Here is a 72089-nt window from a genome sequence, read left to right on the forward strand (position 1 = left end):
CAAAGAAGGTTGTGCTAGAAACAGTCAAAAAAACTTTACAAGATAGAGAAGAGAGCATGATTTCAAGGTCAACCTTTAAAAAACTTGGCATGGGTAGTTTTTCCATGTCAAGACACCAGTGAAGCAAAGGATTCCAAAATGTAAGACATGTGATGAATTGAAAAAAACCATTGAACACAGTAAATGTGAGCAACAACGAGGAAGATATATAAAATGGCAAAAAATCCATTTACATCATGTGCAAGATGCTAGATTGTTGTATGCCTCTTGGAGAGAGGAAGCTATTGTCCATGTCAAAAAGTCCATGTGCATCACTATTGATGGCATGGATCAGAATACAACAACGTTACCAAGGTATAGACCCACCACCATTGGAGGGTAAACGTGGACTCAAAACACATTTTTGTGTGGTATTAGTGCATATTTTGACTCTTTCGCAATGTATGGATTTATTGATTGCATGAACACGATAGTAACCAAGTGGCAACATCCATCATGAAAGCAATATGGAAGGTCAAAGATGCATGTGGGTACTCACACCTTGCATATACAGGCTGATAGCTACTAGAGAGAAAACACGAATAGATATATATTTGGTTTATGCTCTATGCTGGTTGGTTTAAAAATATTTGAAGAAGTGGAAGTTGGTTTTCTTCTTGACATACATACACATGAAGACATAGATCAAATATTCAGGGTTATCTCTAGGAATTAGGATTATCTCTAGTGAGTTGAAGTCAAGGCATGTTCATACACTGGAGGATATGACATCTTGAATTGGGAAAAATTTTGGAGGCACTCGAAAGGAGGAATCAGAAGTGGCTATCTTGGAGATAATGGTAGATTGGAAAGCATTCATAGAGCCACATTTAAAAGGGGGAGATGATGCATTAATAGGGCACACAAATACACACGCACTATTCTTTATTTAGCATGCATAATGATATTCCAATGATCCAATGGAAGCACTACTCAATGGATGGATATCAGTTATGGAGTGAGCCATATGCTTTATTATAGAGAATAAATCCATTGGAGGAAACTAGATTTGTGCTTTCATAGAACAAAGCACTTAACGTAGATGAAATGAAAGGCTTGGATGACTTTATTAAACATCTTCAAAGCATGACGCAAAAATATAATGAGCAAGCAATAATGAATGGGTAGATAACCAAGTCAATTGAGGCACTTGTCAAATCTTTAGAAAATTAGTAAAATTTAATGAGCATTTGAATTCTCTGAATCTTTTTGCCATAACAAGCCATGTCACCAAGATCCACATTGTATACAAATATGGCAATAGATGAGGAAGAAGCTGAGCAATGCCTTTTACCTCAGGAATATTATGCTAGGAAGGGAGATAAACCCTTACCAAAGGATGTACCATCTAATGAGATTGAAGAGGGTATGTTTGTTGCAATTTGGGCATTTGATGTAGATTCAAAGTTGGATGACTAAGGTGGTCCAATTTAGGTGGCAAAGGTTGCTCATATAGCAAGGGATGACAAGGGAATGCCTATAACATTCATAGCTTCATGGTATGAACTAGCCTTTGAAAAGCCTCCTAAAAAAATATACAATGAAACAATTGTATGAGGGTTGCTTGCAAAAGAAACGTTAATGCATTCCAAATAAAGAGGGCTTGAGAGAGGTGGAAGTGAGTAGCAAGGACTTGAAGTTACAAACTAAAGCATGGCTATGCTGTTGAAAAATGTAATTCCTACTAATCCTAGCCTCGCACCTATTAAAAATCATTTGGCTAGGCTTAACCCAATAAGTCAAAATGCAATACTAGAAACTAATGACTCTAAATGAGATTTAGAAGCATAGGATAATATATTGTATGCCTTGTTCCTAAAAAATGGTGTATCTTTACACCACCTTTAATTATATTATTCAATCAAATGGTGTATCTTTACAACACATTTAAATATATTATTTAATCAAATGGTGTAGATTTATACACCCCCTATATGTTGATTTCAACAAACTCTTTCCATACAATCAAATGGTGTATCTATACACCCCCTATATATTGAATTCAATAAACTCTTTCCATATATTTCATATTGAGTGGAGATGCACAATATTTTAAGCTTTATTAGACCATATTCGTGTGGGGGTGATCCATTTTTTGGCTAATTTACCCATGATGTATCGATGAATAGAGGTCACCACTTACAACCTTGGGAAATTTTTAGGTTTATTATGTGGACCTTACACATCTAGTGTTCCCAAAATACCAAATTTATGAGCCTACAAAGTGATATTGAGCAGAGGTGACCAGTTCAGAAGTCCAAACAAAGCAAGAAAGTCCAAAATTTTTGTATAGTGTGTTGTAGATGTTCACACACACACACACACACACACACACACACTTTTTATGATAGTATTGGATGGGCAAGTAATGCTAGACCTTGACATTGAGGTATTACTATTAAGCATTCGATAATCTATGATATGCTAGGAGTCAAAAGTATAATAGTAGGTTTTGCAGCCTATGTTACATAATGGAAGACTAGGCATCTGAATTGGTGATAGTTGAATATGGATTCATAACATGGTAGAGAAAACCTTTGGATACTAGTAGGACTATAGGTCTTTTATGTTCCTTGTGTGATAATCAAAAGTCCAAACTACAATAGGGCATGAGCTTAGAAGTGCTCATAAAAATGTATGGCATTCATGTTAAAACTATGTATTAAAAATTATATGGGACGTTTCATGGAAGTGCTCATGCGGAAATGTAACGATGCATGAAAACATACCGAGGGCTTAAGCAAGTAGATGGCTATATAAGCCTCCCACACATGCCATAGGGACTCAAGTTGCAACTTCTTTGCCCATGGATAGGACACGAATAATCTGATACGAGTCGTGGAGGAGGCAAGCTATAAAGGCTCATAAGATGGCATACTAAGAGCTCCTGGTGAAGGCATCCAAGAGACCTCTAAGCTCATATGAACGTAGGGAGTATCTGATTCAGGCAGAAGAGATATATGGCCACCCAGGCATCATAACTGGATGGTTAGTAGACAAAGAAGTTTCTACTATGAGGAGTCATGATGATCAGGGAGATATTGGGGAAGCTAAACAACTAGCAAACAAAGATTGCTACGTAATTTGGAGCTAAAAAGTCACGGTGTGATTGCATGCTACATGAGATGCTAGACCTTGACATTGAGGTATTACTATTAAGCATTCGATAATCTATGATATGCTAGGAGTCAAAAGTATAATAGTAGGTTTTGCAGCCTATGTTACATAATGGAAGACTAGGCATCTGAATTGGTGATAGTTGAATATGGATTCATAATATGGTAGAGAAAACCTTTGGATACTAGTAGGACTATAGGTCTTTTATGTTCCTTGTGTGATAATCAAAAGTCCAAACTACAATAGGGCATGAGCTTAGAAGTGCTCATAAAAATGTATGGCATTCATGTTAAAACTATGTATTAAAAATTATATGGGACGTTTCATGGAAGTGCTCATGTGGAAATGTAACGATGCATGAAAACATACCGAGGGATTAAGCAAGTAGATGGCTATACAAGCCTCCCACACATGCCATAGGGACTCAAGTTGCAACTTCTTTGCCCATGGATAGGACACGAATAATCTGATACGAGTCATGGAGGAGGCAAGCTATAAAGGCTCATAAGATGGCATACTAAGAGCTCCTGGTGAAGGCATCCAAGAGACCTCTAAGCTCATATGAACGTAGGGAGTATCTAATTCAAGCAGAAGAGATATATGGCCACCCAGGCATCATAACTGGATGGTTAGTAGACAAAGAAGTTTCTACTATGAGGAGTCATGATGATCAGGGAGATATTGGGGAAGCTAAACAACTAGCAAACAAAGATTGCTACATAATTTGGAGCTAAAAAGTCACAGTTGTGATTGCATGCTACATGAGATTTGATTGTTTACATAAATCTGAATGTTTCTTAAAGGTAGCATGGCTGCTGTGTATGATAGATAGAGAGAAACTAGTGGTTACTAGCATATACCCACTCTTCTTAAGCACTGCCTGCGAGCTAGAGGTTGGCCACCGATTGATCAGGCTGGTCACACCTAGACAGTCAAATATCATTGTAAGTGGCTTGACACGACTAGCATAGCTCCAAGGCTCTCATACAAAAAGACAAGTAGTACTGATAATAGCTCGTGAAAGGCTCCATAGCTCATAGCACATGTGGGGAGTTTTTAGGAGCGTAGCGGCGAGTTCTAATGCCACAACTTACATGCTAGACATTACCATGGTAAGTACCTTTATCTTAGTTGATCAAGGTTAGCCCCAAAATCAAACCATAAGTGGTTCAAATAATGGCACCTCTACACGTATCATTTTCACATCATACAATGATTTTCATTGGAAATTTGAATGGGCTTGGTGGCGAACTATTGAGCCATGATAGGCTCTCGATCTAAGGAACGACTACCAAGTTGATGGGAAATCTCTAACAAGCAACAAAGATGATCTTTTCCCCTTAGTGAATGTAATTCATTTTTAGCAAGCTGGTAGCCTTTGAGATTTGATACATGCTTACACTAAGACTCCAGTAAATGAATGTGTTAAACCGTTAGTCAAGATGGTTGGATGCACTAAATATAAATGGGGCTCTATACCATGGTTAGATATAGTACTACCATGCTTGATGTTCTATATATAGGGTGTTTCATAGTACACTTGGATTATAAAGCTTGCCATGATATGATTAAAGCTACTATTTCTTTAATGAGTATGTGTGCTATTTAAGGAATGACAAAAACAAGGGCTATTACCCACAACTCATGATATAATGGCTCCCACTTAGGTGTTTGACTCTATCACTTTATTAATCTTTATCCTTACACCTTACTTTATGGGAGATATTTGACTAAGGTATGACTTGGAATTTTTTGTCAACCCCTTGGGTTATTCTGAGTATTTGTGTTTCTAAGAAAGGGTGAATTAATGTACACCATCCACATGGAGCATTTGGATACCTGTGATTCAAATATTGAGGTGCCACACGATGCACCACCAACAAAGGTTGATATAATTACCAATATAAATAACCTGTGATGATGTGACATCGATAACAAGTGGAGCTGTGCTTTGAAGCTTGGAATCCCAGATAAAAGGATGCTAGTTCTAACTTTCCCTTGTTGTGGCTAGATGCACATGAGTGGAGCTCCTTCAGTATCATTTGGTATTTATATGGCAAAAATTGTTCAATTTTTGTAAAATAGCCCTTCTTCATAAAGTTTATCTTGTTGCTTTAATGAAAAGACCGAGATGGAAAATGTTTGTCTTGAAATGTCCACACACACACACACACACACACACACACACACACTATTATGGATAAATTTAACCAAAGTAAAAAGGCATAAATATGAGTGTGTGCTTGTATGTGTGGCAATAGTATAATAAAATATGGAGTGCATAGGGCCCAGGGTTGAGGTGGTAGGGCATGACCATGTGCCACCCTTCCACGTAAGAGGACCCATAAGGTGTGTTGTACATAATCCATGGTAGTAATATTATAAAATGTAAGGTGGCATGGCTCCTCCATGTGCCACCCCTCCACCTAGGCGGTCCCATGCCTGCATTTAGTGAGATATGGCCCAAAGTCCATGGGAGAAGTAATATAAAATAGGTGGAGATGGATATTACATTGGGTTATTCCCTTTATATAAGATAGGCCCATGTGGGGGAGGTATAGAAGGTCCAAGAGTGCAAGTTAAATAATGGGGAAAGTAGGGTGAGGTGGCAAGATTCCTTGTGCCAACCCTCCACTTGTCCTCCTAGATGTTTGAACGTATTATAAAATTGGGAAGAGACCAAGGGAGTATCATAGACTTGGGATATGGGAGTTGATATATGTGGAAAAATGCGGCCAAGCGTTATCGCACACAATTGAGAGTGCGTAACTACCTAGCCCACATGGGAGACTCTTTCACACACACCATGCATGTGGGAGGATGCATTTATTAGGAGAGACCCTCTCTCTTGGCTATAAAAGGAGGGGGCTATTCCTAGATGAGACACTATCATTCTTGTAAAGCCACCTAGCTAGTACTTTGATTCCCCCCTTCCCTTCCTTTCAAATAAAGCATGGCCCTCTTCCCTTGATGTCTCCATTTTTACATTCCTCCTCTCATCATGTACATGCTTCTCTTTCCCCTCTCCCTTTCCCCTTGTGCCATAGTCTCCCTCTTCATTCCCTCCCCTTCTAATCACTTTTCCCCACCCACGATAATGTTTCGCCCTCACATTCTCCTTTCCTCTATGGCCCTTGAGTGTCGCCATGCTTAGTGTCTAGCCTCTTGTCCTGATTTCTTTTCTAGGTAACAGAAATGGTGTGGCTGCTGGGATCGAAATCCCCATGGCTAGTGGTGTAAAATCTATTACTCCTACGATTGGGTGCAGCTCTGCAGCCTCTTCCATGCGTAGTTCTCTACTTTTGCACCTCCAAATTATGTGCCTTCCTTGTCTCTACGGCTGCAAAACCTCCTTGCTTCTGCACTTCCAGTCAGCCTGCCTTCTGCTCGCGGTTCCTATGTGTATTGTGGCTGGCGAATCTTATGCTCGTACTAGTCGCATCTACAGAACTGTAACACCCATGCTCCCTCCGAGCTCCTGCATGTGCATTCACGCGTCCACTATGTACACCCGCACGCATCGCGGACAAATCGTGCCAGTTTTCTGTCTCCTGTGTCTTCTGGTCGCGGACGGTTTTTTTGGGTTTTTGCAAAACTGTAACAGATCCCGTGCCCCCCTCTCTTCTCTTCTTCTTCTCCTTCTCCTCTCCAGAACCTACATTCATGAAAAGAGAAGATTCAATGTCAAGTGAATGGAAAGTTTTGATAAGAAAAATAAAAATAGAATGATCTCATAATTTTAAATCTTTTGATCTATTAAAAAAAGTGGCAATCTCTTGATGTGATATTTGAAGAGTGTGATGGTATTTGAATTGTTCAAATAATGACATCAATTTTTAAGTATTGTTATAAGAGATAGTCCTACATGCATAAGATTGGGTTGAGAAAGTTTGTAGTGGCCACTTCTAAAAGAGCAATTGAGCCTATAGCCCTCACAAAATATATGCTCTAATGCTACATGGTGCAAGTTGCAAAACATTATCTTAATGAGGAACAATTTCTTGGTAAGGGGGAGGTTACTGTGTAGCTTTGATAAATAAACATGGAATTGTTCTTCTCCTAATATAATTTGATTTCTTGCCTTTTAGAATTTAGTAGTAAGAGGTAGAAATGTTAAAGCGAGCTAAAGGAGAAATGGAATGTTTCTGGTATGCAACTTAAGGATTGCTTACAAGTGTGGAACTTGATGCCTCTATGAAAAAAGAGTATGATCTTGTATGAGTGAAACAATATCATCTGAACCTCTTTTGGTTATATTCACCCATTTGGCCAATGTACTAATTCTAATCTTACTGGAAAACTTAATTTTATGTTAATAATCTTGGGGGGTGCACTACTAAGAAACCTTAGGTATCACGTGCGTTCAAGGGGTATTTAAAAAATTCCTCAACTAAAATTTCCCCCCCAATTAAATCACCCCTCTTTACTTATGAACTAGAGGATTTTTTTATAAACTTGAATTACAAAACCCCTCCTATTATTGTAATCCTGTTAAATTTTTTCCCAAAAGTGGAGTTAAAATACCCCTCCTTTTGAATGCATGTAATACACTAAAATTTTGGGAGGCAAACTCCCCGAGTTAATAATCCACCTCCAAGGGGGTCCATTTCCAATGCTTAGTCCCGAATGCTTTGAGACCCTTATATTTTTTTTGCATATCAAATAGTAGATCATCAATAAAATATGCGTGAGTGAAATCCATTAATACAGGTGTTGCCATAGATGGTGGTATAGGCATTGATATTATTCGACCCCTATAGCAATACCAATCACTGATGATGGCACTCATATAATGATGCCTATAACTTACTGACATACTAACTCTGGCACTCCTAGAGAAATTACAAAAAGTAGTTTGCATAGCACCCAAAATCATTTTGACCTGCAACTTTTATCATTTTTGAAGATGACATCTCCACCAATTTAGGATGAAACTACTCATTTTCCATGATGAACTTAAAATACAAATTGAGATAATGCAAGTCATAGAACTGAAAGGGCCAAGGATAAGAAGCCCTCTCCCATGGCAAAAGAAACAATTAGTAGCATAAATTTACATCAACGGTTGCAACTACCTCAGCCAAGTCCATCGTACCAAATAAGTAAATCTCTAGGTCTATTCCCAACTTACATATATCATTAGGCTCTATACACTTAATCCTCCTCAACCTCTTCAATAATATCAGGTGGTGATTTATGGTCCCCACCTTCTTCCCTAATGTTGTGATCGCCACCTCCTCCTCCCATATTGTGATCTTTATCTTTGCCCCTAGATCCCCCAGCATTAAGTAGATTCATTTTCATCTCCGTATCCACATCTCTCTTTCTCTTTCTTTCTTCTTTCCAAACTTCAGGCCTTACCCTGTTCCTTTTCCAAACTTCTCCTTATCCACATCTCTCTTTCTTTCTTTTTTTCTTCTTTCCAAACTTTATGCCTTTCCCTCGTTCCTCTCTCTCTTTCTCTTCCATTTCTCTCTCCCTTTCTCTCTTTCTCTCCTTCTCTTCCTTTTGCCTCTTTCTTTCTCTCTTTCTCTTCCTCTTTCTTCTTTCCAAACTTCATCCCTTTCCCCCTTCCATTTCCCTCTTCCCTTTCTCTCTTTCTCTTCCTCTGCCTTCTTTCAAAACTTTAGCCATGTCCCTCTTCCCTTTCCCTCTATTTTTGTTCCCTTCCTTGCCCCTTTTTGTCTTTTCCTTCCCTTTCCCTTTCTCTCTTTTTCTCTTTTCTCATCCCTTTCCCTCTCTCTTTCTTTCTTTTCCATCTTTCTTTTCTCTTTTTCTCTCTTTCCCTTCCTTCCATCAAAATATAGTCTTTTAAATCATTTTCTCATGTGTATGTCTACCTTCACTTCTTTACTTTTTTTGGCATGTATTTTATTTTCATTTGCAGGTATGATACCCACATCCCATCCAAACTCTTTTCTAGTTTGCAAGCCCAACCACTTTTTTTGTATGTAATTTCTCTTTTTAAGTCAATTAAAAAAAAAAAAAAAAGACATTCTTCAATGTAATTTTTAAGTGTAGTAGTCATTGCTCTGCTAGATCAAAATCAAGTGAGAGACTTGTGGATTGATTGATCTCGATGAGTCTAGCCCAGATGGGTGAGTTGGTCTCATAGATGATTGCATAGTAGTTAGAGGTACTCCAATGGGCCATGGATAGGTATCACTAGCACACAACCACTCGTATCCTCTACATTTAGTCCTAACAATAGGCCACCTTTCGAGGCATCATTGGCTAGGGGTTGACATCATCATATACGAGAGGATGCTGTAGTAGGAGCCAGGAGGGGGTGGTAGAGTCTACGCATAGGAGGAAAGACCTTCTCCCCTTACACAACTCGCTAGTGTACTCACCACTTTTCCCATGGGTATAGCTACCACCATGCTGGAGAATACCCCTCCTACTACATAATCCATTGCCATGTGATCTAGTACCCATACTACATGAGTTATGCCATCCACCACCTCACTTCTTACAAGAGACAGTGCCATGCAATCTACCACTCCAGCTGATCCACACCCTTCTAGAGACCCTCCCCCATAGAGTTTCCATATGATGTGGATGATTCACAAAAAATCATTGAGGATCTTAGACTCGAGGGGTGCACAACTAAGAAACCCCATGTATCGCATGCGTTCAAAGGGTATTAAAAAAAACCCCTCAATTAAAATTTCTCCCACAATAACAACACTCCTGTTTACTTATGAACTAAGTTTGAGTTTTTTTTTAAATTGAATTAGAAAACCCCTCCTGTTATTGTAATTCTATTAATTTTTTAGGTGAACCCCCCGAGATCTCAGAAGGGAGGCAGTCATATCTTGCATGAGGTAGTTTGTGGGTATGACTTTTGAAAGAAAGGTAATGACACATGTCCAAAAAAGCCATGAGAGCTGAAAAGTAATGTCTTAGACAAACTCCATAGGGATTTCCCTATATCTCCTACAATGCAGGTGCAACATATTGTAACATTGGCAATCAGAGATATGAGATGTGGTGAGGGCAAGCAAGTCAAGGCCCCAACTATGTGAGCGGAATAAGAGGGGCACACAAGAGATCAAAGATGAGCTAGAAAAGTGGGATGAGAAAAAAAAAGCAATACAATCCCCATTGAGGAGAGGTGCTTCACCTATTGAGATCAATGGCAAGCATCAAACCAAAGCGTGGGTTGTAAATATGTGTGCTATGTACTTCTTTTGAAATTTTTAGTTTGGTTCAAATACATTGTTTTGCTCATAACACTTCATTTGATGTTTTTTATTTGAGTTCAAAAGACTTCCAAGATTTGGTGATATCTTACAAAAGTGGAGTATGAGTACGTAGGATCTCTTCCACAAGATGGAGCTCGAGGAAGTCGTTATCGATTGGATGGTGTTGCAAGCCATGTAAACGTTTTTGATCCTCATTCTCAATCCTCAACCTTTCCATTTTTGAAATCAATATCCAGTTATATTTTCTAAATTGTTACGTGCAACATGCTTAGGACCCCCAAGCAAGAGTGAGGACACAAGCGAGGGCAAGGGGGGATGAGGTGAGCATGCAAGTAAAGGAGAAGGCAAGATTTTGTTGAACTATGAGAGAAAAGACAACATATGCTCCCAAGGAATGATCATATTCATGTTCTAGATGCATATATATAGTTGAGGACAACGATTGAGTGTGAGCGAGCTACGTATGTTGAACTATGAGAAACAAGACAACATATGTTGCCAAGGAATAATCATATTTATTTACTAGATGCATAAATATAGTTGAGGACAAGGATTGAGCGTGAGTGAGCTATATATAGCTCTAACACCCTTGCTCAAACCAAGCCCTCTAGTTGTGGATGAAAAAACCCTTGGGGAGTTCAAGGGGAAAAACTGAGCCACTATATAGATGTCTAGGAAAAATCAAGGTTACAATGATGGCGTGTGACAAAGTATGTATAGTGCAGATTGTGACACATTGTGATATAGTATCAAAAATGAGAAAAATGTACAAGGATGGTATGAGGCCAAAATATTGCAATTAGTGAGTGCCTGTCGTGAAATCCTATCAAAAGAAAGAAGATTAGATCTTTGCAACACTAAGCTAATTTTAGAGAGCTGAGAACCCCGAGCCTTTGGTAGAGGCTTTGTGAGAATATCTGCAATCATCAGAGATGTCGGGAAATACTCTATCTAAATGGTGCCCTTCTTGACCTCATGTCAAACAAAATGATAATGAACTAATACATGTTTTGTTTTTTGTGCTGGACATAGTCTTTGGCTATATTTATTGCTTTTTGATTATCGCATTGCAACGAAGGTCCAGGAAGAAGAGGGTAGCCAATATCGGAGAGAAGCTGCTACAACCAAATCAACAAGCTCATGTCACAAATGATGCTGCCACGTACTCTGCTTGTGTGCTGGACACAGCAACACAGTGTTGTTTCTTACTGGACAATGAGACCAAACATTGGTTGAGGAAGAAATAGTTATGTCTTCGATATATCATACCATGCTCCTTAGTTACAGTAAATATTTTAGTACATGCTTTGCCGGCTATCTGGTGACTCTGGCAGGGATTTGCAAGATGCTTTCTAAGTGAGTTTGCAGAATAAATAATGTTAGGTTGCGTGTTTAAACCGAAAAACTGAAGGCAATGAATGAGATTTGCAAATGGAACATGATCTTCAAGCAATGGATCAAGGATTAGCTTCGTCAGAACTATTCTTGTTGGATATAGGAACTGAGGGAGTGGATACCGAGTTTGCCTTTGCCATGGCAAATTTTTCTAAGATGTCCATAATTAATTTTGTCTGGCAAAGAAAGAGAATACCCGAGTCACAAAATTGTTGGACTTGAAAACTGAGGCAGTAATGAATTTCTCCCAGGTTTACAATCTCAAAGGCAGAAGATAGTAGAGCTTTGGCGCTGTAAGAAAATAAAAATCATTGGAAACCAAAATGGTGTCATCCAAATACAGATCAATGATGATAGAAAAATGCTGGTCTCATTTCAAATAGATGTTGGCCTCTGAGGAGCAGGGATGGGACTTTTTGTTTGAAGAAAAGAACCAATCTTGAGATACCAGGCCCAAAATGCCTGCTTCAAACCATAAAGTGCATGATGTAATTGACAAACTAAATGCTCTTTTCATTTCACAATGAACCCTAGAGGCTGCTCCATGTCGATTTCTTTTTGTAAATCACCATTCAAAAAAGCAGTTTTGACATCCATCTAATTGTGGGGGTTAAAGGTCACTGTGCCTTAACCCCAGTTATGTACAATACTCAAATACATATATAAATGAATGAAAAAGAAGATTAGGGTGGTTCTGCACCCACCAAAACTTGTGTGGCTCTCTGTCTCTCTCTCTCTCACTCTCTCTCCCTCTTCCGTTCTTGCTTCCGTTGAGAGCACTCTCAACTGGTATCAGAGCTCGGGTGATCTAGCTGAGCGTGCGTGAATGCTTGGAAGCTCAGCAGCTCTGTGGGAGGAAGGAGAAGCTTTGTGGGTGACTTTACTTGCATCCGAGTGTGTAGAGACCTTGGAGGAACCTTTGGAAAAGTCACTTTGGCTTTACGAAGTGGTTTTGAGAGCCTGTTAAGAGCTTTCAAAGAAAAAGTCGTTTTTTGAGCTTTTCCCTGTTCCGTTCGATGACAGAGACTCCGTATTGACTTGTGGAGGCAACTATTGCTTGCTTTTGGTGTCCACATTACTTCAGGAGCTTAGAAACACCTTCGTTCTTGAATCTGGGATCATTTCATTGGATTTCTGAGTCACTGTGTCAGTTCCTGCGTTTTTTGCCCGGGTGTTGGAACTCAAGTTTGGAGCAACCATTTGCAGATCTGTCAGTTCCGGTGGACTCAGGAGGTCCTAAAACTTCTATGTTGCTCATCATTCGCACTCCGGTGGAGTTTACAGATAGCTCTGTTTCCAAAAACGTTTTTCAGTCCGTGTGTTGGACCCAGTGATTGAGGCCACGGTTTCCAAAACCGTCTGTCCCATTGCGTTCCGGACGCCCAAAAACCCCTACCTGTCAGTTCTTGCGTGATTCGGTGGAGGATTTTCAGAGTTATAAATCTCTGTGTATTCGATTTCGTCTCTCTGTTATGCATTTTTCATACTAAGGTTTTGAAACCTTAGATTTATGCCACATGGCAGTGGATAAGTGTTGACTCCCATTTCTCACTCATCGGTTGGGATTTTGGAGTTCTGGCAGAAGAGAGATATTTGCAGATTTTCTTGCTGAGTCCGATTATGCAATGGCGCCCATGTTTTGAAGCATCTCAGGTTCTATTTTCAGTAGCGCTCATTACCGTGGGACTATGATTTCTTGAGCATACCTTATGCAGATCACTCTGGTTGCAGTTTGAGCAGTGTGCGCTCATTCGTGGTATGCATTGGGTTGCAGTGGATGATTTATAGGCCATTTGGATGCATTGCGGTCCTTGTTGGATGCGCTGATAGGCCCAAATTGCCTTATGGGATGCTATTTTTTATGGACTCTTTGCACATGGATGCTATTTTATGCTGAGGGACAGCTTTGAAACATTGCAGGTGATGCACTGATAGTGCTATGCTCTCTTGGATGAGACATTACTGATGCATATGCCAGTGGACAGTGTTTATGCTTGAGTCATTTGGCACTTATTGGCATTTTCTTTTGGGCCAGATTTGCTCATATGGATGCATAGTATATGCACATGAGTCAGATGCTTTGAGTTTTGAGTTTTGGTGATATTTCACTCTATTGTGGCATACACATTTGGGTGCACCTGGTATTTGGTGTGATTCTCTCTTGCAGGCACTAGCATTTGGGATTTTGCTTTATTTGCATCATGGCATCCTCTTCCATGCCTGAAAAGGAGTTTTTCAGCATTAAAAAGTTTGATGGGACAAACTTTTCTTTGTGGAAAGAACAGATAAGGGATGTGCTTATTCAAAAGAAGCAGATTAAACCCTTGGCAGGGATTGAAGCTAAGCCTGCAAATATGTCTGAGGATGATTGGAATGAGTTGGATGCATTAGCAAAGTCTACTATTAGACTTCATCTTGCAGAGTCAGTTTATTTCACAGTAGTAAATGAGCAGACTACGGAAGATTTGTGGAAGAAACTGTGTGCCACTTATGATAATGAAACTGCCTCTAATAAAGTTTACCTCATGAAGAGGTTATTTGAGCTGCAGATGAAGGAAGGGGTCTCCATTGCTTCTCACTTGAATGAATTCAATATTATTTTCAGCCAGCTTCAGGCTCAGAAAATGATATTTGATGCGGAGACTAAGGCAATATTTCTCTTATGTTCATTGCCATCCTCATGGGATACCTTTCGTACAGCTGTCAGTAACTCTGCACCTGGTGGAGTACTGAAATTTGATGATGTTGTGGGTAGCTTGTTGGCCGAGGAGATTAGACGGAAGTCTATGGATGGCAACAAGCAGGATGCAGCCTTAAATGTGCAAAGGGGCAGATCACAGTTCAGGGGGAAGTCCCAAGAAAGAGGGAAGTCTCGTAGCAAATCCAGGGCACGGAACATTGAGTGTTACCACTGTGGCAAGAAGGGCCATATGAAAAAGGATTGCTACAAGCTGAAAAGAGAGCAAAAGGATAAGAAAAAGAATGCAAATTGGGGTGCAAATCAAAAGGAAGAGAGTCCAAGGGAGGACAAAGGAAAAGTGAAGATCAAGGAGATCAATGCAGTCACACATGATAGTGACAATGATGTTCTCTTCATGTCTAGTTTATCTGCAGAGTTGCTTACCACTTCAGATGATGCATATTCCCAGGATTGGATTTTGGATTCTGGTGCTTCATTCCATGTTACTCCCCATAGGGAATGGTTCTCCACTTATGATAGTGGAAAGACAGGTTGTGTGCATCTTGGAAATGACTATGCATGTGACATAGTGGGAGCAGGTGACATAAAGTTTTCTTTTGCAAATGGGTCTGCATTTGTTTTGAAACATGTGAGACATGTGCCTAAGCTGACCAAGAGTCTTATTTCAGTGGGTCAGCTAGATGATGCTGGTTTTCACACCACTTTTGGTTTTCAGAGTTGGAAAATTCAGAAGGGCTCTATGCTTTTGGCCAGGGGTGCCAAGTGTGGGACTTTGTATCCCTTACATGTATCAGGGGTATTTGATCATGTTGTTGCAATAACCGAGCAGCCAAGCACTTCTTTGTGGCATTGCAGGTTGGGGCACATGAGCCAGAATGGAATGAAACTTTTATGCCATTTGGGTTATGTACCGCATTTGAGTTTCTCTGATTTTGAATTTTGTGAGCATTGTCTCTATGGAAAGCAGACTAAATCAGCCCATGCCTACACGGTCATTAGGCGGGGCTGAATACTATGAGACATTCATTGATGATGCAACTAGGAAAGTGTGGGCTTATGCTATAGCTCGGAAGAGTGATGTGTTCCAGGTATTTCAGAAATGGCTGGCCTTGGTTGAGAATCAGTCAGGTAGAATGCTTAAATGCCTACGGACTGACAATGGTGGAGAGTATCTCTCTCATGACTTTCAGCATTTTTGTGATACACGTGGGATTAAGAGGGAGCTCACATCCCCTCGTACTCCAGAGCAAAATCCAGTTGCAGAAAAGATGAATCGTACCATTCAAGAAAGGTTGCAATGCATGCTTTCCAATGCAAGTCTTTCTGGTGGTTTTTGGGCTGAGGCAATGAAGACTGCAGTGCATGTGATCAATAGATCACCTAGTAAGAGTTTGGATGGTGGTATTCCTGAAGAGGCATGGAGTGGCAAGAAGCCCTCTTACTCTCATTTGCGTATATTTGGGTGTGAGGCATATGCACATGTGCCAAAAGAGCTTCGAAAGAAGCTAGATCCTAAGTCTAGGAAATGCATCTTTCTAGGTTATGGTGAAAGTGGAGAGATGGGCTATCGTCTCTGGGATCCAGAAGCAAACAAGATCATACGTAGCCATGATGTGGTCTTCAATGAGAAGAAGATGCATAAGGCACCCATGAGGGATGTGGAAATGAGGAGAATCACTTTCCAGGATGTGAATCCACCTGCATATGTTGATAGGCAGCAAGCTGTCCATGCACCAAATGTGCAAGAAATGGTACAACCAAGTACTCCCACAGGTATACAATCAAGGGTAGATGATGGATCATCTATTGGTGGAAATGATGAGCCAAATGTGGCTGATATGCAAGTGGGACAGCAAGTTGAAATGCCCTTGAGAAGATCATCTAGAGTGTCTAGACCGCCTGATAGGTTTGTTCCAGGGGTAGACTATGTGATGCTTACTGATTGCGGGGAGCCTTCTTGCTACAGAGAGGCTATGATGCGTGAGGATCAACGGAAGTGGGAGTATGCTATGCAATCAGAGATGAGTTCACTTATGAAGAATAAGACTTGGGACTTGGTTTCTTTGCCACATGGAAAGAAAGCATTGCCATGTAAATGGGTCTACAAAATGAAGGTCACAGGTGATGATGTGCCTAGATACAAGGCCCGTTTGGTTGCTAAATGTTCAAGCAAGAGAAGGGTGTGGACTTTGATGAGATATTCTCTCCGGTTGTGAAGATGACCACACTTAGATGCATGCTTGGTCTAGTGGCAGTAGAGGATATGGAGCTTATGCAAATGGATGTCAAGACAGCTTTCTTGCATGGGGATTTGCATGAGGAAATTTACATGGTGCAGCCGAAAGGCTTTGAAGAAAAGGGCAAAGAGCATTTAGTTTGCAAGCTGAAGAAGAGTCTCTATGGTCTTAAGCAAGCACCTAGAGAATGGTATCAGAAGTTTGATGCTTTCATTCGGTCCCAGGGTTTTAGAAGGAGTGAAATTGATCACTGCCTCTACACTAAAAGAGCTAAGGATAGTAGCCTGATAATCCTGGCACTATATGTGGATGATATGCTATTGGCTAGCAAGAATACTTATGAGCTAGATGCATTAAAGGCCAAGTTGCATGAGGCCTTTGATATGAAGGATTTGGGACTTGCAGGTCATATTCTTGGTATGCGCATCACGCGTGATCGGAGTAGGAAACTCCTTTGGCTTTCACAAAAAGAGTATGTTACAAAAGTATTGCAGCGTTTCAATATGGAGGGGGGGAAGGCAGTGAGTACTCCATTGCCTCCATATGTGAAACTGAGTCATACAGATAGTCCCAAATCAGATGAGGAGAGGGCCATGATGGCCAAGGTTCCTTATGCATCAGCAGTTGGGAGTCTTATGTATGCTATGATAGCTACTAGACCAGACATTGCATTTGCAGTGGGAGTTGTTAGCCGGTATATGGCTAATCCAGGAAAGAGGCATTGGGAGGTAGTTAAGTGCATCATGAGGTACATGAAGGGTACCAAGGAGATGTGCATTTGCTTTGGTAAAGGAGACATGCGTGTACTTGGGTACACAGATTCAGACTATGCAGGGCATGTGGATAGTAGGAGATCCACTTCTGGTTATGTGTTCACCTTTGCAGGTGGTGCAGTGTCGTGGATGTCTCGTGCACAGAAGTGCGTGGCTTTGTCTACCACAGAGGCTGAGTATGTTGCAGCCACAGAGGGTTGCAAGGAGGCTATATGGCTTGATCGGCTAGTGGGAGATTTGGGGATTCATACAGGTGTACCGACATTGCATAGTGATTCCATGAGTGCTATTCAGCTAGCACGGAATCCGGTCTTTCATGCAAAGACCAAACACATTGAGGTCAGGTACCATTTCATCAGGGAGGTACTTGAGGACAAGCGCATAGAGCTTGTCAAGGTTCATACAGATGATAACCCTGCAGATATGCTGACGAAGAGTCTACCTAGTCAGCGGTTTGAGTATTGTCGTGTATTGATGGGCATTGGATAGTATGCTCACTGGTTGTTCTCCCTTAAAGGCACATTGTCCTTTAAGTGGAAGGTTGTGGGGGTTAAAGGTCACTGTGCCTTAACCCCAGTTATGTACAATACTCAAATACATATATAAATGAATGAAAAAGAAGATTAGGGTGGTTCTGCACCCACCAAAACTTGTGTGGCTCTCTGTCTCTCTCTCTCTCGCTCTCTCTCCCTCTTCCGTTCTTGCTTTCGTTGAGAGCACTCTCACTAATGAACTTCCAAATCAAAGTAGGTGGCAAGGGCCGATAAGACACGAATGCTGGTGATTTGAACAACAAGAAAAAAGGTGTCATGATAATCAATTCTTGACACCTGAGAAAAATCTTTAGCACGACCAATCAGGCTTTATATTTATGAGAGGTACCATCGGCTTTGAGCTTAGTCTTATAGACCCACTTGCACTGAATAGGCTGTCGTCCCTGTGGGAGTTCTATGAGAATCTAGGTTCCTTTGGATATGAGAGAATCAAATTCTGCCTGCATTGCATCTTGCCATTGAGCCTTTTGGGGAGAAAGCATAACTTCCTTGAGAGATATGGGATCTTCAACAATGGAAAGTGCAATTGAATTTTTCGGATTGAGAGGAAGATCAACATTTTTAGGATCAAGAGGAAGATAAAGATATCAATTGCCTTTTCATTTGTTGACTTAGTATCAGACATAGGAAAAGGAAAATTCTCCAAGATAGTGCGAGGTTCATCCAAACAATCAGCAGCAGCAAAAGACCAAGACCTAGCTATAGAATGTTCATAAAAAATGGCATCCCTACTAATTATCTCACTTTTCGACAGCGGATCATAAAACTTGTACCCTTCTACACCATCTAGGTAGCCAAGGAAAACCACTTTCTGGCCGAAGATTTCAACCTTGGCCCTTGTTTCTTTTGGGATGCTACTATAAGCAATGCAACCAAAGACACGCAGATGAGAAATAGAGGGAGTAGTACATAAGTTGTTGTTGGAATCTCTCCAGTTGGGACAGAGGTAGGAAGAAAATTTTGAACATGTACTATGGAGAGCACGGCATCTGCCCACCAAAAGATCTTTGAAAGATCGGCATGAATTAGTGAACGCATAGCATTAAGGATCATTCAATTCTTTCATTCAGCCACTGGATTTTGTTGTAAGGAACAGTATGTTCACATTGTATGCCTTGAGTAGCATTTTGTTGTTTCCTTGGATGCTCCTAATCATATTGTTTAGCAAAACAATCAGACTCCACATGGCCAGACCTTTGACACAATGATTGCAAAACTTGTTACGATTCCTATGAAAGAAATTTTGAGAATTGTAAGGGCAAGAAAATGTTCGCCGCTTCTTTGAAACTAGGTTAGCAAAATCTTGAGGGGTATTGGTAGGTAGTGCCAAACTAGAAGACTCAGATCGCCTTTCATGCCTCTGTGAGTACTTGATGGGTGACATGCATGCACTGTCAATAGTTACATCTTTGTTAGAGATAATGCTGAGGATATTATCATATTTTTCATATGTGATAGTGTGAAGAAGATGAGCCACAAGTTGAGACTGAGGTATGGGTGCCCGAGCAACAGTCAATTGATTAAGAATTTCCTTGAAGGATGCTATATGATCCATCATTAAACTAGAGCACCTGTACTAAAGATTGTCGAGGGTAGTATGGAGATATAGAACCTCAGTGATTGACTTTTCCTCGAATGTAGATAGGAGCTGATTCCATACCTCTTGTGAAGTTGACAAATGAAAGAAATCCATCTTAAGGGAATCACACAAATAAGAAAGAATATACCGTCTTGTAGCTTTGTCCTTCTTGGTCCACTCGGCATACATTATATGCCAATTTTGAAGCACTGGTTCTTCAATAACGGATTTGTCGGAGCCATCTACTGGTTGAACATGACAAGGAATCATGCTTTGAACAATTTTCAAGAGATCATCTCCTAGCTTGGCCTTCCATCTAGAGAAGACAGATCCTTGGAAAATAGGGATGAACCATTCACCAGAGGGATAGCCATTTATGAGAATGACGTTGGCCGTATGTTCCTGAGATAGTCGATAATTGATGCTAAAATAGAGTGCCCTTGAGGCCGGGGCTCAATTCATGAGAGTGTAGCAAACACCACCAAAAAGAAACCTCTCTTATGAATTAACCGGTATGAAACAAGGTGGGGATCCCACTAAGGCCCTGCCTTTTGGAATGTCATTATAAGTCTAAGTGTAAAGTCGCTTGGGGGTGTTGAGAAATGTGATGCCATAGGATACTAAGAGAAATTATGTGATTGGTAGAGTAGATTGTGTCAATTGATTGATGTTGATCGTGTACTTACCTATTTAAGAAAACATCCTCTAATGAAATGATATTGCTTGTCTTTCACCTTCTATCTTATCATGTTGTTTCCTTTTGAGCCTCCCTAGGATATTTGGCCCTACTAGATGAGTGAAAGAGACTAGAGAAAAGAGGTGAAAGGGGGTGTGTGTGTGTGTGTATGTGTGTGGTGGTGGATGGACTATTACATAAAAGTGGGACGGGGCATTAAATAAGAGTGGGAACGTGGCTATTTAGGCAAGAGTGGTGTCATACAAGAGACAAAGAGAGCCTCCATCTCCTGAGAGAAATACCCAATAAAAGACAAAAGCATTTAAAACCTTCACAAGAGGACAAAAACTTGACCCTAACAACACCTTAGGAGCAGATTAGAAAGCCTTAAACAGCCACTAAACCAAAACTTAAATTGTCAAGTTGACCAAATGAAGTGAAAGAACTCCGATGGGCCTCATTAGCAAAAAGACTAACCTATCCATCACTAAGGACCCTTGCAGGGCCAAAAACTTTGCGGCTATTGAGTAGTAACTTCGTTGATTCACACAGTGATATAGGCTTCGCTTGTGCATGCTGTGAGACATTCGGAGTGGCCTACTGATAGAGGAAGGTGAAATTGCAGATGAAGACTATAGAAGGAAAAGTAATCAGGCGATCTTTTCACAGTTTCCGGATTTTGAAACCACCCACGCAATCTAGTATGTCCAGCTTGATTGTAGATTAAGAGTGGCTCGCAAATCTATCGAGTAATCAGTGGAATGACTCTTGGACATACTCCAATCTCTGATTCGAATTTCTTACCATTGAATCAGCTTGGAAGAGCAGTACGAGAATTTCTTTATCATTGAAGTAGCTTGCAAAACCAGTATGAGACAGGTAAGCTTTGGGCAACAAATGGTGGTAATCTTCGGGCAGCAAATGGAGGAACTGTCGTTCAGTGCGAATGCGGCTTCAGTCCCTCGTACAGTAAACTTGAGAAGCTGTCGTTCAGTCCCTTGTAGAGACGTTGCTTCAGTCCCTCGTACAGCAATTTTGAGATTTGGCAAGTAGGCAAATTTGTCGATCGGCAAACTTGGGGCGCGTTCCCTTGTGTTGTTGTGGCAAGCAAGGGAATTAAGTTCCCTTGTGTTGTCGCTGCACAGGCGAATTAGCAAGAGGCGAATTGTGTTCCCTTGTGTAATTGTTGTGGCAAGCAGGGGAATTAAATTCCCTTCTGCTGTCGGTACGCACGTATCAGCAACAGGCGACTTAGCAAGAGGCGAATTGGGAAGCTCAAATTGAGAGGAGGCGCAAATTGGGAAGCTCACAGGTGGTTTGGAAAGCGCAAATTGAGAAGGGTGGCGAAATTTCTCTTGGAGGCAGATGTAGCTTTTCTACAGTTGTGCAATTGGACAGCAAACACAAAACAATGCAAAAGACAGTTTTCCTGGGAGTGCAAATATCCCGGATGGCAGTGCTTTTGATCACCCAGTGGCACTGCAGATATTGTTGGCCTGCCCCTAATGGGTGGGACTTAGTAGTCGTTTGGTTGCGAAAGAGAAAAATAGTGAATTAGCTTAAGTTTTTGGGTTACTTTTGAAACAAGGTGAATTTCATTCATGTGGCCTGCCCTAGATGGTGAGATGAATTGGATGCTCAGAGGGGGAGAGAGAGAAGGAGAAGAAGTGGAGGATTGAAGGGATGAAGAAGAACAGGAGGAGAGAGAGAGAGAGAAAAAAAGGTTGAGCATTTCATGGGATTCTCAGATGCTCCTCCAATCAATGGATGAAAAAAAAAAGTGAACATAAAAAGAACTAAATGCTTATTTTTCTCTTTGGAGGCCAAACGATTACTAAGGCCTACTCATTGAGGGCAGGCCAAAAAATTAGAAATAAATAAAACTCAATAGTCTCGCCTAAAACCCTTCAAGGGAAGAGATCATACAAGAAAAGAAATGATAGATGCGAGTAGCGAATAGCAAGAAACATGTTCATTAAACTAAGGAGGTCACCACACAAGAGATGGAGTATACAAAGTTTAATAAATCATCGATCTAGTTGCTATGTACGATCAAGGTCACCATGAAATTCGTATGTCACTAGCCTTCTCTCAAGTACCCTGCCTTGAAATGTGTGCATTAAGATTGCGTTCAGAAGTTTGAGAATCTATGAGTGCTGATATACACTACGATGCAATGTGATCTGCTTCACTAGCTGGATAACACAAAGAATCCGAAGGGTTTCAAAACTCGATGAATTGCCTATATAAGCGTTAGTAATGCTTTATTACTAGGACACAAAATGCTAAGGTTCAGAAGTTAAAAAATGGGTAGTCAAACCTGCATCTGGAAAAGTATAGAAGCTGAACTGTAAAGTCTTACAACTTATCCTGAACTAGTAGGACTCATTGAAGAGCTAAGAGCATAGTGAACAATAAGGCTCAACAGATAACATGGTCATTCGCCTTTCTGTTTTTCATCCTTTTTGGAAAGTGTTCCCTTTTGAGATGAACCAAACAGATAGAAGAGACACCTGAACCATGCCATATGCGGCTAGGCACAACATTGACTCTGCTTCCTGTGATAACATGCCAATGCAGGACCAATCTCTGCTATAGCTACAGTCAGAGGGGTACGAAAGCAAACGGGAAAAAAAGAAAGGTTCCAGTTGTGATTGTGAATTGTGTTCTGATGGATTTTGTGAAAGGAACTCGAGATCAGAAACCCTCTCAAACTTTCAACACAATGCAAATACGTAAATGATAAATTACCCGGCGTCGATGAAACCAAGGGTGAAGACAACGATGAGCACTTGTAGTCCAAGGCGGGCAGAAAAGAAGCTGGATTGCTTATTATCATCCTTATCGGAGGCATCTCAACGGGAATCAGTCCCATTACGTGCACTAGCAACCATAGAGAAGCGGTTGGAGAAGGCATTTTTGCTGCTGCTTAGCGATGATATGGTGAAATGCGAGCAATGGAGTTCTGTGGGCAGTCTAAAGCGAAGGCATACAGCTGGGCATGAGCAGCGAAGATGCTGAGTCTAGGAAGAAGCAGTGGAAGAAAAACAACAGAAGGGTGAGGGGAAGCAAGACACAGAAGCCATGGGAGGGATTACTGCCAACGCATTCTTGGCCTTCCAAGCCTTAATAGTGTGGATACATATGCCCAAAGGCTGCCCAACAGAACAGCCAAACGAGGGAGGCATGGGAGGAAGAAGGAGGCAAAGGGGCAACAGCAGGCGCACGGAGGGGTCTGTAAGCGGTGGGGGGGAGCTCCAGGAACCGGGGAAAGGGGGAGAAGGAGGGGAGGCCGATCATGCAAAGGATGCATGAAAGATGGAAAGTGACTATTTCGATTCTGATTCCTTACCATGTTAGAGAAGAAGCTTCACATTGGGACAACTTTATATTATTCGCTTAATGATATAGCGTGCTATACATGTTGTGCAAGCAAGTAGATCAGTCTATGGTGCTAGCTGAATGGAAAGGCCAAAGCCAGGCTTGGCCTTGCGCACAGTATTGATAGTTTTTATTAAACTAGGTGCTTTGGTAATCATGGGCAATGTTTGGAAAGCAATGATGCACATTTATCAGCATGTAACACAATTTCAAACTCTACTGCATGTTTATAAACGCATCTAAATGCGCGTTTATTATATAGTGTAGACGCGCTATTAAACGCATGTATAACCACACTGATAGACACATTAATAACCACGCTTATAGATGCGCCCATATTTTCATTAAGTTTATCAACGCTTATAGACATGCCCACTATCTTGTGTGTCTATTGAGAGCGTCTATGGATGCATTGTGTTGTTGTGACCATAGTAGTGATATGCAAATATGTCTTTAAGTAACATTCTTTGAATTCAAAATGTATGATCCCAATACATTGAATGATTGTAAAATTTGCATGTAAAGTATTGTTCCATATGTTAACATAGACTAAAGTAATATTTGCTCCAAATTCTTCATCATAGAAGGTGACAAGGATAAGTCCAAGGAGTTTACACATGCTAGTTGCAAGACCCCACAATTATATTATTACTATCAAGGAGAATCATTGTGAAGTATAAGGAGATATTGTGAGAATAAGAAAGCATATTAAAAGCCAACAAATGTTTAACGTGACACAATAAAAATGTCATAATCCATGTAACCTTTATGAGCATGCTTGGTTGCCAAGAAGAAATGCTCTTTGTACAAATAGTTACATCCTACAATATGAATGAAAGCTAATCAAAGTTGATGGAGGTCATGGGCATAAAGAACTTTTCATCAAATAATAGTAATCAATTAAATGTCTCATTCAAATAAATGTCTTTGCACCAAAAATGAAGAAATTACTACCCACAGGAAAGTTGCAAGACCTCACACTTATAGAATGATAGTATGCATGAAGTCATGGTATTCTGTTTATTTTATAAGCTAGAAGGTTAATAAACATAGCTAATGAAAGTCTATACTATGTTGCTTTGCAAATAATGAGTTCAATTAATGTTGATGTGTTCTTCAAGATCACTACAAAATATTCAAAGACAAAATACATTGGAATTTGTTTTCTCAATGGTATGCACATCGAGAACCAATGAAAATGAACCACAATGAATTCATCAATATCCTTGTTAGCATAGCCATCAAGCACCAACACTGTGTTTTTGAATAGAAATAAATGTTTGAAGAATGGAACATATGTTGGATGTGAGGGACTATGGGAAAAGGTCACAGAACCTCACGAGGCACATCCAAAGTTTCGAGATCTGCTCTATATCTTGCCTTGCCAAAGTAGGACACTCTTGAGCCTCCTTATGTGCTCCACGAAATAGAATGCAATAATTGACACATGCATGGATGCGCTTGTAATCCAACCCTCCAAGAGGTGTCACATAGTGCCTCGCCATATCTCTTGAGGTCGGTAATTTACTCTCCCTTGGAAGCATGTTGACAATAGCCTGCACGTGAAGACATCCCTTAGTTTGTATCTACAAGACCTAAGGAGCTCCCCCTTGCAAGTAAGCATGGCATTTGTTTCAAACTCAAACCCTTTAGAATTTGGAAATTGTCTCTTGAGGGATTCTATGCAGGCTTCCTTGGGTTTTTTGTCCTGATGGTTCCAAGGTCTGAATATATCATTGGGGAAGTGGGTGCTCACCAACCTCCTCATGTATCTTGTGACCGCCTTCCTGTCATCGTCATGTATAACGTCCCCAACGATGTTCACTCTGTAGGAAAGGTCCTCCGGCAAAAAAAAGTCCGAAGGATTTGCGGTGGATGGAGTAGCAAAGCTAAAGTGAGGGGATGGATTCGTGGTGGATGGAGTAGTAGAGCTAAAGTGAGGGGATGGAGTAGCAGAGCTAGAGTGAGGGGTGGAGCGAGGGGAGGAGCGAGTGCTTAAGGAGCGAGGAGTAAGGGAGTGAGTGGTCTCTGGGGTGTTGCGTCCTATGAGTGGAGAGGGCAAGGGACATAACTGGTACTGTGTCGCATGAGGAAGGGGAGACCTGTACGGATGTGAGTGTGCAAACTCATCTACCTCAAGCCACCACAGCAGCCTCGACCCTTACTACTCTTTTTGGACCTACGATGGGTACGCCCAAGTGATAACCCCTCAAAAGGGACTATAAGGGACAGATGTCGAGTAGGCCATCGATGTCCTTGATCTACCACCAAGGGGTGTAGGAGAGGGAATAGATGAGGTCCTCTGGGATAGAAGAGAAAATAATCTCGCTGCCTCCGCATCACTCATGGATGTGACAAGCTCGTTGGGACTCCCAACGAAGCCATGGGCTGCTAGTAAAGGATTTCCCCAAGGGGACTCCCAACGAAGCCATGGGTTGCTAGCAAACTTTATTGCATCCACTCTCCTTTATTCCACAATCTGTGCTAATCATGTCCCCTATCACCCTATCTGCTTTATCCTCAATCTTTGCCTTTCCCTTCCCTTCTTTGCTTCATCCTCCCTCAATGTTTAAAGTCTTCCCTACTATATCCCTCCTCACACCACTCATGTCTCGTCATTCCCCTCCTTCCACTCCTTCCACTCTACTACTCCTCATCGCTCTCTCATTGCTTCCTTCTCGTCGCTCACTCTCTCTGCTACTCCCATGGCCCCTAGCAAAAAGCTATGGTAGCATACTTGGAGGAGCTGTTCAGTCAATATTATGATATAAAGGATGGGGACGTAGATGTACCATTGCTTTCTGGTGGCATCTATGTCCAAATGCACATGCCAAGGACAAGGATCATTTTGACTAGGACAAGATTGATCGGGAGATCCTAGAGGATTCTATGAGGAGATGTGATTTAAAAATGGTGTCCATTCTAAGTTGGAACTCTGATGGGGATGTTTTGATTCCAAATGGTAGGACCTTCCATTGGTATTGTCCCATCACTAAATGGCCCTATTATTGCATCTTTCTATCCAAATTTTCTTTTGAGGCTCTCTGAACCATACATCAGGACTTGTATGAAGTATTACATCCAGACTCATGGACTTGATATGTTAACTGGATTTGTCCATATCAATGTACATTTTAGAGTCTGTTTCAGGACATTCAATACCCATATTCCCCAAGTGTTGAATGAAAACAAAAAATTCCTAGACAGATGATAAAAGCCATACCGCACTTCCAGATCTTTTGGCATGGCATGATGTATAGATACCCCAAAAATGGATTGTTGATCTTGAAAAGGGGAAATCACTTGGAGTTGTATCTTCTTCGAAATCATTCTACTTGACCACTTCAAGTTTCTCTGACAAGCTCAGTCGATTACCCTCTTCAAGGAGCTAATATGAAATAGATCTACAACGATCCAAAGCTCCTTCTATATCCGTTCGTATCAAAAATCATCATTTAGAGAAGGTATCCACCTCAAAAATCGATGAATGGCATGTTCTTGATTATGAAAGCTGCCCTCACACCAATATCGTAAAGGATCATTACTATTTTAGATGTGCACAATTTTGCCTACTTATTGGAGGCCTAACCAACCCACCTGTGAAACTGATCACAATTGATGAGACACCAGACACATCTGGCATTCCCCCTAGAGACACCCGATTCTCTGATGTCATTGATCGAAGAGGCATAATGTTCAAATCAAAAGATGCCCCTATGAAAGACTCCAATACTGTCCTCCAAACTGCAATTTTTCAACACATATCTGTTGATTGAGCACCAACAGCTCAATGCTATGACAGTCCAATTACATGAGACCCAAAATTGGATCTCCCACTACCATGCCCAACTTCTCCTTCACCAGAAATACCTATGTGCCTTGGCAGCCAACGTGGTGGATTCCACTACTTTCAATACCGCCATCTCTAATCTCCATGCAGAAATATCAAGAGATCTCCATGGGACACATGATACTATTAGTTCCAATATGGAGACATTACTCAATGAACTGATAGAAATAATAAGAGAACTTAGGAGATTCAAGGAAGAAATGAGATCCCTTGAGAAGAGATAGAGAGACAATGAATCCTTGAGCCTAGAGAAAACTCGATCAACTCTAGCCTCCTCCTCAACATTATTGAATTTCTTTGACTTAGAAAAAGACTATAGGAAAACATACCTCCAAATATCCAAAAAGGTAGCAATGGTCTTACCAGAGCAAAGAAACTATTATGATAGGACGTTCCCCACTGGTCTTGAGAGGGTATATATCCATAGAGGAGTCCAGATCCGACCACACCAAGAGATAATAGAATCTGATGTTGAAACATACATCATCTTCAGAGATCATAGAGTCCACAAAGACTAGAAATTTACCCTCGATAGCCATGAGTAGTATGTGAAAACCTATGAATAATGGTGGAAAATAGATTCCTACACTCCTCATGGAACCCTCAAACACCCAACCTCACTGGTAAAGGAAGAGAAACTACCATGGATGAACAAAGCAGATTTTAAATCATCTGCCATTGAGAAAATTGAAGAGGAGGGCCCTAAAAGGCCATATTTCAAGATTGAACCAATCAAGCTAACATCCACCCATGTCAAAACAGAGCCCTCAAATGATGTAAGTAATAGTACATCTCTTATCAGATCCACAGAAGGCATACATACATTTGATTTAGATGGTGCCTCGATAGAGCAAAAGAACAAATTGGTGCAACAAATGTTTGGATGGTCAGAAGCACAGTTAAAGGTGCATGGGAAAATGTCAGAACAAGTGGTCTAGTTATTAGAGTCAGGGCTAGTAGGATTGCTAAGATTCTGGTGCGATAGCTTATCAAAAACAACAACAAAATTGATTAAATAGGGAGGTTGGGAGTTGTTTATCAAAGCAATCATTGCAGAGTTCATAGATCTAGGAAAAAAAATCTCTGAATACTCAACCAAAATCTTCCTTCAAGGAAGAATCTGTGACTTACCAAAAGACAAAGAATTCTTTCATGCCCAGTTATCTTATTTATACATGTCAAAACAGGCCCATAACCCGGCCTACAAAAGAGCCTACATCTCCCAATGGCCTAAAGCTATCCAAGAATCGACTTACAAATCAATCCACCAGGAACAAGAAACTATCGAAGAATTATCTTTTACATGCATCCACAAACATATCATGCATATAATATACACTTCTTGCTCTCAAAAGAGACTTATAAAATGGCAAAATAATTCTCAACATCAAAACAGTCTGCAATAATTTTATCCCCTCACAAGATTGTGGGTGCAAAAGCAAAATAGAATCTTGCTCTTCTCACCATAGGAAGAAAAAATACCCAAAATATAGGAGAGACAAGAGAGAATTTCCTCGCAAGAAACAAAGATACTTTTTACGCAAAAGAAAAGGAAGAATATTTGACCTAGAGGCATGTTTTCTTTGTGGAAAAAAGGGACATTTTGCTAAAGACTGTCCAAGGGCAAAGAGCAAGGGAAAACATATGAAATAGATCCTCAAGACTATCCTGAGTCAAAATATGAATACTTGGATGAAGAACCAAAACAATGGATAGCAGAAGTCCAAGTAGAAACAGATGAAAGTTTTGAAGAAGAAGAAGAGCTTGCATCATACTCCGCTCCTAAAGAGTACTCATCAGATGAAAGCTTTATAGCCATGATAACCCGAACCACTCAAGGGAGAAAGATTAGAGGAAAAATCAATGTGGTAGAGCTAGGTTTTTTATAAAATAAAATTCTCTATTAAATTCAGGAATTTACTTCAGATGACCGGTTGATCAGCTAATGCCATACAGAAGGGTAGAGTGGATAGTACCTTGGGGTGCTTCAAAAGGTACAATGTGGTACATTGAGTTCAACATACCTTAGGGTACTTTTACTTCTACAATGTACTTTATATGGTATGTTTGGGTACTTTGATTCTATAAGGTCCTTCAAAAGGTACAATCTAGTAGTACCTTGAAGAGGTACCAAGAGGTTATTTGTAGCTTACCATAGGGGGTACCACAGGGAGCTTTCAGGGTACCGTAAGTGACTTTTTGGGGTACCATAAGGGAGTCTCTAGGGTACCACGAGGGAATTTTTTAGAATCATTGAGGTACCATAAGGAATAGTTGGGGCCCAAACCACAAGGGACTTTTTGGGATGTCATAAGAGACTTTTGGTATCCCACAAGGAGCATTTTGGAATACCATAAGAGATCTTTTAAGGTCCCATAATAGACTCTTTTGGATACCATAAGGTTCATGCAAATATCGTGCAATTAGAGACTCGATCATTCAAAAGGCACCCCAAATTGTGCTTTTTGACCCTTGTGCACATTGGGTGGTGAAAAACATAGTATAATGCATCCCTAAACATAAAAACCATATTCGATGGGCATGATACTTTGACATGCATTAAGGTAGGTGACATGGAGGTGCGTATAAAGTATCATTCCCATCAAAGACACACGTTTGAATAATGCACCCAAAAGCGTGTTTTTTCCCCTTCTGCATGATCGGTGGTAAAAAACATGATACAATGTGTTACTAACCATGCAAACCATATCTAATGGTCACCATACTTTTCATGAGTCTTAGGATAGGTGACATGGAGACGTGTGCAAAATATAATTCTCATCAAATGCTTTCACATTAAAATAAGCAACCTTGAATCATGTTTTTTTACTGTTGTGCATGACCGGTGGTGAAAAACATGGTATGATACATCCCTGGCTATGTAAACCTTATATGATGGGCATGATACACTTCATGAGATTTAAGGTATTTGACATGAAGACACATGCAAAGTATCATGCTTGTCAAATATTTTCACATTCGAAAAAGGCACTTCAAAGTGTGTGTTTTAACTCTTGTGCATGACAAGTGGGAAAAACATGGTTTAATGCATCCCTGACCATGCAAATGATATTCTATGGACATTATATTTTGCAATGGAATTGAAGTGGTTACAATGTTTTGGCATGTAAAAGGTATCATGTCCATTAGACACTTGCATGTTCGAATATTTCACCCCGAAGCATGTTCTTTTATCCTTGTGCATGATGGGTGGTGGAAAACATAGTATAATGTGTCCCTCGACTATGCAAACCATATCTGATGGGCATGAAATTTTGTAAAAGTCTTAATCTCAATGACATGGAAGTGTATCCAAAGTATTGTGCCCATCAAAGACTTGCATGCAGCGAATAAGGCACCTTGAAGCATGTTTTGTTTACCCTTGTGCATGATGGGTGGTGAAAAACATGGTAGAATGCATCTTCAACCATGCAAACCATATGAAGTGGGAAAAATACTTTTAAAATATCTTAATGTGGATGCAAATGAGTCATTTTCAAATTATTGTGTCCATTGGTGAATCGCATGCTTGAATAAGGCACCCTGACTCGTGTTTTTTAATCGTTTTAGAGACGGGTGCTAAAATCATGGTATAATGCATCCCGGACCATGCAAACCATCTATGATGGACATGATATTATGCATGGACCTTGTGGTAGATGACATGGAGTCATAGCAGAGTATCGTGTCCATCAAAGACTTGCATCTTTGAATAAGCAACCTCAAAGCTTACCCTTGTTCATGATACTTGATTAAAACATGGTATTGTCCCCTACCATGCAAAGCATATCTGATGGGATTTATACTTTGTACACACATTAGGGTAGGTGACCTAGAGGCACATGCAAATTATCATGTCCATCAAAGACTTGCACATTTAAACAAGCCAAATCGAAGCATGTTTTTTTACTCTTGTGCATGAGGGCTCATGAAAAACATGGTATCATGCATCCTTGAACATGTAGACAATATTGGATGGGATGATACTTTGTATGGGCCTTAAGGTGGGTGAGGGTTTTGAAGAAGGGTATCCCCATATGTGATTCTGAAGAAGGGGAGAATGCCATATCTTTTATGGATCATGAAAGCCTGCAACCCATGTAGGCAGAGGCTTTGCCTCTCTGATATCTTGTTTCGTATTTACATTTTCCTGTATATATCTCTTTTATGCATCAAACACTTAAGTGCTTTACATACAATGTACAGAGCCTCTGCAATGTCTCAAAGTGGAGGCTTTTCTGGAATTATGTACATAAAATGCAGACAGATATTGTTTGTTTGCAAGAGCATAATCAACACTCTAAGGCTGGTCATCATGATCACTTATATGCATGAAAGTATCATGTCCCATCAAAGACTCATATATTCAATTCAATGTACCTTGGGGTACTCTAACTTCTACAAAGTACTATGCATGCTATGTTGGGGAACTTTGAATCCATAAGATACTTCAAAAGGTACAATCGGGTATATTGAAGAGGTACCAAGAGGTAATTTATGGTTACCACACCGAACTTTCTGGGTACTATAAGAGGTACCATAGGGGACTTTTTGGGGTCTTTTTTGGGATACCATAAAAGACTTTTTAGGGTCCCCCAAGGGACTTTTCAGGATAACGTAAGGGACTTTTTGGGGTATCATAAGGTACTTCCATTTAAATTGAAAGGTGGCCTACTTGAAAACAAATTTCAAGACATGATATTGACTTTAGATTTCTTGTATGCAATTAAATAATAATCAGCCTTTTTGAATTCTAGAAAGATTTGATTATTGAGTGTGCATGCAAATAGAATTTGATTTAGAGTTCACATTATGTGAGAAGAATATAAATAGTATTGCTACATTGTGACATGGCTTTGCAAACTTTCCTTTTCTTAATAAAACTATATGCATCAAATAATGTTGTTTATCAATTTTTGGCATACACCCCCAAAATCAAGACCCCCATTGGAAAGAAAGGTAAGGAACACAAGTGCTTGTTCTTATGTTTAGGAGAAATTAAAAAAGAGGCCTGGTAGCCCAAAAATGGCAACACATCAATGCGCTATCATTTTTGGGTTTCTAAGTCTCTTTTTTGTTATCTCACGAGCATACATATGGAGGTTATTATACAATATAACTAAGAAGTAGTATTGAAGTAGTTCTATAATTTGGATGCATTAAGAGCATTTATATAGCAAGGAGAATATAATAATTGAATACATTTTTTTTCAATACATATTGCTAGTGAGACTACCAAAAAGAGGCTCTACCCCTCATGATGTCTCTGGATATAGAATATGAGATTGCTTGATGCTTGGATTGTAGCTGGAAACATTGTGTGGGCAAAGCCACTATATGCCTCAAGTGTTGGAAATTGATGTATGGCTCAAGTACTAGAATGTGCAAATCATGGCCAAAATCAAGACCCCTTAGAGATTCCATGAGGGCTATCCTTTTACTACTACACACGTCACCTTTAGTCAAGGGCAGAACCATTCGTCATCATAGGCAGCAGGTTCATGAGACCCCATCCCATGATCCAAGGCATTATTCAAAGACAAAGTATTTCTGACCATTCCCAAATCGAGTTTGCCAATTCCTAATCTGATTGATTTCATTTACTGGACAAAGCCCTTGCTTAAGCTTGAATGAGCCTCTTGATTTGGGGGTATAATGGTCAAAAATGGCTTAACATGCCTAAAATCAAGAGGCTCATTCAAGCTTAAGCAAGGGCTTTGCAGGTCTTGTTTTTGGGTGGCAAAAGCACAAAAAATGACAATGCATTAATGTGTTGCCATTCTTATGCTTCCCCCCTCCAAAAACAAGACCCCCAAGCTATTCATTAGAGACACCAAAATGAGGGGAAGGATGACATGAGGAGTGAGGAGTAGAGGAGCTGGTCAATGAGGGAGGGACAGCCATGGAATTGCCAGCAACAAGCATGATGCAAGGAGGTGAGAAGGCAAAGAAGCAAGGAGGTGAGGAGGTGAGGAAGTAAGGAGGCGAGGAGGCAAGAGGCAGTCTTGAAGGGCAACAAGAGGGTGGAGGTGGCCGAAAGAGTAAGCAAGAAAGGGAGGGATGGAGATTGCTTGCAGGAAATGCTTGGATTAATGCTACAAGTGCCAATTTTTGTGTGTGTTTTGCAGCATGAAATTTTTATGGCATTTTTCTTTTAAAAAATACAACATTGTTGTGATTAATTGTGCTACAAACAACTCAAGCCATAAAGCACCATGGATTAGTACAACAATATACATCACAAATGGATGCATACACTCATATACATCACTGATGGATGCATACACTTATACTCACATCAATTTCCAATATTGTATTAGATGGACCCTTAGCATATATGTGTGCATAGAAGACCATTTCCTACATTGATCCCTGATTTCATAGTTAAATTATTCCCTTTCTCACATTCTAACATGTGAAGATTTAATTTACATGCATTATGGGCACATTATATTGCAGTTTATGACTAGCTTTTTTAATGAATGCATGATACTTGTATATGGTCAAAGAAGGTATATTATCATTTTTGAATGACAACATTACTTTATGCTCCATTTTATCCTATATTAGAAACTATGATCACTAGATATTACATAAATGTATTGCTCCATTATATCCTATACTAAAAACTATTTTGACCCAAATACATAATGCCAATTGAGGTTAGTACTTATGACAAGTGATGAAAACAATCTAATGGTATGAATGAGATCTTGTAAATTTTGGATATATAATATGGGTACTATGTTGATTGAGCTATTTTTCTAAGGGAATATTTTCAACTTAATTACTAAATACATACTTACAATGGTGACCTGATTCCCATCTATATGTATAATCAAGTTTTACTTTGTGTTTAAAAAAAAGTTTTTGCATAAGGTTAAAATTCGAATACTATTTATATTTGTTTAAGACTAGCCATTGAGCTATCCTTATATTGAACATGATAATGTTCATAAAGATTTTATGAATACAAATAGATAGCATTGGCTCTCTTTTTAGTGGTTGGGAATGAACCCTAAAAGTACCCTAAAACGGCTATGTATTCCCTTATTTGTAGCATGGAAGCTCGGGGGGGTCACTCATCATATGTAACCCTATCACGTGAGTTCAACAGAAGGATTTTTTTTATTTCTAAAATTTACAGAAATAAATATACATAAGGGACTATTTAAAATATTTTTGAAAAAAAATTACAGATTTGTATAGAAAAGGGGTACATTTTATTAATGAAATTTTTTACAGATAAGGGACTTTAAATATAGGCCTTGAACGCACGTGATATAGAGGGTTTATACATAGTGAACCCCCCGAGCATGGAAGTGATCATGGTAGAGTGGCATAATCCCTATTTTGCTTTTTTCATAGGTTCTTTTGCTACTCATGGTTGGCTGATACACCATGGCATAGATCCGAATAGATATTTGGTTTTTTGCTTCAACTTGCTTGACTAGAATTTCCTTAATGATTGTTCGATTGTGCATGATGAGTAGTCACTGGCTTAATTGATGCATTAAGTGCAATGTTTTCCTTAAAGTTTTTCATACTACAGGATTCGAGTTTGCTTATAGGGGTGGAAATAGAAGCTTGTTAACACCTGGTGCATATTTTCAGTTAGATGCAACAGGATACTAGTTACAGTGTGTCTTTTCCAATTATTTCACTTGAATCATGCTCCTCTTATGCTTGAGTTTGTGGTCACGTATTGAGTTTAACATAATGGTCTACATGATACTAGATGAGCACTCAACATAGTGGTTAGATGCATTCATTTCTAGTTCCGATAGAACTATCATTCAGACATTGGTCTTAATAGAAATATGGAGGGCTAAAATCCTTTTTTGGCTCCCTAAGTTTTTTAAAGCATGGTATTGTCTAGATTACATAGGTATTTTCACTAAGCAAAATTAATCCTTACGATGAAAATGTGTTTTTTTTCTTTTGACATAGTTAGTTCTGTTTCCATGTTTTTGGATCAAATGTATGGATGATCTTTTGCAAGCATAAAAGACATGATATGTATATGTAGCACATGATCATGTTTACATATTTTTAGTCATATATTCTACCTTGTGATCTATCATTATCTTGCTGTGTGGATGTTCCAATATGAGTAGTGTTTGCTTTTTTTATCGCAAATTTTATGTATTGTTGTGTCTCTACCTCTCCACAACGACTCAAATGTGATAGTATGGGGATGAAAGAGAAGTTAATTATGAGTTTCAGGCATGCCTTCATTGTTGGAATATGTTTAATTTGCTTATGATCACATCAATTGTTCCAATGATTTTGAGAGGAATAAGATGCTGGATGAGGTTCTCGCTCGCTTGAAACCTATTTAATCTTGCTCGCTTATTTGGGGCTGCTCGATTTTTGGTAATCCTCAGTGAGAATAAGATGCATGTGACTTCTGCTTTAGGCTATGTTCCTTACCGACAATGCTATCATTTAATCTTTGAGACTTAGAATAAGCCATCCTGGCTTTTGCAAGTGTTGCATCAATGTTCTTTTCTTAGATGGATTTGTTTTTGCTTTCATAATCTTCCATAATGCATCCCACAAATACAAGTTAGAAACATTTATCGAGTTCTTTATTGTTGATGATTCCTCATATGTGTTGATGCTACATCCTATAAAACTTTCAATCCAATTCATGAATTGATTCTTCCAATCAGGTTTTTCTTGAAGTTATTTTAAATCCTCTTCTATGAAATCTCTTTGAGTTATAGCTATAATTTTATCTTTGAAGAGATGCAAATTTGCTGAGCTATTTATTATTTCCTCCATTTGTGACTCATTTAGTGACCCAATTTCCCTAAGTGTCACGATACGCAATATGTGTACTGCATTTTCCTTGTGTGTTGGTCCAAGCCTTTATCTCACATTCATTTCTTCTAAACATATATTGCCATTTGAAACATAACAAGATATATTTCCCCAAGGACGCGTTCTCATGATTAAGGAGAAAAGTCACCACTCTTTTTCCCTCATCAATGGTAACTTTAAAAGAAAGTAGTGTCAGGAATATTGTACCAATCCTCCAATACAAGATCGAGGCAATGGCAAGACCATTCACATCATGCCATATATGCTTATGTCTATGTTGAACTATCTTCCCAGCTTTCCTACAAATTTTTGCATTGTCCATTACAACTTGAAGCACATTGTTAGAACCCACATTCTCCATGACTTCACATAATGCAAATGTAATGAAGCGACCCGTTTTCTTCTTCCTTGTGCAAACAATTTATTTAAAGAATCCCTCACCTCAAGGAGTAACAACCATAAAATTCAATAACGGACGATGAGCAACGTTTTTCTAGCCATTATACACAATGATAGATCCATTTTTTTCTATGCCTTCATACAGAACATCTCATAAATGACCTTGATACTTCTCATAGAGTTTATCAAGCATACTTGTGTGCACTAACATGTAAGATGGCATTTTAAACCTTGGCCCAACTTTATCAACTGTAACAAATGCTCTCTTCCAATGTGGGCTATTTACCATGACTAAAGGAAATCATGTTTGGAATATTGCATCCATAATTGTCTCTTTTGCTTAATCAATTGACCTTTAAATGACTTCTCAATTTATGGTTGTTGATACACAGGCCCTCTATGTGAACAACCAGCTCTTTGAAGTTCTAGTGTAGCCATGAGGTTATTGGAGGATGGATCTTCAGTTTCATGAATAGAAAAAATGGATGGGCCCTACCTCCTTGAAATTGTGAATACCTCCTCATTTTTTTGACCCTATGATGCTAAAGGATTGTTGGATGGATTAACATGTTGCATTCTCTCCAGTTGCAAAGAAGGCCTTTCCCTCTAGTAAGAGAAACAATGGCTGATTGGACATTAGGACCATCACATTTTCTAATATCTCCACTCTTTTGACAAAGGAGGTGTGCTCGCATCCTAGTCCTTGAGCCATGAAATATACCCTGACAAAAGTTGCACCTCCATTTGGATGCAGTTAGCGAGCAGTTAGCATAGTGACATATCTTTTGATATCATCACTTTTACATTCTCATGTCTCAGGAGCCATGATATTGTAAGCTATAAGATATAGCAAGAAAACCATAATTAGCCATTCATTTAATTTCATTTTAATTATGAAACTATAAGAAGTATGACTTGAAACAACCTTTCTATGGATGATCCTAGCTTGATTATGATGCCTCAGAATTCAAGCGATTGTATCTTAGCACTAATTCCCACAACTCAAAGGTCATTGGTACTCAAAAAACTAAAACAAAGTAGTTTAAGAGTTTGTTAAATTCTACATATAAGGGTGGCGTAAGGATACACCTTTTTTTTGAAATGATGTAGAGATCTTATTTCCTATGATTTCTCTCATTCTAATCACTTCGATTGTAGTATAGCATCCTATTGGATTAGGTGTATGACATTGCTAGACTCATACAATGCCACATTAAAAACCCTCCTATAGAGGGAATACCTATTTAATAAAAATACATTATCAATTGAGAAATATACAAGTTATTCCAAGGAATAAATAAATCTCAACCTTTCAATCCTAAACCTAGATTTTCTCTATGTATGTCTTGAGAAAATATCTTACCTATTGTTCAAGTCATGACTCACATGAAAAGATTACATCATGTTAGGATACAATCTTTAATTTTGAAGGGATTTCATGAATTAGCCCTAATGCCCCACAATTCATAGCTCAATGCTGAGCCAAAAGTCAAGGATGTTAGGCCAAATCATAATCCCTGTGGAATGATTGCAATAAGTAGAAGGATTACAACTTTACCATGATGCCCCATAACTCCAATAAGCTGGAAGTCAAGCATAAAGTCCAAGCCATAATTGCAAAGAAATTACAACTCGTAAGACAAAGATGACTTGTTTGAAGTGATTGCAACTTGTCTTAGATGCCCTATAATCCCTAGCGCGTTGACAAGCTAGATAAAAGCCAAGACATAACCCCCATGGAAAGATTACGTTCCCTAAAACAAAGATATTTTAAATACTTGAAGGGATTTTAGCTTGGCCCTGATGCCCCACAACTCATAGCTCATTGTTGAACCAAAATTCAAATATAAAGGCTACGTTATAATCCTCTTTATAACTCTTATAAAAAGTAGATGGATTGCAACTTTACCCTAATTATCCACAACACCTGGCTCATTTGATAAGTTATAAGTCAAGCTTGAAATGTAAGCCATAATCCACAAAAATATATATATATATATATACATACATAATATAAGATATTTTAACTTATGAAGTGATTGCATCTATGGCAACAAGGGCCAAAAGTGCAGTCTGGAGCAACAATGATGAGATCATTGTGTGTGTAGAGTAGTGGCGGCAAAGCTACACTTGTAATATCTTGAGCCTAAAAGATGGTATGATGAATCTTAAAGGATGAGGATAGATAAATTCATCTCTAGAAAAGATCCAATCATACTTGCAAAATCAAGGTCTAGAGAGAGAAATACTAAAAGCCTACACTTTTGACGTCCCCCCACTTTGTGTAGAGACCCAAAGGGCCCCCTAATTTGTGTAGAGTCCGAGAAGGGCCCCCCAATTTTTGTAGGGACCCAAAATGTCCACCCACTTTGTGTAGAGACTCAAAGGTCCCCCCACTTTGTGTAGAGACCCAAAATGTCCCCCCAAAAAGTGGAGGAATAATTGTCCAAAACATCTCCTACAAAAGAGGTCCCACCATAGAGGTAACCATGGATTGTGTAGAGACCAACATGTATGAATAACTCTCAATGGAATGAAGCTCCCACTCTTTGGGGTTTAGTTTTCAAGCTCACTATTATGTTCATGTGATTGCTCTACATTACGTCCATGCTCTCTTACACTATCATGTTCTAGCATGCCTTACCCTGGGATGCGTCAATTTTACAAGCAAAAACCTATGAGCAGGTTTATATGAGCGTGTTTTTCAAGAGATTTTAAAAATAGTATTTCTTTAGGAAACATGGTTTTTACACTTTTATTTTCATTAGAACTAGATCCCTTTATCATAAAATTATACAAACTAGTCACTCATTCATTTTTACATAACATAAATCTTCTTATTCATAGACATCCCTTTGTACCCTTGTTATTACCTTAAAAAAGTATTGAAAAATATTTCATTTAAGAAACGTCCCTCATAATCACTCTCAATACAATAATATTATACATAAATAATTACTTATTAAACACATTTATTTATGGACATGTTTCTACAGAAGTTTAAATTACTGTAAATAAGTATTAACTTGGGCTTATATATCACTCTCATAAAATTCATGTAATATTTAATACTATATATGCAAGGTTTTCCAAAATATAACCCCATAGATGTGCTGAAATGGGGTTTTTCGACCAATTTGAGTGGCTGAATGACTATATTTGGACATTGGATATGAAAGTTATGTCACTTTTAAAAGTGTTGTCCAAGGTACTACCTTGAAGGACCTTGTTCAAAGGGGTTTCGCTGGCGAAACTACCTTGATGGCTTGCTTCAATGAGTTTTCTTTGGAGAAATGCTTTCATGAAGATAGGTTGAGAGAGGTTTTTCAATGTCACCCCCTATTAAGTAAAAAGTTGTAAGAAGGATCATAAGGGAATTTTCATAGAGAAGTTTACTCTACATGTGGGTTTCTTCAAAAGCCATCCCATTATGTTCTCACCATTCCCAAAGATTTACATAAATATTCGTGTATAAAATAGGCATTCCTATAAAACTTTTCATATTTCTAAGTGAAACTATGTTTTCTTTTGATCCATTTTTGTCATATTTTTGCATAGTTGGAAGCTTTTTTTTTCCTTCGCTTGGACGCTCGGAAGATTTCGCTCGAAAAATGCTCATCCCCTCCTGAGTTCAAGCCCAAGGGCAGGTCAGATTCTATCTTGGTCATTCCGTGTGGGGGCGCTATTGGCACTTTCAATTTCAACACAATGCAAAAAAGAAAGTGTAAAAGATTCCAAATTTTAAGCAAAATATATAATTAAATTGCCTTCAAACTTGCAGGTTTTGAAGCCTTCTATTTTGATATTTGAAAGTTTTGATTTAAACCTTGGTTTTCGATGAACACCTTTAAAACCTTGTATTTTGATATTTGAAAGTTTGATTTAAACCTTGGTTTTTGGTGAACACTAGAGGCCGAAATTCATGTTCCTCGAATCTTTACAAACCCAATAAAATAGCATTCCAATGCTTTCGGATTGTTTCCTCTATCAACCTTGTGAGGGCAGCCGAGTAATAGCACCTTGATTTAGGCACTCACTCCCCCTGAGCAACTGCCAATATTCAATTCCCCTAGAAGCAGGAAATCTATTGCCTGTCAGTGTAGGCCATGGACAACGTACCCCTTGTAGTTGGTCATGTGTATGAGTGGGTGGGGGGGAGGACACCTATTTGTCCTCCGTGTGTCTGTGGGTGGGGGAACCTTCATCCCCCCATTTCCCCTTAATCTTGATGTTTTAAGTGCTTAATCCCCCCATTTCCCCTTAATCTTGATTTTTTAATCAGTAGTTGTTTAATATTGACTTTTAATGTCGTAAGATTTAATTGGTTAAATCCAACCCCTGACCCCAAGCCACCCCCAAACCCCCCTTCTCCCCCCTCTTATGTGAGCCACTGCTCATGTCTTGCCTTCTTTGCATGATGTGGTGCAAGTTGGCAGTTACACCTCTCTTCTAGATCTACTTAAGAACATGAAGCTCTGCTCCTTTCTACTTACTCCTCACTCTTGACTTGTGTACCTTCTATCGTTCACTACCTCATCATCAAGATTCCATTACATTGAGATAGGTTTGGTTTAGGAGAAAGTGACTACTGCACTATCTTAGGAAAAAGGAGAACAAGCAACTTTTTTCTTCATATCTTGCACAAATTAAGAGCAATATCCACTTTAAAGGAGGGCTTGGGTGCATGGGATAGTTTGGGATGGCTTTTGGAGATGCTTACTCTATTTTGGAGACAATTTGAATTTTTGTTTTTAGGAGGGAAGGGAAAATGTTATGAGACATTAGAGGTCCACCAAGAGAAGGGGGAGGTGAGGGGAGCTCATCCAAAAGGGATGTGTAGACCGATCATGTGAGTAAATGCCACAAGTGGGAGAGGGGACAAGAGGTGTGCATAACAGAGAGCGAGTTGGGACAAGGGGAGAGCGAGTGGGGACAAGGGGGGATCTCTCTACTAATGAGAGGTCAATGTGGTCTTCTTAAAATTTTAGATGCATAAACCTTCCTTTTGGCTTAATCCCTAAAGATTAAAGGGTTGCTTACATTCCTAATCCTAGAGCCCCTTTTTAATTCTAAATCCTCCCAATGAGTATTCTCATCGATTGTTGAATATAGATGCTATTAAAATTGATCTTATTGTTGGCATACTCCTAAAATGCACAATGCGTTTAGTTGCATGAAGCAACATGAGTAATTTGTGTTAGCTTTGTAGGATCTTTTTGGGTGGGTTCCCTTTTCCTAATTCGCTTGTTGCAATTGCATACATTTTGAACTTTGGAACTTCTATTGAGTAATTATGAGTAATCAACAATGAAATGAGCTAACAAACCACCCTACCTTTATGGTAGGAATGTGCACAAAAATAGCGCATGAATGCATTTATGTTTTTTCCAAAAAGATCAATTAAAAAATAGAAAACATCGATGGTAGTATCGATGCTTACATCAATGGTTATTTTTATAGTGAAAACACATATGCAAAAGTCAACAAAGGCCCACCTCTTGGTGGATTGCCCTAAGGATGAGAGTAGATCAAACAAATGAGAGATTTCAAAGCTTTGGCTAGCTCTTTTGCACTCAAGATGTGGCCATAAAACTCAAACAACAAGCTTCACCTGCAAAGTTTGTGGGCACTTAAATATGTGCCATCATTTGCTTAGTTACAAAAGGGACATGCTAATTCCTCTTCCCACCATTGGGCCATGTTACAATGCGCAACCAGGTTAGTACTAATTTTGGGTTGTTTGCAATGGCAAAGATGTGTTGTAATGCCCTTGTATCCAAGAATTTTAAATACATGAAAATGCATCTAATTTACACTAGTTGGAACATTAAAATTGATCTCAAATCCATTTTTTGCTATGATGATGTTATCTCAATCCTCTCTTAATCATTTAGTTTCTGTAGAATAGTTGCTATATAATTGAATTTACATTACTCCTAAAATCTATGATGGAGATGCTATAATGTAGTTTACATCACTTTAAACATCTATGGTGGAGATGCTATACATTTGTAGAAATGGTTTTTAGAATTAGGAACCTTTTCAAAAATTCTCATTTGTTTAAGATGACAAAATAGTAGCAATTATTGACCCTTCTTCCTAGCTCATCAATCAAACAAGGAGCATGAAAATATAATCATAACTACTATAGCTAGCGATTAGTGACCCTTCTTCCTAGCTCATCAATTTCACAAACAAGGAGCATGAAAATAGTATCATAACTACTATGGCTACTCCAGATCCTTGGTTTCTAGCTACACTAGCTTGGCCTATTGCTACTCAACTTTGTGGTTTACTACTTCTTTACTTGATCCTGTGGGTCTACTACTATGCCAGAGCCTTGGTCTACTGCCACAGTTGATTCTCCACTACTTTTAGCACCTATTTTTGTAGATTATATGCTTGTTGATTAAGTGATTGCCTCTTGATTATTATTTTTTTGTAAAGGATTAGTATGTAACAACCTTACGGTAATATAATATACAAGCTATTTTTTTGCTCAATTTAATAAAAATTATAATTCTCTTATAATTGATCAAGAATTATACCGAAACCCCACCCAAGCATAGCATTACGGTCCCCTCAAATGTTGTGTGTACACACTTACATCGTGGAAAACAAAGTTGAATTTCTAATTTCAACAATATCAAATTTCAAAGCAACAAACAATTCAAATCAATTTGTAGATCTACAAAATAGGAAATTTAAGCACAATTGTGTTTCTTATAGGTTAATAAAGCATTGAATCTCAAAAGCACCTTCTACTTTGTATCATGATCAGGATCATCCAATAGAGGAGCCTTCCACATAATAGCAATACAAGCAACAACACAAAGTGCAATAGTAGAATGCCCATAAATCACACACAATAACCACTTATATAAACACAAACCTCCCATCAACCAATGGCAAATCATGATAACAACTTTGCCAGCAAAGACACTATTAATTATACTAGACACATGACATCAAGAGTGCAGGTACAGCTAGAGACCTCTCCTACCTCCTCTCCCAAAATTTATTATGCCCTATCTTGAAGTTGAAGGGATTACATGAAAAAATTACCAAGTAAAGAGGGGAATTTTTGTTAAAACACTCAAGAAGAGAATCAAAAGGAGTATCCACACAAATGACAAATACCTAGTAGGGGGGCAAGAAGAAAGGCAAGTATGGCCACATGTAAAACAAACCCTATATTGACACAAGATGCAAGAATAGAGAAGAGAAAAGTGTAGAATGCCCAAGAGAATAAATAGTGGAAACACAATAAAGAAGCAAATCAAAGTCAGTGTAAGAGCGCCAAACAAGACTTAAAGTCCCCTAGTAGCTTGGGCCCTAGAGTTATAACCTAATCCTAAGTACCCTTAAATTAACATTGCCTAACCACCATGCTCCAAAATATTCCCATGTCCCTAAGACACCTAGCATAGTAAAACATGCAACCCAAGATTCAAATCCAACACTAAAAAATAACTATTGTGCATAGGCAATACGGTCGAGCAGGTTAATGGAGGAAGCCTTGAATGTTGCAAACTCTATATTTCAAGATCATGATTAATAAAGATGCTAGTCTCCTTGAATGTGTACTAAGTGCAATCTCTTTAAGTGTTTTATTCTTGATTTCCACTCTTTTTACTCATAAAATTTTAGCATCCTACATGGAAATTAAGACATGAGGAATTTATATTATCTTCCATGGTAGGAACCAAGGAATTTGTCCACTATTGCAATTAGCATTTCCTCAAATCAACCACATACAAGTGCAATAGTACTCATGAAATTGTAATCATATGTAATTGAATCAAATGCATAGAGATGTAAGTGTGAAGCTCTTAGCTTTTGAACTACTTTTCCATTCTTCCCTACAACACATTCATGGTGAGTTAATAAACAAAGTAAGTTTCAAATGCACATGGTTACTAGCAGTTATGATGCTAAAGTTTAGCTTAGAAAGATGGTCATCATATGTATAATGAGATAAAATGAGAACCCATCGGTATGTACTACAACTATAGAGCACTCACTAATGGTTCTGGGGAGGTGGCATGCTTCCTTCTCAAGAAAATTATAAAACTCGAGTATTTTCTCTTCTCTTGCAACCATCTTATCCACATCAATCTTCTCTTTCTTAGTATTATAAAGATGTCTAGACATATAGTTTGTTTAATTGTTTATTTGTAGATTTATATCATCCAAACAAATGATTTTTTTCGAATGAGTTGTGACTTAGTAAGCAAGTATGTGGAATTTAAGTTGATTTTTTCTCTTAAAGTTTCTTTTACCTTTCTTGAAATCTTGTTTCTTGAACTTTTAATGCCCTCATAGATGAGTGCAAATTAAGGCATGAGGGAATCTTCCATGGTAAGAAAACTTTCTCCGCCCTCAAAATGCAACCAAGGGCCTTTCTCATGGCCTCAAATCTTATGCTCGCATGCTATAGTAATAGACTCACCTAGATTCTACCTTATGATACTACAAACATGCTAAAATCTAGTAACCAATAGCAATACATCATTATCTCAAAATATTGAGCTCACATGCTAGAAACCAATCTACAAATATGTTACCACACTCTATAGCTTGACAAAATATATTAGAAATAACCTCTTGGTCTCAAGTATAGGTCATATGATCATTCTTCAAGGAGGCCAATTTTAAAGCAAGATGAATTTGCCTTTGGCTCTCTCTTATGTCTCACTATTGGTGCCTTTTAATATTGCTTAGCCATAGACATTTTTGATATTTTATCAAGCCTTAAAGAATGGATCGAAATCATCAAGTCTCTACATTCAATAAGCTTGGGCTTTCTCTATGCCTCTTTGTGAGGCTTCTTCATGCATCATAACTCGAGCATTCTCAAGTGTGGTGGGATCTATTTCCTTTGAGCTCAGATACCTAGAAAGGAAAAAGTACACCATATTAGCAATCTGAAAACCTTCCATGGAGCATTGATACGCTTCACATTTTGTATCCTGTAAAGTACCTCACAAGCTCACCCATCTTGTAAATACAATCCTTCACGTCCTTCGATGCACTAAGAGAAATGCTACTAGGTAGTATGAATTGAACACAAGAGGAATGGTTGATTAGTTGCTTCTAATTCACTCACAAATTTGGAAGGAAAAAGATATTATGCACATAAAATACTTACTTGGAGCATCTTGTGCCAATCATGAGATTTCAAGCTATATAACTGCTCTACACCTCTTTTCTTGCTCTTTGTGAAGGCCCTCATCAAACACCTCATGCATCTAGTGGGAGTATGAACTTTATTTGAGGGGTCTTGGAAGTGTGGCTAGAAGCACCATCTTTCTTATTAGAATAGAGTTTTTGACCTCATGTAAGTTGTGCCTTTGATACATGAATCATTGTGAAGATTGTCTCCTAAAAATTGCCCCTAAGTCAGTGTAGGACTACAGTGCACTGTCTCCACCGACTCCCCTTGGTAAGTGAAACTATGCCAATGAAGTATTGCCATGAGGCATTGAAACTCATGACCTTGGTCCTATTGAGGTTAACTATCAAGTCTTCTCTCTCTCTCTCTCTCTCTCTCTCTCTCTCTCTCTCTCTCTCTCTCTCTCTCACGTGCGCACATGTGTATGTGCATGAGGAGGATCTGGATGTCTCTTGCATTGAGCTTTTCTTTTATTGTTTTTGATGGATAGGGCATTGGCTCTTTTTTGGAGTCCTGCCCTTTTGTAAAATGATTGTTTCATAATATGATGTTCATAAGGTCACCAAAAAAAAAAGTGTGTGTGTGTGTGTGTTTAGATTAACAAGTCCCATCAATAATTGAGCCATAAAATTATTGCATCAATTGTATAAAAAGTATAGAAAAGGGAACATATAAGGAAAAAATGTTGGAGACATCTAAGTTGGAAAATGCAACAACTAGAGTTTGCAAACATTTTGAATTTGTAATAATATTGAGTTTAACAAACACAATATTGAAAAAAGATGTCGAATCCTCAATAGTCCAAGTTTTGAGGTCAGGGTCCACTTACCTGCCAACATCCAAACAAACTAGGTGTAAGAACATCATAGTTACGTTTGGCTAGATAGGTAATGCCTATTTTCATACTAATTGATTAAATAATATAGGGAAACTTCACCTATATTGGTGTCTAAATAATATTTTCCAAAAACTTGCCTTTGTTTAAATTTGCAAAAGTTGAATCTAATTGTCCAAATGGATATTTAAAAATTGTCACGTGGTGATGGTATGGATTTAGTTGCTGACATGAATTTCTTCATTCTTGATGATGAAAGTCATCATCATGAAGATATATCCCCTCTTGATTTCGTAATGCTTGATGCAAAGGTTATTGGAACCCTTTCTTTTGCCAAATGATGTGCTTGCTAATGTTCTTTATTGGTTCTTTTTTAACATTGATTGTTGATGAAGTTTCTTAAGTGATCCCAAAGCTTAATGATATTTGATAAACAAAATAGATTAATCCTATCCTTTGGCGTCCATATTTCACTCTACAACAAAAATAGATTAATCCTATCCTCTAGCATCCTTACTTCCCTCTACAACAAAAATTGGTCAAGATTGCCATAAGTAGAAAAGATTGTTGCTGGCTCTACTTTGAAAGTTGGGTAAGACCAGTATTCACCAAAAACCAAGGTTTAATGTCAAATAAATCGTTAAATCTAGAAGGAAAACTTGAAACTTTACGAGAGAAGGTTTTTTAATTTGTACTTTTGAGGCCATTTTAGTTATATTTTAGTGAAAAAACTTGCAAATACTTGAAAAAATCTTGTAAATTTTGAAGCTCAAGGTTTTTATACTGGTACCCAAAAATGGTTGGGGAACATCAGGTAAGACCAAATTTGCAATGCATAAGTTTGCTACTACATCCTCTAATGAACTACAACTAGGACACCACAATTCTTGAATCCTAGAATTATTGACAAACTGGGTAGAGATAACTCAAGAAGCAAAGGGAAATGAACCCATTTAACTATAGTGTTTAACACACCTCCAAAGTTCCACCATCAAGTGGCAATGCTTGGAGGGAGCATAAATATTCACACTATTCAAATATCCCAATGCCAAATATAGCTCTCTTGCACATTCTAAGATATAATAGAAAAAAACTCATAAAAACTCTACTACAACTTGTGTGGGGGTTAAAGGCCATTGTACCTTAACCCTAGTTATGTACAATACTCAAACACATATATATATGGATGACATAGAAGATTAGGGTGCTCTGCACCAACCAAAACTTGTGTGGCTCTCTCTTCTGGCTCTCCCTCTCTCTCACCTTGTTCCATTCCGCTTCCATTGTTGAGATCTCTCAACTGGTATCAGAGCGTGGGTGTTCAAGCTGAGCTCGGGTGAGCGTGAAGCTCGAAGTCTACTACTATAGTTCTGTGAGAGGAAGGAGAAGCTCCGTTGGGTGACTTTACCTACATCTTGGTGTGCAGAGACCTTGTAGAAACCCCTTCTCAGTGATTGCCATGTGGTAGATAAGGATACCCCTTATGTTTTAATCTGCCTAAGGTTCATTTTTGCAAGTAGATGCAAGCATTTTTTGAAAGAGGTGGTGATCACGGGACCCAAGGGTGGTATAATGTGGCATGGCTGAGTCGATGCTAGAGTATCATGAACACTAGTCGACTGATTCATATTGATAATGAAAACTGTGTCCAAAGATATGATTTGCTCCATGTTAGAGGTGAAAATATCAGTGATGGATGCTAGAACAAAATCACATGAAGAGCTTAATGCACTATGGCATGAATCTTTGCATGTGATTGGAGATGTGACAACCTCATATTGAGCACTTACCTGCTAGAAATCTACACTATCATAACTAAACTCTTGCTATGATCCATGCATAAATGTGATGGTTGTACATCACTGGAATCAAATTGTGCTGATGTAGATGGGAGTGCCTCATGCTGAGGGCTTACCATCAAATGTGCCTCATGCTAAGGTCTTACCAAGAAATGTGCATGATCTAAAAGTGTGGGCTAATCCATGGTGTGAAACACTTGTGTCCAATCTCTCAAGACAAATGATGCTCAAGTCTGCATCATAAATTGGTACATAACTTGTGGCAATGAATTGTTTCATTGAAGTGCTGAATTGCCGAACGCCAAGAGTACTGAGCTAGAGTTAGAGGTGTGAGTGTGTATACCGATGATATATCCAAGGTGTGAAAGATACTTTAGTTTCCCCTTGTGTACTTTGGCATTGTATAACAGGACTAAGTCACCTTCCTTGATGTCTTTAGCTTTGAAGTTTCTATCAAACCATGCCTTTCTTCTGCGTTTTTCTGTTGTCATGGCATGGTAGGCGACTAGTCTTGTCTCTACATGCTTTTCCAACTGATAGAGCCTTTCTTTCAAGGATTCATGGTCACCCATGCATTCCTGTACTACGATGCATAGACTTGGTATTACAAATTTGAGTGGGACCACAGCTTCGAGGCTGTACAGCAATTGAAAAGGTGTGTTCGACCTTGAATGTGGTTCTGTATGCCCATAAGGCTGCATTCAGTTTCTCTACCCAATCAGAACGTTGTGGTTCTACTACCTTGGTGAGGATAATGCATATGATTTTGTTGGTGGATTCTGCGAGTCCATTCCCTTGGGGGTAGTAGGGTGCGCTTTTTCTATGGATTACCATGAAGCCAGACAAGAGTTCTTGGATTACCTCATTGACAAAATGTGTGCCTCTATCCGACACAATTTCAATGCGACATCCAAATTGGGTGATCACATTTTTGTATAAGAATCTTGCTGTGCTTCTGGCATCTGCCTTTCTGACTGCTTTAGCTTCAGCCCATTCTGTAAAGTAATTAGTGGCCACAATGATGTAGCATGCCTGTGTTCCTTTTACTGCTGGATGTATGGGACCCACATAGTCAATCCCCCATTTTTCAAATGGTTTTTGTGCAACAATTGGTGTTAGGGGATTGAAGTCTTAGTGTTATCGTTTAATAGTCCATTGGCATACATCACAACCTTTTACATATTCATAGGCATCTGCCCAGCTTCATGGACTTCACTCAGGATTGGCATGATCTCATGAGGCATTACACATATTCTTAATATCTGGTCCTTGCCCATCTTGTACAATTGTCCTACAATGAGTTGATAGGGTGCAGCTTTTAAAATCAATTTTCTGGCATCTACTACTTTCATGTCAGGGGGTGGTCTTCCTGCCATCAAGTACCCAATGATATCTCAACACCACTCTAGAATAGCATCTATTTAAAATAGTGTGGCATCTGGTAAGTCGTCTTCTACTCTAGTGACTTCTTCTCCCGACTTGACTCGAGACATGTGATCGGCAATGTAGTGTTGGGCACCTTTGCGGACCACTATTTTGAAGTTGAATTCTGAAGCAAGAGGAGCCATCTGGTTATTCTTCCTGTGGTACACGGATGGTTCACAAGATAAAGCAATGCTTGATGGTCGGTGTAGAAGAAAAAATCATTTGCCAGTAGATAGTGCCAAGATTTCTTTACACTATACACCATTGCTAGGGCTTCTCTTTCTATGGTTGTATAGTTGATCTCTGCATCATTGAGTTGTCGACTGGCGAAGTAGAAGGGGTAGACTTTCTTATGTTCACCAGGTTGACAAAGCACACTCCCAATTGCATACTTGGATCCATTAGTATGAACATGAAAATCTACAATTGTATTGCATACTTGGATCCATTAGTATCCATTAGTATGGATCCATTAGTATTGGAATGGTAGCGGTCTACAATCTCATGTGGCTTGTTTGTCCAAAACAAGATGTATGTGAAAATCGACTTACTTTTGGGGGGAGTCTTTTTCATCCATCTTAGTATATTTATGTAAAAGCCAATTGTTCGTAGATTTATAAAACTTCTCAAATTTATTAGTGTATCCCCATATAAGGATATTTGAACAATATAAGCCATCATATCTCATAAAAAGCATTATATAAATGTCTTCTATAATAATATTTCTTCATGCAAAAAGCACTTCAAAATGGTGTATTAATAATCTTCCTTCATGAGCACTTTGTAAGGTGTCTTTTAAATTTCATATATATATATATATATATAATTTAAAAATAATTTGAAGTATTTTTAATGATAATATTATAAATTTGAGAAGTTTTATAGAGCTATAAATAGTTGACTTCTACATAAATAACCAAGACTTTATCAAGTGTTTTTAAAAGAGTGTTATTACTAAAAAGCACATTTGAAGTGTTTTGTATGATAATATTGATACTTTTTGAGAAATTTTGTGAAAGCTATAAAATTTTGACTTCTACATAAATAACCAAGACTTATGAAAATAACATTTTCTACTATATGCCCCAAAAGTAAGTCTGTTTTCTCATACCTCATTTTTTTGACAAATGGTTTATAGTGGGTGATAGAATGTTGCTATTCCAATAATTTTCAATGTAAACATGAATATACTCTATTGTGGAATGTAGAAGTTATATAGATTGAAAAGATAGACCTTCAAGGTGTACTAATAGAAGGGTAAATGCACTTTTTGGTGCTAGTTAGCTCTTATGGCGCATCTATGTATATGAAGAATGGCATATCAACATACATGAGAAATTAAGCCTACATATTAAAACTCACTTAATAGCAACTTCTAATAGCATTATCTTGGACATTGCTTATGGGTCCACCTATTCATTATTTCACCTAGCATGATACAGCCACCTCTTGGAGAAGTTGCATCTCCCATAGCACAGGAGCTTTAGCATAAAGCAAACTCACGTGAAGTGGTTGGATGATGTTGAGGCGATCACAACTCTAATGATTCATTGCCTCTAAAAATTTGTAAGATAGTAGTGGTCTACAATCCAACTTGGGCTATTTGTCCAAAGAATAATGTATGTGAAAGTCGACTTACTTGTCGAGGGCCACGTTTAGTTTAAAATTTTGTTTTCATCATCATTCTTAATATATGTAAAAGTCAATTGTTTATAGCTTTATAAAACTTCTCAAATTATAAGCATATCCCTATATAAAGATATTTGAACAATCTAAGCCATATATCATTAGAAAAAACATTACAAAACTATCTTCTAATAAATTTTCCATCAAGAAAGCACTTCATGAATTGGTTGGGCAATACTAGGATCGCCTAGCCACTTTATAAAGTACATTTTTAATCAGTGCCAAACAAATTCATGAAGTGATTTCTTTATAGTATTTATATTTGATGTTACTCTATCTTATAGTGACTATAACTCCCATGTATCATGACATAGCTTAACATCTTAGTACATATGTGTTATGTTTTGAATGAGTTCTTGAAAAATATTGACATCATTTCCTTTCTACTATGTTTTGAAACATATTGTTTTCTAATCTAATGTTTCTTAACTTTTAACTTACTTCAAGGAAATAGATGAATTGCATAGTTTTGGACACAAAAAAGAGTACATGAGTAAGAAATTTCTTAACTTATTTCAAGGAAACGAATGAATTACACAGTTTTGGACACAAAACAGAATATGTCAACAAGAAATTTGGAAGTGGTGTTAAAACTTCTAAAATTTTAGCATAGTTTTTAATTATTTAAGTCTACTACATAAATTTTGCACACATTTTAAAAATTGGCATGTTTTGTAAAACTTTTGTAAAAGACTCTCTTTTGCCAAAAATGGCAACTCATGTAATGTTGACATTTAAAATGTAATCTTGATACAAGTGTATCACGCAAGATCAAAATAATTTGAGTCTAATATCAACCTTCGTAAGTTTATCGTGAAAGAACAAAAAGTGTTGAAATGAATGTCAACCTTCACAAATGTATTACATAAGAACACGAAAAGTTGATGGTAGATTGATTGAACAAGTCATCTTAATAGACATGTGCATATCATGTGCATGGTGTCTTAAGTTTGTGCACCATAACAACATCACCACAAATTCTAGTATTAGTATCTCATCTATACTTTCCCATTTTTTTCTTGTCCCTCATCTTTTAAGCCAACAAGACTTCTACCTCAAGTTAACTTTTTTTGGGAGTGAAAAAGATAAATTAAATTTCTTGGAGAAGCTAAGATGATAACTTGAACTCAATACCACCTCAAAAGAATAAACTATCACTATTATAGTAAATGTGCATTCAATCACCTCATATCTAATAATAGTTTGTTTTTTTACGAAAAAAGATATGGCTTATAATATTACCAAAGAACAAGAATACCAGATGCCAAATAATGTAACCAAGATCGAGAGTTTTCCTAACCATAATTCAGAGCAAATCTGCCAAATTTTGCCCAATTGTGGGCACTCCCAAAGACAGTGCTTCGAGGTCTCAATCTGATGGTTGCCACATCTCTGACACTCCCCGCTTTGTCCCATATATGCTAACCAACTCTCGACTGGAAATCCCTTGTGGGTAAGGAGCCACAAGAAGAGTGTGATGCCCCATGGCTACCATCTATCCCACAAATCCTTCCAAAAGGCACAAAGAAAGAGGCGAGAGATGCCCTCATGGTACCAGTGTCTAGCTTGGGAAGGGGTAGACCTGAATCCTTCCTAGAGTGCACTGACCAATCCTCACACTATAGGAGAAAAAGGGAACGACCTCATCCGTTGTATCCAATGGGGGCCATCTCCACTCTCTAGGGTCCCAATCCAACGATGCCGGGCCCGCCCCTCCAACAACCACAGCTGCCAAGAAAGCATCTGGTCCGTCTTCGAAATGGGGTCCACCTTCCACTCCTTACCTCTCAGGCCAATGACACAAATCCTCTGCCACGGAAGTGGGGGGGAGTCAACTGCCAATGTCTCATGTATCAGTCTCACCCCATTGCCAATCATAAAGAATGCGACGGAGGAGTCCTTGAGTTTGCCTACAATCCTAAGTGGAATCCCTCAAGGGGAGAACTTCCCTAGCCAACGTGAGTCCCTGAGGGCATAATGTTTTTGTACTGGCAGTATGAGCTACTCTGTAGGAATAGAGTCCTCTATCTTTGTGCGTATGTGCGCAGTGGCGCAAGTTGACCCTACACCAGCTGCGAGAGCCACTAGGTGTGCATGGTGAAAAGTGTCTCTCCAAACTCGAACAGGAACGGGCGGGTCCACTATCCCACTGAGCCCACGGTATGTGAGTCCTCTCCCCTATCTATCGCCATGCTCTATCTGTAATTGTGGGGTTCCAAATGATGGGTTCATGGTCCCTTTTCTCTTGGTAGCTCGGGGGTGTCTGAATAAAACTGTGGATCCATCTCAAGGATTATCGCCACTCCCCTCCCACGGTCGGGTGACATGACTTGAGCCCTTCCTGGATCAAGAGCTTCCAGGCCTGTCCAACTGGCATAAGGACATGAACCACCAACTTGCCCCAGAAGGGCCCAACTCTACAACTCTAGATCGATGACGCCCAGACCTCCGGCTGTCTGGGGCTAAATGCTAGTCTTCCATGCCTCCCATGCCCATGTGTCTCTCGAGCCATCTGAGCTAGCCCATAGAAAGTTGTGGACTAGCCTCCTAAGGAGGGCCACACAAGTCCGTGAAAAACAACAACAAGAACCCATATACCAAGCGGTGGCTAAGAGAACCTAGTTAACTACCAGGACATGACCTACAAGGGACAACTGGGCACTGCTCCAAAAATCAAGCTTCATGCAAATGGAGTCAAGAACAGGGATGAATTTCTAAGCGGGAGTGATGTCTAGTCCCACCTGGAAACCTAGGTAACAGAAAGTATGACCCCGAGGGATCCAATGGAAACCCAAGTAGATGTTGTTGAGATATCGAGCTCCACTCGCGATATGCCAGGGTGACTGTTGTGCATTTAATACACCGACTTGTTAGCTGGAGATGCGGTTGGTACACCGCCCACTGGATGATAGCTATCCTTATCTACACTAGTTCGTGGCTCAGTTAGTATGCCACCTTAGTTAGTTGAGTTTGGTTTGAGACCCACATATAGGGTTCTTCTATTTCTTTGTACTTGAGTTCTTTTGGCTTTTACAACTAAGAAGAGGAAAACTATTTTCAGCCTCCACCTTTGTGTGTACTCCCCCATTGTGCATGTGAGAAAGCCGCAAGTGAGACTCCTTCCCTCTCTCCCACAATCTTCACATGGTATCAGAGCCTTGTTCGTGGTAAGGAGCTCAAGAAAGCAAACCAAGTTCGCAGTGTCCTGGTAAGAGGACAAGTGTTACTTTCCTTTTTTGAGTTTAGGAGCAAATCTCTGCAGGTAGCACAGCCGGAAGTGTAAGAGTGCACTATCTCAAATTGAGACGCCCTTCGCGGTGTGGCGAGAGGGCATTATATGCTGCAGGGTCTGATTCGAGGTCATTTCGGGGCCCGTTTTGGAGGCGGAAGTTCTCCGCAGGCACTCAGAAAAAGACCCTGCTTTTGCTGTGCGACCACTGTTCTGCAGGTCGGTGAAAAGTTGCCGTAGAAATTGCATCATATGCCTGTGCGCAGAGACATTGGGAGTTGCAGATTCATGCTTGTTGCCTGTTGATGCAAAATCGTCACTAGAAAGTAACTGTGTGGTGAAATACCACTTTCGTCAATTTTGCAGATTTGCCCGTGTGAGGCAAAAGCTGTGTTTTTTGCAGTGACAGAATATTTTGTAGTGTTCTATAATGGCATCTGATTCTCTTTCACAGATTGTCACTGAAAAGCTTGATAAGAACAACTTCCAGGCATGGAAGTTTAGAATGACGAATTTCTTGATGGGAAAAGGCTATTGGGAGTTCATTACAGGAAATGAAGAAGAACCTATTCTTCCTAATGTTTCCAGTCAACAGGAAATGCAGGCATTTAAAGGATGGCATGAGAGAGCCAGGAAAGTTATGTACTGGCTATCTATTAGTATTTCAGACTCCATGATTGTGCATATTCAGGATGCAAATACGCCAAAGGAGGCCTGGGATACTTTGGCAAAAATGTACAGCACAAATACACAAGCCAGGGAAAATGCAGCTCAAGCAAGAGCTGCACAATGTGCAGAGAGAAAACATGAGCATCAATGACTACCACATGAAGGTGAAGAAAATTACAGATGCACTTGCTTCCATTGGGTCGCCAGTGGATGATGACGATTTGGTTTCTATGACCTTGAATGGTCTAGGAAAGGATTATGCACAATTCCGGACATCCATTGCCGTCTGTGAAAAATTTCCAGATTTTGAGGAGTTGATTGCTCTTCTAATTTCTGAAGAGCAGAGAAATGGGGGTGCATCTTCTTCAACAGGAACTTTAAAAGAAACTGTCTTCTACTCAAATGCTGGCAGAGGTAGAGGCAGAGGTAGAGGAGGCCGATCTACAGGCCATGGTAGAAATCAGAATATGCAGCAAACGCAAGAAAACCAGTCCTATGCAGGAGGACGTGGTAACTCTAGAGGCAGGGGGAGCCAAAGAGGCCGTGGTGGATGGCAGAGAGGCCAAAATGCAAACAGCAATGTTGAATGCTACTACTGTGGTAAAATGGGGCATATGGCTAAAGACTGTTACAAAAAGCAGAATGACATTATGAATGGAAAATTGCAGCAAGGCAATTATGCATCCTCTAGTAGACACGGTGACGACAGAAATGAGCATTTGTTTATGGTGCAGCATATGACAAATTCTGTGACAAGTGCATAAGAAAGCAATGATGTGTGGTATGTTGACTCAGGTGCGTCAAACCACATGACAGGTCATGCTGAATGGATGTAGGCTGCAAGAAAAATGGAAAAACCAGGATTTGTGGAGACTGGTGACGATACTGCACATCCTATTGTGCAGATTGGCAAAATTCCTTTGTCTATGCAGGATGGGAAAAAGAAATACTTGTCTGATGTATTTCATGTCCCGAACATCACCAAGAACCTGGTTTCTATTGGTCAGATGGTTGAGCAGGGCTTGCAGGTCAGATTTAATCCTCATGGATGCTTTGTTGAGGATATGAAAAATAATGGTCGCTTGATAGCAAAAGGAAAGAAGAAGGGCAGGATGTTTACGTTGGATGCGGACATGCCTGAATTGAGTGCAGCAATGTTTGCACATGGGACCGGTGTAGTTGCAGATATTGATATATGGCACAAACGCATTGGTCATGTTAATATACAGCGACTTAAATCAATGCAAGCCCAAAATATTGTTGCAGGATTGCCTAAATTCAAGGTTGCAGAAATGCACAAGGTCTGTGAAGCCTGTCAATTTGGGAAACATGCAAGGAAACCTTTTCCTAGGCATGTTCAAGAGAGTAAAAAGCCATTGGAATTAATCCACTCTGATGTGTGGACTACAAAAGCTGCATCTATTGGAGGCTGTCACTATTTTGTCACATTTATTGATGACTTTAGCAGAAAACTGTGGGTGTATTTTATGAAAAAGAAAAGTGAAGTGTTTGGGCACTTCAAAGCTTTCAAAGCTATGGTTGAAAAAGAAACAGGCCTGCAAATAAAATGCCTAAGGTCAGATGGAGGGGGAGAGTACCTCTCAAATGAGTTTGCAAGGTTCTTGCAGGAGCATGGTATAAAGCAGCAATATTCATGCAGTCATACCCCACAGCAAAATGGAATTGCAGAAAGAAAAAACAGGCATATTGGAGAGGTATCTCGGGCTATGCTAAATGAAAAAGATCTACCAGATTATTATTGGGCTGAAGCAATTGCTACAGCAGTCTATATAATGAATAGGACTCCCACTGCAGCAATACATGGCATGACGCCAGAGGAGATGTATACTGGTAGGAAACCAGATATTTCTCATTTGAAGATTTTTGGTTGCATTGCCTATGTCCATGTGCCAGATGAGTTGAGGTCCAAGTTGGATCCAAAAGCTGAGAAGTGCATCTTTATTGGTTATTCTCTGCAGCAGAAAGGGTATAGATGCTATAACCCTTCTACACGTAAGTTCAAAGTGAGCAGAGATGTTGTTTTTGATGAGATGAGCAGCTGGTATAAACCAATAAATGTGATGATTGATGTAGATGCACAAAATGGTAATGCTGCACAGAATGCACAGCAGCAATCACAAAATATCAGTGGACCTAGAGTGTCCTCTACCAGTGGTTCACATACTTCACCATGGACAGGCAGATTGAGATCAGGAGAATCCCCTCAAAGCAATGCAGAGAGTGGTATGCAGGTATCACGAAAAGGAAAAGAGAAGGTAGATCAGCCCATGTTTGATGTGAATGCAGGTCACTCTTGTGTGGATGGTGAATCCAGTGGCTCAGAACAGAGCATTGATGATGAGTTGGGTATTCCTTTTGTTGTTACACTTGGAGTAAGGAAGACCAGGGATGTTTTGAGAGCACCTGGAAGTGAGCCTATTTTGCACAGGTCTACCAGGGTCAGGTATCCTATGGATAGGCTGAAATATGATGGATTTACAGCCATTCACTATGCCTATATGGTCAAAGTGATACAGGAACCAAAACCCACTTCTTTTGAGCAAGCCATGGGAAATGAAAAATGGGAGAAAGCCATGGATGAAGAAATGGATGCCTTGGATGCAAATGCTACATGGGAATTGGTGCCTTTGCCTAAAGACAAGAATGCAATTGGCTGTAAGTGGGTTTATAAGATCAAGCACAATGCAGATGGTTCTGTGAATAGATACAAGGCAAGATTAGTTGTCAAGGGGTATGCACAGACATATGGCATTGATTATGAAGAAACTTTCAGCCCGGTTGCAAGGATGGCAACCGTAAGAGCAGCCATTGCTATGGTTGCATCAAAGGGATGGTCTTTACATTAGATGGATGTAAAGAATGCCTTCTTGCATATGGTGATTTGCAAGAAGAGGTCTTTATGGAGCAGCCAGCAGGCTATGTTCATGCTACTCATCCTGAGTTTGTTTGCATGTTGAAGAAAGCCTTGTATGGCTTGAAGCAAGCACCTAGAGCATGGTCTGACAAGATAGGACAGTATCTTGTCACTATTGGCTTTCAGATTTCCAAGGCAGATTTCTCACTCTATGTGAGAAAAACAGAGAAAGGGATTATGCTGCTGGTCATTTATGTTGATGATTTGATCATCACAGGTGATAGTGATGAAGATATCCTTCATGTGAAAATGCTATTGAGGCAGAAGTTTGAGATGAAGGATTTGGGAGAGCTGCGTTATTTCTTGGGCATTGAGGTGATTAGATCACCAAGTGGGATACAGCTCTTGCAGAGGCAGTATGGACTGGACATGCTATCCAAATATGGGATGACAGGCTGTAAGCCTATTTCAGTTCCTTTGGAGCAGAATGTGAAGCTGAGCGCAGATGCAGGTGAGCTTCTGGAAGACCCTACTATGTACAGACGCATAGTAGGAAGTTTGATTTACATGACTATTACCAGGCCAGATTTGAGCTATGCTGTTGGGTTGGTAAGTCAGTTTATGCAAGCTCCAAGGAAACTGCATTTGGATGCGGCTAGATGCATACTCAGGTATGTGAAGTCCACATTGCAGTATGGACTATTTTATGAGGCTGGGGTTCAGATACAGTTGCATGGATACACTGATGCTGATTGGGCTGGTAGTATTTCTGATAGACGATCTACCAGTGGATATGTGTTCTCTTTTGGGAGTGCTGCAGTCACTTGGAGCAGCAAGAAACAGCCTACAGTTGCCTTGTCGAGCACAGAGGCTGAGTACAGGGGTGCAGCAATGGCTGCATGTGAGGTAGCTTGGTTGCATAAGCTACTCTATGATATGCATCAGTCTACAGATGGGCCAGTTGTCATTTATTGTGACAACATGAGCAGTATACACTTGGCAAAGAACCCAGTCTTTCATGCTAGAACAAAGCACATTGAGGTGTATTATCACTATGTGCGGGAGAAAGTGTTACTAGGTCTTATTGATCTAGTTTATGTCAGCACAGAGGATTAGGTAGCTGACATATTCACGAAAGCATTGGGTGCAGAGAAGCTGCGCAAGTTCAGAGACCTGCTTGGTGTGCAGGAATTGGGATTGAGCTCGAGGGGGAGTGTTGAGATATCAAGCTCCACTCGCGATATGCCAGGGTGACTGTTGTGCATTTAATACACCGACTTGTTAGCTGGAGATGCAGTTGGTACACCGCCCACGAATAATAGCTGGATGACAGCTATCCTTATCTACACTAGTTCGTGGCTTAGTTAGTATGCCACCTTAGTTAGTTGAGTTTGGTTTGAGACCCACATATAGGGTTCTTCTATTTCTTTGTATTTGAGTTCTTTTGGCTTTTACAACTAAGAAGAGGAAAACTGTTTTCAGCCTCCACCTTTGTGTGTACTCCCCCATTGTGCATGTGAGAAAGTCGCAAGTGACACTCCTTCCCTCTCTCCCACAATCTTCACAGATGTCCCACTCCAAAGTCGCTCCAGGATCTATGAGAAAACCAACTGACTTATGCCAAGTGATTTTTGCCCCTATCGGGGTTGAGGGGTTGCGCTCCGTCGTGAGTATACCAGGGGTGCATGCCCTTCCATTGAGCAAACTTGTTTACTTGCTCGATGACCTGGGTGTAGATTGAAACTGGAGGAATGGATGCCTCATTGGGGTCTGCATAGAATGGCTTCAGGTGTGCGTAACCCGCAATGTCTTCCTGCATCTGAATGAAAAAGTGGCCCATGCCACGATTGATGTTTGCTTGTGGTCCAGGAGCAGTAGCTCTTGGACCTTGTCCAACTTTGATGGTTCTTCTTGGACCCAGGCTAGGGCTGCAAGTATTCTTTCTTGCTCCTAGAGAAGGGTGTTGGAGGGGGGAGGGGGTGTAGGGGGAGGCATTAAGCCTTTGCCTTTGTCCATGGGGGTGTGCCTATTCTTTGCAGTAGGATCAGAAGTTGAGGCAGGAGGGGCTTGGGTTGCAACTATGGCGGTGCCGGAAGGTTGGCCTGGCTCATTAGGGTCCTGCAGCTCTGAACTCTAGCCCTCATCCTAATTGTTTGTCTTTCTTTTCTTTGAATTGAGCGGCTTCAAAGGGGATTCCTGGAGGACCTTTGTAACCAACCCAAGGGGATATGGTTTGGGAATGATGCCAAGAGGTAGTAAATAATGATTGTTGTCATAATGGGGTTGCCATGGCTTTTGTGGTGATGTTGAAATGCGTGGTCGAGCTCTAAAAAAAAATGCTTAGCCCAGTTGGTGGAGAAACATTGGGGCTGGCATAACCTCGCCAAGTGTCCTTGGGAAATGATATTATGGTGATCCAAATACTTCACCCGTAGGAGCACTGTCATTTCTCTTGTAGCCTTCCACAGCACTGGATCCAGGATGGCTTCGAAGAAAATGCCATTTTTATGTTTGGCTGGGTTGTAAGGCACCCATGGCTCCAAGACCTTGTGAACATTCCTGATCTGGACATGCTTGTTGTGGCAGAGAAGGGGAGGTGTAGGGCTTGCTGCACGGCCTCTTTGGAGAAGACAAGGTCTTGGAATCTTGTATGTAGCATGTTGGTGACTATCAATTGCTTCGTTTCTGGCTTGTTGTGGTCAATAAATTCTACCACTCTGTGTAGATCTCTTTCGCGGGGAAATAGGGCAGCAAAGTCAGCAAGTCCCACAGCTGCAAGGAAAGGGACCACCTCTAGATCTCTCAAATCTTCATATGCCTATGTCGTGTGATAGGTGAATTTGAAACTAGCATTGGGCCTCTGCCTATAGGAGTTGTGGATCACATGCCCTCCCACCTATTGTATCCACTCCAATCCTAGAGGTGACATCAGAGTTTTGTTGGCGAAGTGCTCTGTGAAGAGTTCTAGGGTAGCACGGAGTAGTCTTGTGGCATGTGATACGTGGGATCCCCAGATCATACATGGCGGGGTGGTGATGTTCTTGGTGCTCTAGGCAAGAGGTGGTGGCATTTTCATATCTGAATGTTCCTCAAATAGGAACTGCTCGAGATCCTCCATTGACATGTCAACCATGAGGGACGATGGGTGTCTTTGGGAGGTTTCAGGGGTAGGTGGATTAGTTTTGAAAGTTTTGAAAAAATTCGGCAGGGGTTTGTTACGATCCAGGACCTATAAAATTCGAGGATTTTGTATATATAAGAGGTAAGCTCGAGATCCGTGCACAGATTTTCCTTGTTCTCCGCATGGATGTAGCTTATTCTAGCGTGGAAGTTCGAAGTTTAGCGTTGAATTTATGTTCCCCGTTGACCAAGATTTTGGCTCTATTGTTCCCCGTTGATTGACAAGATCTGCATTGACTTTTGGTCAACTTCCCTGTTGATTGAGTTGGCTGGCATTAACCCGAAATTGCTGACTAGGAGTTCTCGCATGCGGAAGTGAATGAGATCCGCGTGTGGAAGTAAGAGATCTGTGCGGGGAAGTGTAATGAGTTCCATGCGTGGATGTTGCAAGATCCACATGTGGAAGTGGCTGAGATCCACGTGTTGAAGATGCGAGATCTGCATGTGGAAGTTTCAAGATCTGTGCCTGGATCTTTAGTTACCCGTCGACTTTTTGAAGTTTGGCACTTGGCTTGATTTCTGCCTTGTTTTGGATTTTTCAAGAAAATGACAAGGGCTGGGGGGTGGGGGTCGATTTGTGTCAACGTGTATCATTTTACCAAGGGAATGAGGTTCTTGTGTGGACTTCCCCCTTGGTCTCTTCAGTTTGTGTGCAACGGACCATCTGTGTGACTGTCATCTTGTTACCCATGGGATGAGGTTCTTGTGTTGACTATTCCCTTGGTCTCTTCGTTAGGTGCCGTCTTGGCCCGTTTGTTGTCTTTTCACCAAGGGGACGAGGTTCTTGTGTGATTTCCCCCTTGGTACCTTCATGTGTCACCGTCTGGAGCACTGCGTATTGGAAGGGTGTACAAGTGCATACTACTTACCACTTTATTATGACGACACGTCACTTACTTGGGTCAGGGGCGGCCATTGAATGCATTGGAGAACCATGCGACGTATTGTTATATTGCTGCCGCGACCTTGGCTTTGAGTGTTGGAGGTACGGCCTACAGCGAAGGTTCTTGTGGTTCCGCTTCTTGCGAGGCAGGTTCTTGTGGTTCTTCGAGCATATGTGGCATTATCCATTGTAGCTGCAGTGGTGTGAAGGGTGGGTTGGGTTCGAGTACATGTTCTCGTAATGCCATCGAGTGTGAGATGGGTTCTTGTGGGACTCCTTGGAAAATCCATGTTGGCAGGTGCATATGCATGTTGTGGACTCTAGCATGGGTCTAGGGCAGGTTCTTGTGAGTTTTCTTGGAAACTCCATGTTGTCGGTTGTGGACCTATCCTAAGTGGGCCCCAAGTGGGTTCTTGTGTGGCCACTTGTGGTATGTTTTGTCGAGTGGCGAGCAAATCTCGAAGAATGAGGAAGGTTGTTGTGGGTCTTCCACATTACATAAGTAGGTGAGATTTTGGGGCTGCCGCTTGCATCTTGTTGTCCAAGGGGATAGGTTGTTGTGGGGCCATCCCTTTGGCCTCTTCATGGTGCTTGGGGGTGACATTCTTTTTATACCAAGGGCGATATTCCTGTGTGGCTAGCCTTGGCACCTCTTCGTTGGTACTAGTATATGTCGTTCTTTTCGGCAAGGGGATAGGTTCTTATGGGGTTGTCCCTTGCACTACATCGGTCCGAGGGATGGGTTCTTGTGGTGATATCCTCCAGATTTGCTCTATGTGACCTCCATGTGCAATGAGGGTGGTGGATAGAATCATAAAATTGAGAAGGAGGAGAGTACGGAGGAGAAATTGGGTGAAAAATTCAAGGAAGGATCCAACCAACAATCTAAGGAAGTAGAAAACTCTATAGATAAAGACAAAAACCACATGATGAGTTGTGGTAAGGTAGCATTATCCATTATATCAAATAAAAAGGACAAAAGACAACAACATAGCAACGAACAAGTAGTTGCAGTAGGCAACAAGGCTAAGGAATTTAAGGAGAATGTAAGTTTGGAAGAGAAACAAGATATAACTAGGTGGTAGGGAGGATAAGAAGACCAAGGTGAACTAAAGTTTGGAAGAGAACAAGATATAACTAGGTGGCAGGGAGGATAAGAAGACCAAGGTGAACTATAGAGATTTGGAGGAAGAGGATGAGGGAATGACCGAGACTAAAGATATGGTTAAGGATACACCTATTGGTAAGTATTTTGTTGCAAATAATCCACTATTTGATTTAGATGAGAAACTTGCTAAGACTTCTCGAAGTGAAGAGGGCATTTAGGTGAGGGAAAGGATTTATCCCTTATAGGCTCCTTATAGGGTCAATACTTCAGCAAATGTAGGCTATTGAAAAATATGAATTAGGAGGCATGGATGTAGGGGGCGGAAAAGATGGCCAACATAAGATAGAAAAAAATTAAGATATAGCCCAAAAAAGGAGGTTGAGAAGTTGGGTAGAAAAGAATGATGTGACTTAAGTTGACTAGTACATCTTCCTTTCAATAGTTCAAGAGAAGAAAAGAGGTGGGAAATGAATATCCTAAGCTACAATTACAAGGGTTAGTAGATAGGAGTAGAGTGGAAAGATTTTGAAATTGGCTAAGAGATATTAACTTTATTCAAGAAGTTAAGGAGATGGAAGCTAGCTTGAGGGCTATAGACCCCGACATGATATGGGTTGTTTCATTTCATGAAAGGCCCAAAGGAGGAACAATAATAGGATATAACAAGGAACTATGCAACATGTTGTGGGGAGATGGGTTAGTGGAACATTTAACTTGAATAAGAAGAAAAACAAGAAGAAGGAGAAGATCTATGCCATATATGCATGCCATATATGCAGCAGACTTGAGAAAATAAAGAGTGGCCTTATGGGACAATAGTAGAGATGGAGGACATATCTTACGATAATTGGCTTTAATCATGCCATTGGGCATTTAATTAAGATCATGTGATACATCCATCCTAGTTGGTGACTTCAACATGGTGTAATTCTCTTTGGATAGGAGAGGATGCAGAGATAATGTACTCAAGGGTGAAGAAGAAACTGCTTCGAATAAATGCATGGGAAGGTTAAACTTGAGAGATGGATGTGAGTAGAGAAACTACCTAGTCCTCCATGTCAAAGGATAAGAAGATCCAATAGGCAAGGCTAGATATATGCTAAGTAGATGACACATTGAAGACAGACTATAAAATTGGGTTTAACTCATATAAATACTTGGTAGATGAACAAACAAAAGAGGAGGGGAATAAGAAGAGGATAGAGTAGCATTTTAAGGAGATCATTGGAAAGGTTATCAACACATCTAATGAAAAAAATGGTGTTGAGTTTAAATGTATAATTGTAATGAAAAAAATAGTCCCAGGATACGTGAGAAAAAACTTTGACTGACCCTGAACATTGGATGAACTAGAGAGTGCAGTTAATGTTATGAATAAGGAGAAGACCCCAAGACATGATGGTCTTCCTCTAGAGTTTTCATTTGCACCACTGCCTTCTTAGAGGATGCTATCATGATAAAAAGTAGACCAATTTTCCCATGACATAATGTTTGAGTAGCATGCCTCTACTAGCCAAATTAATTTGGAGCCCTTTTTCCACCTATCCATTTTCTTAGATATTTTCTCAAAATCCCTCCCCCACTTTGCTCTTCCATTATCCCAAATCCAATCGCAATTCCCAAGAGTCTTAAGACCTCCCCCTTTTGAATGCCCTTGTATCCCTTGGCATCAAGGAACTCAATTCTTATATTCTTACTTTCATAGTACCGACTTTCTGGAGGGCTATATAAATTCCTTTGAAAAAAATTACACTTTACTTTCCACAAAATGCATAATGAGGAGAGAAGGCCAAAAGTTGGCATTTATACCTCTACCTTTTAAAGGGAGATTCAAGCCTGAAATTGCAACTAGACCTAAAAATTCCAAAATTAGGCCAATGTGACTCCATGCTTATTCTACACTAGTCCTACTAGTGAGAATGTGATACAAGGCTCTTGTATGTGCATTCCCCCTTTAATATTTTCCGCATATTTACAAATGCTATTTACAAAGTATTTCCCTCGCTATGCAATTTTTGTATATTTACATTGTGGGACCCACTGTAACCAAAGTGGTGAACATGCCATCCTTCATATTCTTGATTAGTTGTTAAAATGTCGTCGATGAAAATCAATTAGAGGAGGGGTTTCCTTTTTGTGCAAGCCATCCTCCCACTTTGTGATATCTACCTCCTGAAGGCGATACGTAGGTTCTAATGTGGAACCATCACTAATAATTTTGTGGCACTTCAATGGAATGTGCTTTTGGACGACTGTCTTGATTGGAACCATTGTGATATCTATTTTGAGTTGACCACTTGTTGAGAAAAATAGTACAAAGGAAAATTCTAAAGGTTAAGTTGGTAGAAGGGTGTTAACAAGGGTTGATAAGGTTGTTAGAGGGGGTTGACGTGAGATACTGGTGGTGTTAGTCTTAGTGGGATAAGTAGTACTAGTGTATTATCGTGGATGACTCCTTGAACCATATGTTGATTTGAGTCGCTATAAATTCTCTTTGGACATTTGCTCTTTATACCACTTTCTTAATCCTAAATTTGATCTTTTTTCTTTTCATATTTGCCACTTTTTTCATCCTCCTAGTTGCAAATAGTTTGTCTTTAAGCTTGAGGAGGTTGAAAATTTTATAAACTTTCCATATCATCAATTGTAAAGGAGCTTGATAATACATTGTACAAACTCCTAAATGAGGACTATTGGTGTAGAGATATAACAGGGGTGCTAAGAAGGTCCTCTAAGTATACAATTTTCATATTATATTTTTTGGCATAGATGGGTAAATAGGTACTAGTCCAAGTTTAAAAAATATACAAATTATATTGTTTGGCATAGATGGGTGAATAGGTACTAGTCCAAGTTAGAAAAATATACAATGAGGAGTTAGTGCATCAATGGCGTTTGGCATAGATGGGTGAATAGGTACTAGTCCAAGTTAGCAAAATATACAATGAGGAGTTAGTGTATCAATGGTGGTGTTATTAACTAAATGGTGAATTTTGAGGTCACAAGAGACTTAAAATCAATCTTATTTCCATCTAAACTTAAATTATAGTGAAGTCCCCCACTTGGAGCTTTGTTTCTATATCTATAACCTTAATTGTGCTTTTTGTCCATGTCTATGCTTGCCTCTTTATGTGTCAATGAAGACATGTAGCATGTTTCACATCCATTTGTAATTAGGGGGTGGTTGTGCATCTGTTCACCCAATGAATGATGAAACTTGGGGCCCTAGCATAGTTATACATGCCCATGTAGATTTGGACATTTTATGTGACCTTTCTATGAATAGTGGTCACAAGAAGCATATTGTTTATTGAACTAGGTGCAGTAGAAATCCATAGTCTTCACAAGATTTGGCTTCTATTTCTCTATTATTTGTTGGGCTACTTCAATCCATGCCATTGAAGTCATTGTTTGATGTATGATTCTTGTGTTTCTACATTGGGTATTGTGGGATTGTGTATCTTCCAATCCTAGTCGTGGGCTAAACTACAAAATCCAATGGCATGAGCATGAAATATATCCCATTAGAGCACGTGGGTGACTTTCCTCTCCAAATAGGTGCTTGTGGTTCTGTCCCTTATCTTTGGACATGTTCTTGTCGTTGTACTTGTGGCTTATCAATGATTGGGCATTGCCTATTCAATTGATGGTAGAGAAGGATTTTGTGGGGCTTATCTAATTAGAGAGCACTCAAGAATGCATATTGTAAGGCAGGTAGAGTCTTACTTTCTTGGTATTGAGTATATCCTATTTGTCCGTCAGTATAGGCATGGAGTATTTTGTACTTTCTTGTGATTCTACAAGTGCAGGTATGTTCTTATGATCCTACAAGTGCAAGTTTGTTGTGGGAGGGATTCCATAATTGTGTCATGATTCTCAAAGACGTTATCTTGGCGTCACTCCAAGTTGCTTTAGCCCAAGTAGGGAATTGTGTCTCTATTTGTGCTGGAAACAATGCAACATGTCATTCTTGTAGGAGGTATGTCTCGTAAAATCACCATGATCTCTTCCCCATTGGTTCTTTGTATGTACACTTGCTATTGTTGGAACAATCGGAGTCTAGTATGGTTATAGTGTGTGTGGTCCTAGAGTCCTAGGAGTGTCCTATAATTGTGTGAGTGTGAAGAGTCTTGAGGCCACTTGTGCCACCTCATGTGGCAGGTGGGATTCCTCCCCCTAGATTATAGGATCTAGATTCTCACCCCTAGATTATAGGATCTAGATTCTCCTCTGTGTGATCTCATCTATGAGGTGTCAGTGTGGGAAGATAAGGCTTGCCCAGCCTATAAAAGAGGCTTTGTACTTGCTATCCATCAATCAACATCAGTTCATGCCTCAACTCTTGTCTCCAATCATGTGATTGAGTGTCTCTTGCCCTCTCCCTATTTTCTACAAATGGTATCAGAGCTAGTCATACCTCTTCCTGGAGCTTGTTCAATTCTGCTCGCCATTTTCTAGCGTCTTCTCTCGGAGCTTCTCGACCTCATCGGAGGTGCTGCCTAGTTCTAGTCGTGAGCACCTCGCCTCTTTGCCTCTTGGTTCATGCTTGGGGTTGTTCATAACCTGATCGTGTTGTGCGTCATGTCATGGTGGGAGATGCCTGCGTGCTACTGGCTGTAGCTGCGACCTGCATAATCATGAAGATGAAGATGATCGTGAGCCTACTGGTGCCTGCCGCTCTCCACCTTTCCCTGCGCACAAAATGGCCAAAGAATAGGCTACTGGCTGCCCTCGTCGATTTGAACAAGCGACGCTATTCTGCCATGCTATTCCGCTTGTAGCAATCAACATGACCATGGTGCCATCTGTCTAAAAGAAGCGACGTGGCTTTGCGTCATGTCTACATGGCTGTCATCTTCAACCCGTAAGCAACCACTTCATTCTGCTTGTAGCACACCATCCTCCCGAATCACTACCCGAGTTCACTGTGGCCATCCTCCAAGCCCAAGAACAGCTGATTCGTAGCACCGCCACCGAGTCCAATGGCCTCATATGCCTCTTACGCCATATCTACCTCAGCTCCCTTGGCGGATTGCACCATACCCCTTTGTATGAAGCTACACCTTCTGGACCTGAGGAACAAGCCTGCACTGTTGCTATTTCTGGTCTATCCCTCCATGAGGTGATAGATGAAGAGTGGGCTTTCTAAAGTCGTGTGTGTGTTAGGTACTCTGCCTTGGGTAGTCCCCCTAAAAATGATGTAATAATTTGTCATTTTTGTGTGCCTTGTCTTATAAAAGGCTCCACTTATTTCCACGTACCCAGTTAGGAGATAGGGGGTTGTTATGTCTTTCCTTTATCAGGCCTGGCCAAGTTCCAAGATGTTGGTGTACTCCCTAGTCCTATGAGCTGGTCATGCATCCATGCTCAGACTTGAGTCTTTGATCACATTGACACCTAAGCCATGAGAGTGCTTGGTTCAACCTCTTAATTATGCTTAGTTGTTAGCCTCTGAGATTGCCTGGGATGCATAGTCTGGATGATGTCATAGTTTCTCACCCTAGCTCCAAAGGGGGGTTTGTTGGAACAATCGGAGTCTAGTATGGTTCTAGTGTGTGTGGTCCTAGAGTCCTAGGAGTGTCCTACAGTTGTGTGAGTGTGAAGAGTCTTGAGGCCACTTGTGCCACCTCATGTGGTAGGTGGAATTCCTCCCCCCTAGATTATAGGATCTAGATTCTCACCCCTAGATTATAGGATCTAGATTCTCCTATGTGTGACCTCATCTATGAGGTGTCAGTGTGGGAAGATAAGGCTTGCCCAGCCTATAAAAGAGGCTTTGTACTTGCTATCCATCAATCAACATCAGTTCATGCCTCAACTCTTGTCTCCAATCATGTGATTGAGTGTCTCTTGCCCTCTCCCCATTTTCTACAGCTATAAGGGCTAGTTGATGTCACCGCTTCATAAGAAGACAAAGCATGTCTTTGTGTCATTACCTTGTTGCACTTTAGTACTCGACAATATTCGAAGAAGGTAATCATTACCAAGGAGGATAGGTTCTTGTGGGGCTACCTCAATTTCTTCCCTTTAGCTTGCAAGTGTATCTTTTTATCAAGGAAAATAGGTGCTTGTGTGGTTGTCCACTTGACTTCTTCGTTGGACATCTCGGGTGTCATCTTCATCCTCCATTCCTACTTGAAAACCAACTTCTCTTCTTTGCTAAGGAAGTTAGGGTCTTGTGGGCCTACTTTCTTGGCCTCTTCCATGGGGGCCATCAATAGTGTCTTCAATGTTTGAAGATCAAATTTGAAGGGGTGACTTCTTTAGGACTCCATAACAATTGAGCTTGAGGTTTAGGATTATGAGTGCTCCAAGGGATGGGGGTAGTGGCGATTGCCTCTCAAGGGACTCAAATACAAGCGGTTCCTTTGTAGAAGCATTGAAATCTTTGCGTACGTGTTTTGTAGATAACTAGTGACCTTATTTGTCTCGTTTTTCATTGTGTTTATCGAGGTGTGCATGGCTTAAAATTGGGCTCTTAGTGATGAGCTAGTCCATACCAACACTTCGCTTCCCTTTGTTTCTTTATATGTGACTCAACAAATCCCTTAGCCCAATGATGAACTCCATGTTCGTGGAAGGAGGAGGAGAGAGAGGATCCATAATGGCAATGAGAATGTGCAATTCGTAGAGATGACGTATGCATATCATTTGTGTTTCTAGGGATTGTTGCATAGCAACTCATGCTCTGGCAGCATCCCTAGAGACACTAGTTAGAATTTAAGCCATTGCTATGAACAAAGTAATAGCAATTTAAAATATGCATGGATATGAAACACTACATTAAAAATAAGTTGCATAGCAATGCTTTTCTCAATCATGCTAATTCACCACTATCACTAAAAATCAAGCATCACTCTCTTCTCACTAAACAATAGCTCTTTTAAATGTGAGCTATTTTGTTGGATTGAAAAACATTTAGAATAATGCCAAAATTGTCCTACAATTTTCTTATACTTTAAGCACATCTTGAATTAGTGGCTGTGTTGTGCAAGGTTAATTGTAGAAGCTACCCAAAGTGATCTAAAAATGAGTCAAAATTTCATCAATAACTTTGAATGTGTACAATGCTATGCATTTAAAAAGAAGTTAAATACAAAAATAGAAATAATTAAAGTCTTTTAAAAAGTTAAATACCCCATACGCTACAAAATAACTTTATTCTACACATTAAGAATTGCCGTTTGTCTCCAAAACTTAAAATTATTCTTATAAACATAACTCAAATGGTTGGAGAATGATAATCCTCAAGATTATAGATGACTCTATTCACACATTCAAAAGTTGCCTACGATCTTCAATAAAAATAAAGCATCTAGCTTTGGTCAAACATGGTTAACCCTAGTCAACTACAGCACTTGTTCATTTTATTGGTGTGCCATGTGGGGTCGCCCACAGAGGACTTGGATTGGTCAAAGGGCAAAAGGATGCATGTATTAACCAACCGTTAACGAGTGTTTGTTGGCGTATTTATTGCAAGGAACTACAAAGTGATTTATTGTCCCCGTTTTAAGGGAAAAAGCCCTAAAAAGTGAACTAGTTACTTTTTGCTTTCTAGCTTTAGAAAAGCTGATGCGCCAAAAGATGAGCACCCATTTTCTAGCATAAAGCACTATTCAGTGAAAGCAACTTGGGTCTTTTATGTCTGTAAATTGACGGGCCTGCGTGCTCTATAGCTCACTCTTGAGCTTGTATTGAGTCTCTGCTCCTTGTCCGAGCTTCTTTGTATCAAACTTTTGTTCCAGTAACAAAATCCTATGGGGCGTGCAACCCTTGTGTCTTGGCCCTAGTGTTGCATGTGGTGCTTCTCTCTCACCATCATCCTCTTCTTCCATCACAGGCTTGTGAGATAAGTGGTGGTGGATTTGATTTTCAGTTTGCATCCTTCTTAGTTTACTTGCGTGGATTCCTTGAGTTTTTGCTTGTTTCCTACGTGGAAGTGTTGGAGGTTGTTTCAACATGCTTAAAGCAATACACAATCTACATTGCGTATGAACAAATGATGCAATAGAAAGAGCAAGAAGAGCCTTCATTGATGAACACTAATACTAACGGGCAAGGATTCTCTTTTAATATCTTATAATATCATACTCCCGACCCTTGTTAGATTGTAAACGAATGAAAATTCACAGCCACCTTCACCAAGCTCTTGCATATAGGTGTACTTTGTTACTTAGCAGCTCAAGGTAACCCTTTTTAAATGTCGCAACAACAATCAAGTTTTTTTTCACAATAATGAAGAAACAACAAAAAATCAAATGGAGACTTAAACAATTTCACTCCGTGATGACACAGGGACTTTCAAATGGGTCCTTTACATAAATAAAATCAAAATTGTTTCTACCTTTGTAGATAAATTTGGAGTAGCCAAATCTGCGGCTATACCTACTTTGAATCTGCAAGACAGAAATATTTATCTTTGTCAATATTGAAGATACCCTGATTTCATCAACTAGAAACTTCTACCTTGGAAAAGGTTATTTGTCGATC

The sequence above is a fragment of the Dipteris shenzhenensis genome, chromosome 28 (genome assembly GCF_047967505.1).
Source record: "Dipteris shenzhenensis isolate YYH24624 ecotype China chromosome 28, Dip_SZ_1.0, whole genome shotgun sequence".
NCBI classification, from domain to species: Eukaryota; Viridiplantae; Streptophyta; class Polypodiopsida; order Gleicheniales; family Dipteridaceae; genus Dipteris; species Dipteris shenzhenensis.